This window comes from Lactuca serriola, chromosome 4, assembly GCF_051521515.1.
Source record: "Lactuca serriola cultivar US96UC23 chromosome 4, Lser_US96UC23_V15, whole genome shotgun sequence".
Classification (NCBI taxonomy): Eukaryota; Viridiplantae; Streptophyta; class Magnoliopsida; order Asterales; family Asteraceae; genus Lactuca; species Lactuca serriola.
This window is the reverse complement of record NC_136411.1, coordinates 367,275,366-367,347,454: the sequence shown is the minus strand read 5'-3', so window position 1 is coordinate 367,347,454 and position 72,089 is coordinate 367,275,366.

The following is a 72,089-nucleotide window of genomic DNA, read 5'->3' as shown; positions in this document are numbered from 1 at the left end:
TCTTGGATAAGCGACAGCCGACTGAGACCGTGGAAGTGATCATTGCCAAGTTCAAAGAGAGAGAGAGAGAGAGAGAAAGAGAGAGAGGGCCCTATTTTACCCTAGTATGTTGTAGACTAGGAGATGCGTCAGACTCGGTACCATGACATGTTGAGATCTAACATCAAGGAGCTTGTTAGTTTTTCCACTTCTCTGACTCTGGAGGACATAATATCCAGGGCTCGGGAATGGGAGATTGATTTGGATCACATAGGTAAGAGGAAGGCAGGGCATGGGTAGATGATTGGTTTTTCGTTGAAAGAACCCAAGGGTTTGGATTCTAGATCGAGGGGCCAGCGGGGTCGAGGCTGATGGGGGCAAGTGCAGCAAGACACATGATAGAGTCTACATTGGGGGTGGTTCAGGAAGCAATAAGTGTGGCAAGACAGGGCATTTCGGTAGGGAATATACACCTACCACCAGCACCAACCATATATCATATCAGATTTGATTTTGTTGCAATCAGAGGGGCCATAAGAAGGCCAACTGCCCGAGTTTAGAATCAGGAGGACTAGTAGAAGCACCTGCTCCGTCGAACCTAAGGATCACTGATGGCTGCCAGGGCATGGCAGAAGAGCCAGTTGTTCGGAGCAAGGTATTTTAGCTGACAGCCAAGGAGGCTCGTGCAACACCTGATGCGGTCACTGGTACGTATCCTCCCCTTATCTTTTATTTATGTTATTTATCATGATTATATGTTTGTATTGCTATTTAGGTTCGTTCCTTGTGAACGGTATTCTTGCAATGATCTTATTCGATTTAGGGGCTACCCGATCCTTTGTATCTCTTGTGCTTAGTAGGAGGTTCGACGATGTCCCAAGAGAGTTGGATTATCCACTAGAGGTTAACATCGTTGATGACCATCCGATGCGAGTGTCGAGGGTGCACTGGGGATGTAGTTTGGAGTTACTCAGTGCATATTATACGATTAATTTGGTTCCAATTCCCAAGAGTGGGAACAAGGTCATTACGGGGATGGATTAGTTGAGCCCCAATAGGGAGATGATTAATTGTGGGCTTCAGTTGGTACGTGTTCCTGCCTTAAGTGGGGGAGAGTTGGTGATCCACGGTAAGCGTGCTCAGTGTGGGTCACTTCACTGTTCAGCAACGAGGGTCAGGCATTATCTTTAGCAGGAATGTTCCAGGTTTGTGGCCTATGTGATAGACACCAAGAAGAAGGGTAAGGTGACCATGTATCATGTGTATATTGTTTTGGAATACCTGTTTGTGTTCCCAGAGAATTTTCCAAGAGTGCTTCCGGAGAGGCAGGTGGAGTTCCAGCTCGACTTGGTTCCAGGTGCAACTCCGATAGCCAAAGCACATTATCGGCTAGCACCTCTAGAGATGTACAAGTTCTCTACATAGTTGTAGGAGCTATTAGACAAAGCATTTATTCTGTCGAGTAGTTCGCCATGGGAAGTGACAATTTTGTTTGTAAGGAAGAAGGATGGTGTCACACCCCAAAACCAAGAACGGCGAAAATGTTCTGGGGCGGACGACGTCATATACAGCATCACAACAATGTAAAGTAGTAAACAAGCAACAACATCATCCATTGCATTAATAAAATAATTATTATACAAGTGTGTTCTGTCAAATTATAAAAGACACTAAAGCATAAATCAAAATGAAAGATGAGTCTTGAATGAGCTCCATCTTCTCTAAACCTTGCATCTGTACCTGTCTATGATGACCTGAGGATACAAGTAATTTTGAAAGCGAGTATCAGCTTTGAAGCTGGTGAGATCATAAGTATTTTAGTGTCTTAAATTGTATGTAAGAAAATGTATGTATATGAACTGTAAGTATTAAAATGATTATGAAATCTAACTATGAAAATGTTTGTAAAACAACTGTAAAAGTTTGAAAACCCTAGGAATCCCTATGATTCCTACTATTATATAAAGGGTGTGTTCTACCAAGACATAACTATTCTCGATGTAGTCTTCTACCAAGACTTAACTGTTCTATATGTTCGTTTCATGTAAAACTGTGTAATTTTCCCAAGTGTAACTATCATTAACAAAATGTAGTTTTTACATTTAATGTTTAAGTGAAATGATCACTAAATATATGAAAAGGGGAAATTAATGTAGTACTGTAGTGTTGTATTATAGGAACTACTGGTGTACTAACTACCTTAAATCAGATTTATATTAAGGTATCATGTGATTAATTGCACCATACTATTGACTGGTAACAACGAGATACGTATGGTCCTAAAAAGAAACGATGTTTGGCATCCCCATACCTGCAGGTCCGGCTGTAGCTAGCAGCAAGGTGTAGGATAGTCAATCCAGTATAGATCTATACGCAAATTCACGCTCTCCCTCCAAGAGACTCTGCCTACGACTCGGGCCATGATATTTAAGGCATGCTCCGATACAATGGTTCACAATTCTGTCAATGTATATATGTATATGTAATGTATTGTTACTCGTTCTAGTATCGTTGTATATGTTTTCTTTCTAGTATAGTTGTATATGTTCTCTTTCTAGTATAGTTGTATATGTTCTTCCTCTAGTATAGTTGTATATGTACTCATTGTAATGTAATGTATATGAACGTATGCCTTTGGTACCCAAAGGTACTAAACTGACTGAAAGGAACTATTATGTCCATATATGCATATATGATATATAACTAATATTTAAACAACCTTCGGACGGGTACCCGATATCCTATCAGACCACATCCAAATCGAGGAAAAGGAAACAAGGTGGATAGCCTTCCTAAGTCTTTTAAACATTACTTATATAACTATACATATATAGGCATGCTTATAACAGAATCTCTATGTAAACATAATCATGTAATTTTATAGTAATGTACTGCGTGTACTAGCTGTAATGTATGTTCTCTCTAGCTAGCAAGTATTGACTCATGAATGAATTGACTCATTGTATGATATTGCGTTCTAGTAATAGTTCTAGTATCTTCCTAAACTACCCATATGGTAGCTTACTAGTAATATAATTGGTACGTATGAAGATGGATGTATACCCTTTCTATCCAAGGGCATTGGCTGAACTGGAAAGACCTTTATGACTATATATGTACACATGATATATAACAAATATTTAAACGACCTTCGGACGATACCCGATATGCCACCAGACCAAATCTCAAGCACGAAAAGGAAATAGGGTGGATAGCCTTCCTAAGTCTTTTAAAAATTTCTTATATAACCATACATATAGAGGCATGCATTTTACAATATAAAAACATAAAATATGTTTTGTAAAACCTTTGAACATAAATATTTTCTAAGAAAAGATGATGTCAATCTATAAAACGCTTTGAAAGCATGGGTTTGATAAAACAGTTTCAGTATAAATAAACATTTGTTTGAAACACCGTTGTAAATGAGTTTGAATTGGAACATAAAGAGTAAAATGTATAGTTTAATAAGGAGTTTTAAACATATAAAGTGTTTATGAAAATCATTTGAAGGAAACTGTTTGGTAAAACAGCTAACGAGTAGTAAATCATTTGAATGCTGGTTATTAATCACATGTGATTGATATAATAAGTAGCATGATTCTACTTGTATCCCTCCCCATAAAACATTTAAAAATAGTTAAAACATTGATTAAGGGGTATGAACTCACCTGTTGTGGGTGATACGGATGAACTGAAGAGGTAGGACCGCTAGGTTTCAAGTGAAGTCTTGAACACACTCTATGATCCTAGTTAACATATAATATCACATATATGTAACAAATTAGTCTATAAACAACTAATAACAAGTCAAGACACCCTAGGACATGCTAAACACCTTTATCAAGTGTTATTAGCCTCTAGGATTGAATCTAAGTTGTTGTGGGACAAGGCTAAAGGGGTTTAGGGTTCCAAAAGACCTTACGTATGTGCTTACTCTTCATTAAACTCCTCACAAAGAGTTTACGGTCGTAAACCATTGTCTTTACGGCCGTGAACTCCTAGACTTAGTGTCATTTTGTGTTTTGAAGTCCTAAATGATTTGTAGAAGCAATTTGACTTGGTAGTTTAATCCTTGGAAGGGTTTAGGGCATAATATAACTCCTTTTAGGAGTTTACGTCCCTGGGACCATATTCCCTTGGAGATTACGGTCGTAATATCCCTTGGGAGGATGTTTATGGTGTTTTCAAGTCCCTAAATTAATTTGGATCTAAACTAGACTTTTGTACTTGGCTTTAGAAGAGTTTATGGCACCATTTGTTACCATTTTATAGAGTTCACGGCCCTAGAACATTTTGGGCCATGAACACCTTACTCCTTGTGTTCTAAGTGTGTTAGCTAATCCAAAACTCATTTAGGTACGTGCCCAAATTAGTCTCTTGGCTTAAGGAGGTTTTTTAGGGCATTTTGGCAGTTAAACATGGAGTTCACGGCCTAAGAACCTCCTTTGCTGTGAACTCACTTTCACTCTTTGATTCTAATTGATTTTGTGTCCTAAACATGCAATGGTAGTCCCTAGGTTGAGTTCCAAGGCTTTGAGGGACATTAGGACACTTTTGGCCCTTAAAATGGAGTTTACTCCCCAAGTGTTCTTAGGCGGTAAACTCCCAAATCTTGGGGTTTTGATTCAATTTTGATGTTATAAAACATAATCTAAGCTATATAATACAACTAGATCGAAGTACTCACAATTTGGGATAAAAACCCGAAGATCCGTGAGAGAGAATTTTGGCTTTTCTTTAATTGGAAATGTAACTAATGAATTATTTTGGTTCAGATTTCTATATATAGTCCTGGGATTTTTTTTGGCAAAAAATATTTTTATTCCCGGAATGAACTCTAATATCCTAGAGTATTGGAATAACAGTGTTGCACAAAACCCTAGTGCATCCACTCTCCTGATATCTCCTTAAGCGTAAATCCTGAAAAACTGTCAAACTTATACCCGATGTCTGGAATTTCATTGTAAGTGTTCTAAATTCTATTGGCATGATATGGTTTGTTCAGAATGGAAATTTTGGGTTGTCACATCATCCCCCTGTTAAAGGGAATTTCGTCCCGAAATTAGAGTTTAGGCAAGGAAGTAGGCACGAATGATGGAGTCATGAGGAGGAAACTTCCTAATCTATTGGTTCTCGTGCTCCTAAGTGAAATCGGGTCCTCGGTTGGTATCCTAACGAACCTTCATTAATGGGCGGCGGCGTTGCTTCGTTCGCTTGACCTCTCAGTTGAGGGTCACTACGGTTCTAACACGAAGGCGTGGATCTCGACGAGTGGACTTACTAAAGTCCTAACGGAAAGGTATGGTTTCACGATCGAGACGCGAAGAGAAGAATGTACGTTATTGAGTTCGCGTTCTGGTAAGAATCTCGGAGGTCCTCACTAACTTGGATTTAGCTTTCCATGCTTTACGAAGCGTATTAAGCCATTCCCAGAGTGAGACTTCCTAAAGAACTTGGTCTCTCACTTGGGATTCCAAAGGTTCCTTCTCTTGCTTAACTTCCCTATCAAAGGCCACACCTTGTTGGGTCAAAGTCGTACGGGTTTCTGTAATTTGCGAGGAGTTCTGAATGAAATATGACAGTAGGTCTGTAAGACCTAGAATTTGGTGAATATCTGTCGGCGTCTCAGGTGTCGACAAATTTCTCAACGGTTTTGACAAATTGTAAGAGTACTCAAAATTTCCCACATCACTAATAGTGTGTCATAGAAATTTGACTCTTCAATTTCAAAACTCGTGCCTAGAGAACTTCGCGAAAAGTTCGTCTGAAGGAAATGTTTCCATGGGTTTCTTCTTACTACGAGGGTAGATAAGTAAGTCATTACATGGAGAAACGACAAACTGATCCAAGTAAGAAGACGTACCCTACTCATTTAGCTCATGAAAACTAGGGGCGTATTGGTCCTATCCGAAGGGTATCACTACGGACTCGAAGTGTCCACATCGAGTTCGGAAGATAGTCTTCCGGACATCCTTCCCTAACACTCGAACTTGTGATATTCGGATCTCAGATCCATTCCTTGAAGAAATTCTTTCCTTGCGTTTGCTCAACCATTTCATCTATGCGAGGTGGAGATAACGATTTCTAATGAAAAATCTTGATGGAGTCCTCGATATCCAAGGCATATACGATGCAATCCGTCGATCTCTGGAAGAGTAAGACCGGGGTTCTCCAGGGTGAGAAGCCTTGCCTTCTAATTCTATTTCTGTGTAGTTCGCTAAGTTGTCTGTACTTTTCTTGTACCTTCGGAGTGTTTAGAATGTAGGGTGATCCGTTTACGGGAGTCATACTGGGTTCTAAGTTTTTTCACATGACGATGTGATTACTCGTAGCCTTGAGCAGTTCTCCATCCTGAAGTTCCTATTAGAATTCATACATGGTTTCACAATCACAATTTTGTGTATACGAGTCGTATATAATTAAGATAGAAAAGGTAGTCGAATAATTGATTCTTCGTTAAGCTCACATCCCATCGAGGAAAAACAAGTTAAAGTGGAATCATCAATTCTAAACCTGTAGAACCTTGATTATATATCACTTTTATGTATACACTCCTCAGTGATAGATCAACCGCATGAATCCTTGGATTAAACTTGACGTACTGCACGAGTGATACTTTGGGGGTTTCTTCGGAAAAGAAAAGAACTATGAGGTACTCCATGCATGAGTACTTCGGTGTTCTGATATGACGGCTTCGTTGGAAAAACGATCTAGAAGAAAGAGATGTACGTATGAAGCTGGTTGTTTCTTGATGACGACATGATTCTGTTAGCACGAATGATAAGGATTTTGTGAGCAATTCTGGTTGACCCTAGATGTACTTCGATTGATCAAGAAAAGAGTAAGAGTATGTTCTCAAAAGGTTGACCTACATCCCTATGATGCAGTCCTAGTACGGATTGGAGGTATGATCGCGAAGGTTTGACCTACGTCCATATGATGCAGTCCTAGTAATGAGTAGAAGTAAGTTCGTAGAATGGTCTCAAGATGTTTGTCGTTCAAGCCGAGGTATTGATGGTTGGCGAATAACATGATCCAACCACTAAAAGAGACTTGAAAATGTCTCCGGATCTAACTTGCTATAGTCCAATGACTTGACTAAAGCATGTTTCAGATAGAATCTAATGAAAGTATGATGAGAGTAATTGAATAAAGGAAATGACACAAAAGTTAGCCGACTGTCAAAATCTTTTGATATTCATGACGTAAAAGTTCGGGAGAATGACCTTGTAAAAGGTCTTACATCATATCTAGAGAAGATAGTTCTTGACAGCATAAAGACCTAACCAAAAGTACTTACAGTACAAGCTAGTTTCATAGAAAATGCCACCTCGGGCATAGACAGAAAAACGATTACTTTGTAACAAGGAAAATGAAGTAAAGGATCTACTACTGGCGATGGTCATCCCTCTAGTGAACTCCCAGTTCAGCCAGTCGACGTTCCACATCCAGTAGGTGTCTTTCATACACCCTCTGGCATACTCGGAGCTTTATGACTTCATCTCGTAATTCAGCCAGTGCTTGCAGCAGGGTCTCATGGTTTCTCTCAGATCTCTCGCGAGCATCTTCTAGACAAATGGTGCGGAGGGTATGCATTCTCGCATCGGCGACAACTTCGGTGATCTGATGTAGGGTAGTCCTACCTTGAATCTCATTTCGGGCCACTCTGTGGAACAAGATAGGCAAGACTCTATCTGCTCAGCCCCCATTGCTCAATTCGTAGAAGCTTCGGTCACCATTAAATGGCATGGGATGATCTTGTCCTTGGCTCCATGTTTCCAAGCATTCCACCCACTCGGGAGTCGGGCCATGAAAAGTCGGACGAGGGTTACGAATTGGAACGGGAGCTGGCTGGGGTAGGTTCTCAACCTCTGGTTCAGAGTTAGCATCATTCGAAAGGTCTTCATCATTGTGATCATTCAAAGGGATATGATGATCATTCTCTGGTTCTTCTCCAAACCAACCAGCTATGACTTCATTCGGAAGATATTGGTTGTCGTGGGGATGGAGTCCAGCCATGTTATCTATGCGAGAATTGGGGTAAGAAAATAATTATTAGATGGACTATCTAGATAATTATTTAGAAAATCTTCATCAGTTACATCGCTATTTGTGAAGTGCATACCGGTTATATGTAATCGAAACAAGATAGGCCTTCGAATAAGTGACGTTAACTCCAAATTCACATAGAATAGGGGTAAATTAAAATTTTCACAGATTCTAAGTCTATAACATCCTAATTACATATAGCCTTAGTGTATCCACTTAGAAACTATCAACTTAGAAATGAAGATCCCGTTTTAGTTCTCAAGTATGAAGTACTTATAGTAACACCAGATACTCCTATAGTATTTTAAGTTTAATGTTATGTTCTACTGTTCTCATTGTGGTAGGGTTGGTAAGATTTTAGCATTGTTGCAACCACACAACTACACTTAGGCACATGCTAATCAACCCTCGGATAATATATGTGATCAGGCTATATCTTCCCAGTTATGAACATATGTCTCTAAGCCCATGTGTGTTGCCCAACAACCGTAATTCTTTTGTACTGTCCTGGTGACAGTGATTTTAGTATGAATGCAGGCACGTATACTTTATTAAATATTTTATTATTTAAAGTATAAACTCTTGGTCGGAGTATTTTCAATCCCAATGGGTTTATAGTTAGTATATCTTTTATGGGTTGATATACTTAATTCACTATAAACAATGCTCTAATACCAATCTGTCACACCCCAATACCAAGAACGGCGGAAATGTTCTGGGGCGAAGGACGTCATGTACAGTATCACAGCAATGTAAAGTAGTAAACAAGCAGCATCATCATTTATTGCATTAATAATATAATTATTATACAAGTGTGTTCTGTCAAATTATAAAAGACACTAAAGCATCAATCAAAATGAAAGATGAGTCTTGAATGAGCTCCATCTTCTCTAAACCTTGCATCTGTACCTGTATCAGCTTTGAAGCTGGTGAGATCATAAGAAAATGTATGTATATGAACTGTAAGTATTAAAATGTTTATGAAATCTAACTATGAAAATGTTTATAAAACATCTGTAAATGTTTGAAAACCCTAGGAATCCCTATGATTCCTACTATTATATAAAGGGTGTCATCTACCAAGACATAACTGTTCTCGATGTAGTCTTCTACCAAGACTTAACTGTTCTATATGTTCGTTTCATGTAAAAGTGTGTAATTTTCCCAAGTGTAACTATCATTAACAAAATGTAGTTTTTACATTTAATGTTTAAGTGAAATGATCACTAAATATATGAAAAGGGGAAATTAATGTAGTACTGTAGTGTTGTATTATAGGAACTACTGGTGTACTAACTACCTTAAATCGGATTTATATTAAGGTATCATGTGATTAATTGCACCATACTATTGACTGGTAACAACGAGATACGTATGGTCCTAAAAAGAAACGATGTTTGGCATCCCCATACCTGCAGGTCCGGCTGTAGCTAGCAGCAAGGTGTAGGATAGTCAATCCAGTATAGATCTATACGCAAATTCACGCTCTCCCTCCAAGAGACTCTGCCTACAACTCGGGCCATGACATTTAAGGCATGCTCCGATACAATGGTTCACAATTCTGTCAATGTATATATGTATATGTAATGTATTGTTACTCGTTCTAGTATCGTTGTATATGTTTTCTTTCTAGTATAGTTGTATATGTTCTCTTTCTAGTATAGTTGTATATGTTCTTCCTCTAGTATAGCTGTATATGTACTCATAGTAATGTAATGTATATGAACGTATGCCTTTGCTACCCAAAGGTACTGAATTGACTGAAAGGAACTATTTTGTCCATATATGTATACATGATATATAACTAATATTTAAACGGCCTTCGGAAGGGTACCCGATATCCTATCAGACCACATCCAAATCGAGGAAAAGGAAACAAGGTGGATAGCCTTCCTATGTCTTTTAAACATTAGTTATATAACTATACATATATAGGCATGCTTATAACAGAATCTCTATGTAAACGTAATCATGTAATTGTATAGTAATGTACTGCGTGTACTCGCTGTAATGTATGTTCTCTCTATCTAGCAAGTAATGATTCATGAATGAACTGACTCATTGTATGATATTGCGTTCTAATAATAGTTCTAGTATCTTCCTAAACTACCCATATGGTAGCTTACTAGTAACATAACTGGTATGTATGAACATGGATGTATACCCTTGCTATCCAAGGGCATTGGCTGAACTGGAAAGACCTTTATGACTATATATGTACACATGATATATAACTAATATTTAAACGACCTTCGGACGGTACCCAATATCCCACCAGACCACATCTCAAGCGCGAAAAGGAAATCGGGTGGATAGCCTTTCTAGGTCTTTTAAACATTTCTTATATAACCATACATATAGAGGCATGCATTTTATAATATAAAAACATAAAATAAGTTTGTAAACCTCTGAACATAAATATTTTCTAAGAAAAGATCAACTGGATGTCAATCTATAAAACGGTTTGAAAGCATGGGTTTGATAAAATAGTTTAAGTATAAATAAACATTTGTTTGAAACACAGTTGTAAATGAGTTTGAAATGAACCATAAAGATTAAAATGTACAGTTTAATAAGGAGTTTTAAACATATAAAGTGTTTATGAAAATCATTTGAAAGAAACTGTTTGGTAAAACGGCTATTGAGTAGTAAATCATTTGAATGCTGCTTATTAATCACATGTGATTGATATAAAAAGTAGCATGATTCTACTTGTATCCCCCCATCAAACATTTAAAAAGAGTTAAAACATTGATTAAGGGGTATGAACTCACCTGTTGTGGGTGATACGGATGAACTGAAGAGGTAGGACCGCTAGGTGTCAAGTGAAGTCTTGAACACACTCTATGATCCTAGTTAACATATAATATCACATATATGTAACAAATTAGTCTATAAACAACTAATAACAAGTCAGGACACCCTAGGACATGCTAAACACCTTTATCATGTGTTATTAGCCTCTAGGATTGTATCTAAGCTGTTGTGGGACAAGGCTAAAGGGGTTTAGGGTTCCAGAAGACCTTATGTATGTGTTTACTCTTCATTAAACTCCACACAAAGAGTTTACGGTCATAAACCCTTGTGTTACAGTCGTGAACTCCTAGACTTAGTGTCATTTTGTGTTTTGAAGTCCTAAATGATTTCTAGAAGCAATTTGACTTGGTGGTTTAATCCTTGGAAGGGTTTAGGGCATAATATAACTCCTTTTAGGAGTTTACGGCCCTGGGACCATATTCCCTTGGATATTACGACTGTAATCTCCATTGGGAGGATGTTTATGGTGTTTTCAAGTCCCTAAATTAACTAGGAACTAAACTAGGGTTTTGTACTTGGCTTTAGAAGAGTTTATGGCACCATTTGTTACCATTTTATAGAGTTCATGGCCCTAGAACCTTTTGGGCCCTAAACACCTTACTCTTGGTATTCTAAGTGTGTTAGCTAATCCTAAACTCATTTAGGTACATGCCCAAATTAGTCTCTTGGCTTAAGGAGGGTTTTTAGGGCATTTTGGCACTCAAACATGGAGTTCACAGCCCAAGAACCTCCTTGGCCGTGAACTCACTTTCACTCTTTGATTCTAATTGATTTTGTGTCCTAAACATGCAATGGTAGTCCCTAGGTTGAGTTCCAAGGCTTTGAGGGACATTGGGACACTTTTGGCCCTTAAAATGGAGTTTACTCCCCAAGTGTTCTTGGGCGGTAAACTCCCAAATCTTGGGGTTTTGATTCGATTTTGATGTTATAAAACAGAATCTAAGCTATATAATACAACTGGATCGAAGTACTCACAATTTGGGATAAAAACTCGAAGATCCGTTAGAGAGAATTTTGGCTTTTCTCTAATTGGAAATGTAACTAATGAATTATTTTGGTTCATATTTCTATATATAGTCCTGGGATTTTTTTGGCTGAAAATATTTTTATTGCCGGAATGAACTCTAATATCCTAGAGTATTGGAATAACAGTGTTGCACAAAACCCTAGTGTAACAACCCGAAATTCATATTCCTAAATGTAAATCTTTTCGCGACTCGTTCCAATCATCCAATCGCCGTTTCCGATTTCGTTTCCGTTTCCGACACTTTATTAAGTCGTTAATGAGAATTTTATTTGATGACTTAATAAGTGTCTTAATACCCTTAGAACTCATTCTAACGCCTCATATTAATAATCGGAACATTTCTAGAATCAACCATATCAGGTTACGGCAAATTGGCCGGGTGCCACCAAAAGCCCCGTCTAACGCCGGTATCGGGTAGAATTCTACTGTGTCCCGAACATGGACACTATTTAAAGTGATCCTAGTCTCCCTTTTGAAGCTTTTGCTCCATTTTACAACTATTACTTCAACTTCTCTCCTCAAACTAGATTTAAGGGTCAAAATCTCAAGTTTAAGGCTTCAAATCACCAAGGTACCTTCCCTAATTTGTTATGCAACCTCTTTAGCCTTCAAATTCAAGTTCAAATCATGGAATAGGACCATTACCATGAGTTTACGGCTCTAGAATAGTCCTAGGCCGTAAACTCATATAAAAGGGGTTTTTGGAGCAACAAAACCCTTCCAAACATCAATTGGACCTTGAATATGGTTAGATGACTTTATGAAATGGAATTAGAATGCCTCAAACCAAGATTTAAAGCCTTGGATATGAGTTTACGGCCCTGGAAGGTGCCTAGGCCGTAAACACATATTTAAAGGGGTTTTAAGCCCTTAAACCCTTCATGACTCAACCAAGCCTTAGCTATGATTTTTAGAAATTGGACAATGGACCTAGAACACATTTAACATGAATTTTGAGGGACTTATGTGAGTTTACAGCCAAGGCATGAGCTTGGGCCATAAACTCCTCAATATTGGGTGTAAACTCAATTTGAAAGTGTTAGAAAGCCATCAAACACCACCAAAAGCCTTGGAATAAATCATAGGGTCTACCAAAAATAGTTTAAGGACTTTAAAAACATCAAAAACCCCACATTTGAGAGTTTACGGCCATAGAACATACCCCATGGCCGTAAACTCCTAAAAGAGTGTCAATTGGTGCCCCAAACTCATTTCTAGGCTTGTGGGAATTTTTAGAATCACATGCGATTAATTTTGGGACCTTAACAACACTTATTTAAGAGGATTTGAGAGTTTACGGCCATAGGCCCCATGCTTAGGCCGTAAACTCCCTTAAAGGTTGTATTTGGTGATTTTAATTCAATCCAAGCCATAGGTAAAATTATTCCAAGCATTTCCAAGTGTTAATATCCATTTGTGACCCATTAAACACCATAAACCACCCCACCATGAGTTTACGGCCGTAAACTCATGGGGAATGGGTGTTTAGGCCGTAAACATCATTAGGGAGTTTACTATTGGGGAGTAAACTCCAATTCCAAGTCCCTCGCTTCAATTCCCGTCCGTAGATGTCACCCGGGTCACTCCCAACACCCGTTTTGAGGTGTTTTCGTTCGTTGGAGTGTAACTTCATATCTAATTAGAGTTAGTAAATCTAATTAGATATATTTGTATACCATTTCATTTTACATAGGAATATCGCGTGTTATCAGGCCTCGATTCGACGTTTAGCATCCGAAATCGACACATATCCGCGTCCGGTGAGTTCATACCCCTACCCTTTTTCAATGGTTTTTCAATGTTTTCAGGGGGGGAATACAAGCAAAAGTACAAGAATAGCTTGCACTTAAACTTATGATTTCAATCAAACGGTTTCGTAATTGTACATTTTATGAATTGAAAACCTTTTTAACAAACTGTTTTAACTTGCAGGGTTGTTTGTTTTAATCCAATTTTCAATTCTTAATATATATTGATAAGTTGTATTCTTTAGATTGATTGTTCTCGTTTAAATCGATAAAGCACATAAACCATCGTAATGTCTGTAATAAAACACTAAGGTTCGAGTGTAAAAGTCAGACACCATTAGAAAACATAAAACATATGTATATCCTTAACAATACACCAAGGTTCGAGTGTGATAGATAAATACCATCGCAACACACAAATCAATTGTAGCGTCCTTAATAATACACCTAGGATCGAGTGTAAAGGACAGTCATCATTAAATAACACCTAGGCTCGAGTGTAATGTCTTTAATAATGCACCTAGAATCGAGTGTAAAGGACAGTCATCATTAAATTACACTTAGGCTCGAGTGTAAAGGACATGTAGGTTAGAACCTAGTTAGTCATAGATACCACTTCCCTAGGCGAGAAGTGATGAGTAGTCTTAAAGATTGGAGACACGTCCTTGGTAACACGTCCATTGGCACGAGATAGTGGAGGACTAACCCTGTAACCAGAATCTCCGTTCGTGGGAGAGCGTGGCTTGAGTGTATAGATCTGTACGAGACTGACAATCCCGCACCTGGCTGCTAGCTACAGCCGAACCGAAAGATTCAAGGGTGACGAAAGTCATAAAAAGGATATTGGCCCTGACGCGAGTCATATCTAGTCTGAGTATGGTTAAGGACTCGCAATCTAGATTATTAACACTTTACACTCTTTTACTAGCTTTATGTACATAGTAAAGCTAATGTACATTTAGGGATATCAGGTACACACACACATACAGTCAGGAAAACATGGGGTTTTCCTAGGTAGAACACTGAACATAACCAGAACCAGTAAAGACACTCACACACAGTCAGGGAAACATGGGGTTTTCCTGGGTAGAACACCGAACATAACCAGAACCAGTAAAGACACACACACACAGTCAGGGAAACATGGGGTTTTCCTGGGTAGAACACCGAACATAACCAGAACCAGTAAAGACACACACACAGTCAGGGAAACATGGGGTTTTCCTGGGAAGGACACCGAACATAATCAGAACTGGTAACAGTTCACACACACACAGTCAGGAGAAAATGGGGTTCTTTCTGAGTAATAGTAGTACTTAATTAGAAAAGTGTAATAAATTAAACAATTGAACTACATTTCTCAAGAACAATCATGTTGTTATTTTACATTGTTTACTTTACTTTCGGATTTGGAAACTAACTTTACATAAGAAAATATGGGATTTTCTTGGATAACCACTTTTTCAGGAAAACAAAGGAACTTTTACATTTTCAGAAAAACTAACCGCTTATGAACTCACCAGCTTTATGCTGATTTTCAAACCGCTTGTATTCTCAGGTCCGTGTTAGCCAGGTACCCGAAGATCCTTTTGTGCGAAGACGGAGTTTTCAGAAGACTCGTTTCGTGTTGTTCATATATATTATGTATCACTTGTATAACTTATGCTTTTGAAACAAATGTAAAACTTTTCTATATGTAATGTAATGGTTGTTTACTTTACTTACTATGTACATTGGATTTGATACTCAACGTGGAGTCAACCCCAGAAATGTTTCCGCCTTTGGTTTTCGGGGTGTGACAGATTGGTATCAGAGCCCTTGTTTATAGTGAATGAAGTATACTAAACCTTACATGGTATAAAACTATAAACATTAAGGGGCCTAAGTGCTCTGAACTAAAAGTATCCTTCAAAGTATAAGTATTTTCGAAAGTATATAAGTATACCGACTCGTCGAGATCCGTAACTACAAGTAGAACAGAACACAAGTAAAAGGGTGTTGTACGCTGCGGTTAAACCTGAGCAGTTATGTAGTCGTGTCTAGGATCAATATAGCCTGTCCAACTATATTCATTCGAGACACGGCCAACATGTGCTTGGGAGTGACTGTGGTAAGCGGCATACCTAAAACTTACCCTAATACCACAAACATCGAGCTAGTGTCGTAGCAAATCACGAAATACTATGGGAGTATTTCTCGAGCCAATCCTTGGTATAAATCCTCGTTCATACATTGTTCTTTGATCATTCTCTTAGCGATAATTTTCTTGTCTTGATAACTCTATCCTGCTTTATCACTTATTCAGCATATATCTGTCATATCTCTTGATTCAATTCAGAGGACTTATCATCCTCTCTTTCTTGATCTTATTAGATCAAGATGCCTCCAAGAAAGAGGCCCAGCTCCAAGACCAACAACCCTCCGCCACCACCTCCTCCCCAAATTGATCCTGTAGTATTCCAGGCAGATGTTACAGCTGCAGTAGCAGCTGCCATGTCTCAACGGAACTCCGACGGTTCCGGTGGTTTAGGAGGTGGTACCCAAACCCAAAACCAAGATAGCAACCATGGACGCCGGAAATAGGGTTCCTATAAGGATTTTATGAACGCCAAACCCACGTCTTTCGATGGCATTGGGGGTGTCATTTCCCTTACCCGATGGTTCGAGAAGATCGAATCCATCTTTGAAATCTGCACTTGTTCAGAATCAAACAAGGTGAAGTTTGCCGCCTGCACCTTTCTCGACAAAGCTCTGACTTGGTGGAACAGCCGAGTCAAATCCCTAACCTTACCTGTACCCAACGCCATGGGTTGGGAATCCATGAAGTAACTTCTGCTGGCTGAGTACTGCCATCGGGGCGAAATGCAGAAGTTAGAACATGAACTGTGGAACTTGAAGATGAAAGGTTCCGACATTACTGCTTATACTTCCAGGTTTGATGACTTGGCACTACTTTTCCCGGGAATGGTTACCCTGGAGAGTAAAAAGATAGAGAGATTTATCTGGGGGCTGACTCAGCCAACGAAAGGAAACGTCATAGCTGCGAGGCTGGATACGTACAATAGCGCCAAGTGCTTAGCACAAATCCTAATCGATCATAGTGATGACCTTGAAGACGCAGCTATCACTCCCGAGCCGACAGTGAGGAGTGGTGAGAAAAGAAAACTTAGGAAGAAAGAGAAAAGCCAGACATCGCACGAATCTTCAAAGAGACAGCAAACGGTGGCAATTCACGCTGTCACTTCCTCTGCAACTGTTTCTGTTGATGGATCCTCAAATCAAAAATCTGCTAAAAGGTATACTGTAACCCTTCCTAGTTGTGGCAAGTGCAACTATCATCATCTTCCGTCCGGTCCATGTATAGAGGTAATTTGCAACAAATGTGGCATAAAGGGTCACATGGCGAAAAACTGTAAGACACCAACTTAATCAACGAGTCAAACTTCCGGGGCGGGCATTAGTCGGGCCTGCTATAGTTGTGGAGAAGTAGGGAATCTCAAGTGAAACTTCCCCAAGACTATAACACCTGGTAACACTGGAAGAGTTCTAGCGATAGGACAAGAGGAGACAGCCACCGATCCCACCATTTCCACAGGTATATTTCCCCTCGTTAAATTTATATGCCTATGATTCTTTTCGATTCTAGCACCGAAAGAAATTCGTTAATCATCCATTTGAACATTTACTAACCTCGTCGTTTGCGAGTAACCAAAAAAGTATAACTTCGAGATGGTTATCACGTGAGAACGAGAACGCTTATGTCGTATCCGTAGATTGTATTCTAAATCCGAGCGATTATTCTTTTCCATCCGATCTGTTGGAAAACTTTCTTTGAAATGCTTTGATGTCATCTTTAGCATGTAATGACCGAGCCTCATTTATGCTGTCTTTCCTAGTTTCGAGAAAGCTATTCGTTCTAACCTTTTCTTCGACTCGTCATGATCCACGTACATCAAAGCATAAAAAGTTTTCCCATGTATCTCTCGTCCGAGAAATCATCGAGAAACGAGTAGTCTACGATTCTTTCCCCGATACTATTTCCAAAGAATTCTTGAGAATTCTTTCCGAATGCATAGCCCAGTATCACATCGACCTAATTCCGATAATTTCCTCGTAGATAAACCTCAGTAAGCACGATGTGTGCAAGTCAACAATTAGGGCATGATACGATCACTACGAGGTAGTAGTGGCGCCCTTCGGTCGAACCATCATCTTGATCGTGTAGATAAGCAAAGCAACCATACTCGTAGATCCTTCCAAAAGCTAAGGCAATAAGGAGTTAGTAGACACCGGGAACACCCATGGAAACCTGTCGATTCTTGGGTTCCGCCGACTATAATCATAGATTCATGTAGAAGTTTCCCTTAGAACCATCGGACCCTTAGTTACTCTGTCATGTGAAAGTGTACCCACTTGTTGGATGTCTTATCCTGGAAAGACGTAAAAGCTTAACTTGTGGAACCTTAGACACTTCATGATCTTTGTTCGAATCTTTGAATTTCGGGACGAAATTCCCTCTAACGGGGGGATAATGTAACAACCCGAAATTCATATTCCTAAATGTAACCCTTTTCGCGACTCGTTCCAATCATCCAATCGCCGTTTCCGATTTCGTTTCCGTTTCCGACACTTTATTAAGTCGTTAATGAGAATTTTATTTTATGACTTAATAAGTGTCTTAATACCCTTAGAACTCATTCTAACGCCTGTTATTAATAATCGGAACATTTCTAGAATCAACCATATCGGGTTACGGAAAATTGGCCGGGTGCGACCAAAAGCCCCGTCTAACGCCGGTATCGGGTAGAATTCTACCGTGTCCCGAACTTAGACACTATTTAAAGTGATCGTAGTCTCCCTTTTGAAGCTTTTGCTCCATTTTACAACTATCACTTCAACCTCTCTCCTCAAACTAGATTTAAGGGTCAAAATCTCAAGTTTAAGGCTTCAAATCACCAAGGTACCTTCCCTAATTTGTTATGCAACCTCTTTAGCCTTCAAATTCGAGTTCAAATCATGAAATAGGACCATTACCATGAGTTTACGGCCCTAGAACAGTACTAGGCCGTAAACTCATATAAAAGGGGTTTTTGGAGCAACAAAACCCTTCCAAACATCAATTGGACCTTGAATATGGTTAGATGACTTTATGACATGGAATTAGAATGCATCAAACCAAGATTTAAAGCCTTGTATATGAGTTTACGGCCCTGGAAGGTTCCTAGGCCGTAAACACATATTTAAAGGGGTTTTAAGCCCTTAAACCCTTCCATGACTCAACCAAGCCTTAGATATGATTTTTAGAAATTGGACAATGGACTTAGAACACATTTAACATGAATTTTGAGGGACTTATGTGAGTTTACGGCCAAGGCATGAGCTTGGGCCATAAACTCCTCAATATTGGGTGTAAACTCAATTTCAAAGTGTTAGAAAGCCATCAAACACCACCAAAGGCCTTGGAATAAATCATAGGGTCTACCAAAAATAGTTTAAGGACTTTAAAAACATCAAAAACCCCACATTTGAGAGTTTACGGCCATAGAACATACCCCATGGCCGTAAACTCCTAAAAGAGTGTCAATTGGTGCCCCAAACTCATTTCTAGGCTTGTGGGAATTTTTAGAATCACATGTGATTAATTTTGGGACCTTAACAACACTTACTTAAGAGGATTTGAGAGTTTACGGCCATAGGCCCCTTGCTTAGGCCGTAAACTCCCTTAAAGGTTGTATTTGGTGATTTTAATTCAATCCAAGCCTTAGGTAAAATTATTCCAAGCATTTCCAAGTGTTAATATCCATTTGTGACCCATTAAACACCATAAACCACCCCACCATGAGTTTACGGCCGTAAACTCATGGGGAATGGGTGTTTAGGCCGTAAACATCATTAGGGAGTTTACTATTGGGGAGTAAACTCCAATTCCAAGTCCCTCGCTTCAATTCCCGTCCATAGATGTCACCCGGGTCACTCCAAACACCCGTTTTGAGGTGTTTTCGTTCGTTGGAGTGTAACTTCATATCTAATTAGAGTTAGTAAATCTAATTAGATATATTTGTATACCATTTCATTTTACATAGGAATATCGCGTGTTATCAGGCCTCGATTCGACGTTTAGCATCCGAAATCGACACATATCCGCGTCCGGTGAGTTCATACCCCTACCCTTTTTCAATGGTTTTTCAATGTTTTCAGGGGGGGAATACAAGCAAAAGTACAAGAATAGCTTGCACTTAAACTTATGATTTCAATCAAACGGTTTCGTAATTGTACATTTTATGAATTGAAAACCTTTTTAACAAACTGTTTTAACTTGCAGGGTTGTTTGTTTTAATCCGATTTTCAATTCTTAATATATATTGATAAGTTGTATTCTTTAGATTGACTGTTCTCGTTTAAATTGATAAAGCACATAAACCATCGTAATGTCTGTAATAAAATACTAAGGTTCGAGTGTAAAAGTCAGACACCATTAGAAAACATAAAACATATGTATATCCTTAACAATACACCTAGGTTCGAGTGTGATAGATAAATACCATCGCAGCACACAAATCAATTGTAACGTCCTTAATAATACACCTAGGATCGAGTGTAAAGGACAGTCATCATTAAATAACACCTAGGATCGAGTGTAATGTCTTTAATAATACACCTAGAATCGAGTGTAAAGGACAGTCATCATTAAATTACACTTAGGCTCGAGTGTAAACGACAGGTACATTAGAACCTAGTTAGTCATAGATACCACTTCCCTAGGCGAGAAGTGATGAGTAGTCTTAAAGATTGGATACACGTCCTTGGTAACACATCCATTGGCACGAGATAGTGGAGGACTAACCCTGTAACCAGAATCTCCGTTAGTGGGAGAGCATGGCTTGAGTGTATAGATCTATACGGGACTGACAATCCCGCACCTGGCTGCTAGCTACAGCCGAACCGAAAGGTTCAAGGGTGACGAAAGTCATAAAAAGGATACTGGCCCCAACGCGAGTCATATCTAGTCTGAGTATGGTTAAGGACTCGCAATCTAGATTATTAAATCTTTAGACTCTTTTACTAGCTTTATGTACATAGTAAAGCTAATGTACATTTAGGGATATCAGGTACACACACACATACAGTCAGGAAAACATGGGGTTTTCCTGGGTAGAACACTGAACGTAACCAGAACCTGTAAAGACACACACACACAGTCAGGGAAACATGGGGTTTTCCTGGGTAGAACAGCGAACATAACCAGAACCAGTAAAGACACACACACACAGTCAGGGAAACATGGGTTTTACTGGGTAGAACACCGAACATAACCAGATCCAGTAAAGACACACACACAGTCAGGGAAACATGGGGTTTTCCTAGGAAGGACACCGAACATAATCAGAATTGGTAATAGTTCACACACACACAGTCAGGAGAACATGGGGTTCTTTCTGAGTAATTGTAGTACTTAATTAGAAAAGTGTAATAAATTAAACAATTGAAATACATTTCTCAAGAACAACCATATTGTTATTTTACATTGTTTACTTTACTTTCGGATTTGGAAACTAACTTTACATAAGAAAATATGGGATTTTCTTGGATAACCACTTTTTCAGGAAAACAAAGGAACTTGTACATTTTCAGAAAAACTAACCGCTTATGAACTCACCAGCTTTATGCTAATTTTCAAACCGCTTGTATTCTCAGGTCCGTGTTAGACAGGTACCCGAAGATCCTTTTGTGCGAAGACGGAGTTTTCAGAAGACTCGTTTCGTGTTGTTCATATATACTATGTATCACTTGTATAACTTATGCTTTTGAAACAAATGTAAAATTTTTCTATATGTAATGTAATGGTTGTTTACTTTACTTACTATGCACATTGGATTTTATACTCAACATGGAGTCAACCCCGGAAATGTTTCCGCCTTTAGTTTTCGGGGTGTGACACCTAGTGCATCCACTCTTCTGATATCTCCTTAAGTGTAAATCCTGTAAAACTGTCAAACTTATACCCGAAGTCTGGAATTTCACTGTAACTGTGCTAACTTCTATTGGCTTCATATGGTGTGTTCAGAATGGAAATTTCGGGTTGTCACAGATGGGTTCCGTTGAATGTGTATAGACTACCGAGAGCGGAATAAGCTAAATGTGAAGAACCATTACCCACTCCCGAAGATCGATGATTTATTTGATCAGTTTCTGGGTGCATCTTGGTTTTCCAAGACAGATCAGCGATCAGGTTATCAACAGATGAGAGTTGGAGACTAGGATATGAAGAAGATAACCTTCCAGAATCGTTAAGATCATTACGAGTTCATGGTGATTCCCTTCGGACTCATTAATGTTCTAGCCGCATTCACGAATCTCATGAATCGCCTATGTAGGCGCATGATGGATTGGTCCATGATTATGTTCATTGATGATATCCTGGTGTATTCCAAGACCGTGGAGCCACAATAGGAGCATTTGAGAGCGGTATTGGAGACTTTGAGGAGGGAGAGTTGTATGCGAACTTCTCCAAGTGTGATTTTTGGTTGCAAGAGGTGCAGGTTCCAGGGCATCTTCTCAACTAGAACGGTATTTTGGTCGATCTGGCCAAAGATGATGTGTCAATTGTTCGGGAATACCCGTATGTGTTCCCAGAGGATTTTCCGGGAGTGCCTCCGTGAAGGCAGGTGGAGTTTCAGATCGACTTGGTTCCAGGTGCGACTCTGATAGCCAAAGCACCTTATCGGCTATCATCTCTAGGGATGTGGTTTTTCTTTACATAGTTGTAGGAGCTATTAGACAAAGGATTTATTCAGCTGAGTAGTCCGCCATGGGGAGCACCAATCTTGTTTGTAAGGAAGAAGAATGGGTCGCATTGCATGTATATAGACTACCGAGAGCTGAATAAGTTAATGTGAAGAACCGTTACCCGCTCCCGAGGATCAATGATTTATTTGATCAGTTTAAGGGAGCGTCTTGGTTTTCTATGATTGATTAGCGATCAGGTTATCATTGGATAAGAGTCGAAAAAAGGGATATGAAGAAGACGACCTTCTAGAATTGTTATGGTTATCACGAGTTTGTGGTGATTCCCCTCGGGCTTATAAATGCTTCAGCCACATTCATGGGTCTCAAGAATCGCGTATGCATGCCTACGCTAGATCGGTTCATGATTATGTTCATTGATGATATCCTGGTCTATTCCAAGACAATGGAGCAACATGAGGAGCATCTGAGAGAGGTATTGGAGACTTTGAGGAGGGAGAAGTTGTACACAAAGTTCTCTATGTGTGATTTTTGGTTGCGAGAGGTGCGGTTTCTAGGGCATCTTCTCAAGTAGAATGGTATTCTGGTCAATCCAGCCAAGGTTGAGGCGGTGATGAGATTGGAAGATTCAAGGTCTCCATATGAGATTCAGAGTTTCCTTGGAATGATAGGTTATTATCGGAGATTCATTCAAGATTTCTTAAAGATATCAGTTCCTTTGACCAGGTTGACAAAGAAGACTGTTAGGTTTCATTGGGGGCCTAAGCATCAGGCAAGTTTTGAGACTCTGAGACAGAGATTATGTGAGGCACCGATTATGATCATGTCAGAGGGTGTTGAGGACTTTATGTTATATTATGATGCTTCGATCATGGGTTTGGGTGAATTTTTGATGCATCGGGGTAATGTGATCACTTACGCCTCAAGGCAATTGAAGCCTCATGAGGCGAATTATCTTACACACGATTTCGAGTTGGGGGATTGTAACACCCCATTTCTGGTATGTAATTCAAATAAATTATTTTCATTTCTTAAGGGGTATTCGACGAGCCGGTAGCCCGACTCGTCGAGTAAAGACGGGATGATCGTGCGTTTTGAGCTGGCTACTCGACGAGTCCATACGCTGGGACTCGACGAGTCCATCTATCTGGATGAAGCCCTAATTTTAAGGGTTTGCACCCTATTTAAATGCACTTATGCGTCCCCAACCTCGCCTCTATCACTCTCATAACATTTACCCTGTAAAACCTAGCCCCCATTGTTGAGTTTGAGTGTGTTTGTGCTAGCTTGGAAGCTTTGGGAAGAGAAAGAAGGAAGGAAGGTCCATAGAAAAGAAGGGAGGTCCAGGAGTTAGCTTCCATCTGTTTCTCATTCAGGTAATGAAGTTATGACCTTGTGCATTCCTCCATTAAAACCTCCTTTATGCTTGTTATGCCTTCTTTAGAGACTTTTATGATTAAAAATTTTGAGATATGGACTCTCCTTTGGATGGAAACTTCAGATCTGGACCTGCATTACATTCTAGAAGTGTAAAGTTTCAGTTATGGTCGTGATTAAGGTCCCTCTTGAGCTTGGAACCCCATTATGAGCTGAGATTTGGCATTTGAAGCCTTTACAGGCATAAATGCACGTAAAGTTTGCAACTTTACGTGATAAGCATGCCCTAGAAGCTTGGATCTTTAATTTTGAGCCACTGCCTGGCTCAAATCAAGTTTGTATGGAGAAAGGACTAAATGGACTCGACAAGTCGCAAGGTTGACTCGGCAAGTCGCAAGGTTGACTCGGCGAGTCATATGAAGATAGTCGTGGACTCGACGAGTTGGATGAGCAGCTCGGCGAGTCCGATGAAGATTGCCTTAGACTCGACAAGTTGTTCTTACAACTCAGTGAGTCGGATGAGTTTTCCCGATTAAAGTAGACTTTGAGTGAAATAGCTCCATTCCTTCTTAGTTACATGTAAAGTTAGCGACTTTACGTGTTTAGATGGTCCCAGGAGCTTAGATCCATGAGTCAGATGCTCTAGACTTGGATTAGAATCGATTTTTTGGAATCTGCAAGAAAGGACTCGGCGAGTTGTTCTTCGGACTCGACGAGTCGAGTCGCGAGTCCCCCGTATTTCTTCGATTTGTGAGGTCAGGGTGAATCAGTGAGTGAGAAAGGGACTCGGTGAGTTAAAGTCAGAGTTAATAAAGGAGGGACTCGGCGAGTCTGCGCCCTGACTCGGCGAGTCCGGTCAACTGGAAGTTGAATTTGGCCAGGGAGTTGACCTTGACCAGGGGTAAAGAAGTCATCTTACCCTGAGGGTATTTACAAGTAACTAATCTAGTGTTTTTGGGGTTTGTAGCCGGACAGTTCCGGAGGAGCAGTCAGCCACTTTTAGAGTTAGCATCTCAACAACCAGCATTATGAGGTAAGTTTCCTTCCCGTTTAGTTAGCAGTAGTTCCGGACCCAGGTCTGATGTACTAGTTAGAGTGCTTGATGTCTATGTGATTCAAGCATGTTTTGTGTTGTGCGTTCCCGACTCTGTATCGATGCAGTATGCAACGTTTTTGTTCATGCTAGTTGATATGTTTTAGGCTATGTTATGATCAGTCACTTCCATACTTCAGTCTGATGCAGGGGACAAGGTCCCAGTTAGTTTCGAACTTCGGTCTGATGCAGTTTCCGGACTTCGGTCCGATGCAGAGGGCAAGGCCCTGGTTAGTTTCCAGAATTTGGTCCGATGTAGTTTCCGGACTTCGGTCTGATGCAGTGGGCAAGGCCCAATATGTGTTTTATATGTTATTGTATGGTATGTGGTAGTTTGGGGGAGCTCACTATGCTTCGTGCTTACAGTTTTCAGTTTTGGTTTCAAGTACTTCCGCTAGCAAAGGGAAGAGCTCAGGATGATGGCATCAGACACACCACAGCTCCAACTTTTATCCTGGAGTTTATTTAAGATATTATGATATGTTTATACAGTTCTTTTGGCATGACACATTATTATAACTTCTGAGATTTGTGACGTACTGTTTCATTATATATTATGGATGCTTGTTAGCTTTTATTGCTATTTAAACAAAAAAATTTGGGTTGTATTTTGGGTCGTTACAAGTTGGTATCAAAGCCTTGGTTTGAGGGATTGAGACACACTTACGGGTGTGACTGAACTCAAACTAAGGAAATAGTAAAAAGATTTTCGAAAGAAAAGTGTTTTCAAAAGAATTTTGAAAATAAAAAGGAGATTTAAAAATAAAAGAGTTTTGCTTTGAAAACGAGAAAAAGGTGTGGTGCATGCGATCAGACGAGCTCAAGTAAGTACTCCCAAATTACCCATAAAAGTTTATATTATGATTATCTGTTTCAGTTTCAGTAGAACAGCATGCTAGAATAGGACTAAGGATCTAGGAAGATGCCTTATGTGCCTGCTATATGTGTTTCAGCTTTATGAGAGTTGCATGCTAGTATTGAGTAGACAATAGTAGGATAGCCTGTTAGGGTTATGCCTGATAGAATGAGCCTAACATTGCATGCTAGTACAGTTTCTCGTTATGAGGATAGAATTGCTTGTGTAGTTTCATGTGTCCGAATGTTGCTTGTTATGTGCTTTGTGGACTAGGAGTAATGGGATTTAGGAATTAAGTGAATACGTCACATCGCATGTGATCAGGGTTGAATAATCTCATAGTGCCGGATTGGGCCCTATTACGCAGCTCTTGTTTGAGTCAAACCGTTGTTGGGACAAGTCTTTTACTCGAAGGATTATCCAAGCCTCTTCACATGTGATGGTATTCAGGTGACGACTAATTGGCATTACAAGGAGCCATTCAACGGCGGAGGACTAGTTTTGGTTGAATCAGAGATTTCCCTAGGGCAAGCCTAGGATGAGAGTAGCAGAGATCAGTAGTAGTGGTAGGGACTTGGTGGAGTCGAGGCAGTTCTTGAGGAAAGTATGGATAGATGTGGAAGGTAGTAGGGGCCCATACTACTAGAAGTAGAGGATTTGTACTTGAATCAAGGAAGGCCGAGGCGAGACCAGGAAACTTGTAATAATAGTGATCCCTCGATATATATCAGTGTGTATAATGTGTGATGTGATGTGTTTTCAGAATGGTGGTTTTATGCCATAGACCAGCAGGCGGCAGTTCAGGTGCCGGGGAGGGATCAGGATCTGGGGCCGAGCAGTTGGATGAGCAGACTAGGGAATTTTCACTTCAGAGGTTACCCGTATCATACTTGAGCAGACTCCTATGATCTTCGGTTCGATGAAGGAGGGTATTTTGAAGTTGATGGATGAGAAGCTAAGCACGTTCCATGCTAACATGGCGGCCATGATGGGGTCGCACACACTCACCTTCAGGGAGTTCTGGGCTTGTGGAGCTCCAGACTACCATGGGGTGCGGGACCCTATTGCGAGTTAATGATGCTATATTTATCTCAAATAAATATAGTTGATGATGCTATATTTATCCCAGATATGATTACATAACTGTCTAGGTTTGACTATAGTGTCCAACATTTAAAGACTCTGGTTTTGTTCTTGTCATGACACTGTTCTAGTATGTATGTATACTTTTATAAAATACTTATACTTTTAAGGTATACTTTTAGCCAGAGTGTTTTAGTCCCATTATATTTATAGTTGTATATCTTGTATGGTTTGATATACTAGTTCACTATAAACAATGCTTTGATACCAATCTGTCACACCCCGAACTAGGACAGCGGAAATGTCCGGGGGCGGATGACGTCATTGTATATGAATGAAACATAGCATTACAAGTGACATACATCGAAAATACACACTTACATAGTTTACATATCATAGTTGTTTATCAGTTACACAAAAGTGACAAAAGTAAAACTTCGTAAGGTTGCACCACTTGATCTCATAGCAGAGTTGATTACCTGTTACTAGTTCCCTGAGAATACAAGTCGCTTTGAAATGTTTCAACTAAAAAGTTGGTGATTCATAAGCATTTTTGTATAAAATGGTTTTGTGCTTTCTTAGAATAATTCTCATAGTACTTTGAGAAAATCCGATATTTTCTATGAAAATAGTTTGTAAGACTCGTTCTAAAACCGTGAATATATGCATGCATGTCCCTTGTTTTCTTTTGTGTTTAAAAGTAAGGCGCACGTTCCCATAAAATCCAATATTTTCAGATGTAAGCAAAACTATAGTCATAAACCCTAAGACCGGAAGTGTAAGAGACTGAATACTTGAAAAATGATTTGTAGTTTTACAGTTTAATAAAATCAATAAAGTGTAAACATCCCGTAAACCAAAATCGTACCGTTAGTCTCTATGTGAGTCATTACAACCACGCTTGATATGACTAATATGCCTGTCATGACGTTCTTCATACGTCAGTTTAGATCTATACACAAACTATAGGACTTACGATGTATGCTAGGTAGGTACGGTGAACGAAATTCTCACAAGAGCCTTAACAGATTTACGCGAACTTTAACTCCCATTATTATATAATGAATATGTCATTACTAGTGAAAATTTATGACTGAAGTTTTATGACACGCGTTTTACAGCTTTATGACATACAACTTAGTACTCATGCTTTGAAAGCTTTATGATAGACAGATTATCACACGCGACTGGCAGATTTCATATTGTTCAGTTTATGACATGCGGTTTACATCTTTATGTCATACAGTTTATAACTCATGCTTTAATAGCTTTATGATAAGCAGACTGTGACACACAAATTTTCTGTCATAACTTCTGTTTTGTATATCATTTTAGTTAGATTATTTAAAATACTTTTTGTAAATAATCCTTAGTGAACATGTCATATAGCATAATTTCTCAAGTTCAAAGTCATCCAAAAATAGTGACAACATAGTTAACAATATTTTACTAATAAAGATGATTTTAGCAGAATGTCAAGTTTTGTAGTTTGTTTGTTTCACCAAAAAAATTAGTTTGAGAGCTTTGTAACACAAAATATTCTAAATTGTTGTGACTCTAGAAAGTTATGATTTCAACAAAATACATATAATAAGCATGAAATTTTTATGTAATAAATATGTTGTCAAACACGTACAACAAGATTTTATGTAGCTAAAACATGGTAAAAACCTTATTATCCAAGAATTTGTTCCATTTTCAACATAATATTTAAGATGCATGCAATTACCCAAAGGTTGAACACAATACAAAGAGGTAGATGCAAATATCCAATGGTTAAACGAGATTTAACTTGTCTCCCCCCCTCCCCCCCCCCCCCCCCCCCCGAAAAACACAAAAAGATGAGGGTCTGAAGCTCACCTTGAAGATTTCGTGTGGTAGAAGAGAGGAGAGTGAAGAGATTTTGTGCCAAGCCTTGCACCACTAGATAATATTCTCAAAAATTCCAAGGGTTTCTAAGAACTTAACACACAAAAAAAGTGTGTAAACAAGAAGTTGGTATCATAAAAATGTTTAGAATTACAAGGGCTACATGAAGTTCTTACCAAATGACTAAGATTTTCCATGAAGTGGACTCCTTCGTTGAAGGTGGAACTCGAAAATTTTGAGGAAAGGATGAGAGAACTTGAGACAGTTTGGAGAGTGGGATGACTTGTGAATGAGTGTTCCGTGTGTGTCAGTGTAAGATTGGATGATAATAAGAGAGAGAGGGGAGAAGATGGTTGAACTTTTGATGTTGACATAATGCTTGCATGGGAGTATGGTTGTCAATAGCCTTGTTGCATTTTGAATAAAATTGAGGTAGCACCCATTTCTCCCATTCCCTTTCCGTTTTTTTATTCTACACTAATCAAACCTTATAGGGTTTCCAGTTCTCAAGGCTTTTAAATGGGTTTTTGGTTTTTAGGTGGCCGAAAACACCCAAATTCCATAAAGAGTTTGTGGTTTGTGATGTGTGTATGGGTCTTTGGGTTTTATTTGATCCAATAGAAGGGTTTTCGTCCCAATGAAAGACCCAAAAGAAGTTTCGGCCCAATAAGGCCCAAATAAAGGCTTTTCGGTCCAATAAGGCCCAAAGGAATGCTTTCGGCCCAATAAGGCCCAAAGGAATGCTTTCGGCCCAATAAGGCCCAAGGAAAGAGTTTTTGGTCCAATAGGGCCCAAGGAAAGAGTTTTCGGCCCAATAGGGTGTTGGGCCGAGAATTTTTTGATCAAGACCCAAAATGGATTGGGCTTAGCTATTGGATCATGTTTTGGGCTTGTATGAGGCTATTTCAACTTGGTTCTCAATGTATGAACGTGTGAACTCAAATAAAATTGTAATTTGAATTTCCTTAATTTGGTGTTGCAAGGTTACATAGAGAAAAGTCACCTCGAACTGCTGAATCACACTGATAAATCTCTAGCTGCTGGTTTGACAAATCCCTGCACTATCAATACAAACAACATCCAATTAATAATTAGATTCCAATTCATAACCATCTGTCTAAACAAGGGTAAAAGACCATTTTACTCTTTACCTAGCTTGGTCCGAGACCAAGGCCCAAACCAACTACACTAAAATGCCCAATTCCAAAATGGTCACCCAAAGCCCAATTATGGCCCAATCTTCCAAACTGGGCCCCAATACCCCTTGCGGGCCTTCATCCAAAAGAGCCTAATATAAAAACGGTAGCCCAAAAATAAAAACCAGATGGCCTATTAAGACCCTAATATCCTAAGGTCCAAACACGGCCCAAAATCGAGAAGCCCAAAATTTGAAGCCTATCTAGGTGAATACGTGGGGCGTACATAGCTCGTATGCTTAGCGTACATGCCTTGGGGTTAGTACGCGCAACATACTAGCTTATACGCCCAACGTATTCCCCATTTGGTCATCCAACATGTTTAAAAACTTAATCCGTTCAGCCCTTACTCCATACTCTTAGATATTGTCTCCAAAGATGATTTATCATGTAAAGTTGGCAACTTTACATGCAGGCATGGCTTGATGGGGCTCTAAAGCTCAATAGAGCTAAACAAAGGCTCTTAAAACATGCATGATTCCATAAGCACCATAAAGTTTGCATTTTTATCCATAAGGGACCCCTCAAATATCCAGATCTAACATGTTAAGCTTCTGAAACGACCTTAGCTCACAAGGTCGAACCAAAAACTGACAAAAACAGCTAGAAACAAGCCAAAGAGTAGATCTATAAAAGAAGCTGAATAGTTATGAATTTTATACTTGAAAGGTCATGAAATAATGAAGCTAAATCTGGATCTCTAAGCTCTTTTTCTAAAGAATGAGTCTTTAATCCTCTTCTACCGCTTCAAGATACAAAAAAACACACCAAAATGCTTCACAAGAGCTCAAGTGCATCAAAACAAGGCTAAGGATGAGGTTAGTGTTTTCAAGGTGTGGAGGCTGGTCTAAAATGGTCAGGAGATGGTCTTAAGTCGCTTAAATAGGGCACAAACCTTAAAAACTAGGGTTTGTCCCATGCCAACGTATGCCCTGCGTACTCCACGTATGCCCAACGTACGCGGTCGATGTCTATGATCAAGATCTAGCTAGTATGCCAAGCATACTCATAGAGTATGCCCTGCATACTAGCCAAAAGGACCAAACTGCAATATTTTTGTTTAGCAAGGGTAAAAAGGGAACTTACAAGGTTTGAATGTTACACATTGCCCACAAAGAAGTTCAAGCTTTCCTTGGACTTGGTTGATGTTCACAGGAGGTAGGTCCCTTTGGAGACGAATAACAGGATAGGAGAGGAAGTTTTTGTTCGAGGTGGAGTTCATAGGATGCCCATGTCAAGGTGGAGATTGTTAAATGTGATTCGAGCATTTCGATCATGTTCATAGAGCATTTGGAACACTTGGAACTCAATGGAGCACTTGGGGTTCATGGAGCATGTGACATAGGAATGCATCATCTGAGAAATGAATGGATCGTCTGACAAAGGAATGGATCTAGTGCCAAAGGAACGGATCATACAGAAGGGGGTTTGGAGCACCTAGAAAAGGTTTGGAGCACTTGGGAGTGATATGGAGCAACAAGGGAACCATGTTGTGCCATATGTTGAAGGGATGGGCCAAGAAGTATGTTGTTGTGCCAAGGATATTCCTTATTGTGCAATTATGCTCCCTCTTGATCCATGAGGGGTTCCTCTTGTGCCACGAGGATCTCTCTTGCACCATGAGTTACTCCTGTGGAGGCATTGAGTATGCAACATGGCCTTGTTGTTCCATGTGTGTTATTTTTGCGCCAAGGTGGTGTTGTTGCTCTGATCTTGATGTTCTTGTGCCACACTTGAAGCCTGTTGCGCCATTCATGCACTTGTTTCTCCATCATGGTGAAAGTTGGACCATATTGGTCCTTGATGAGCCAAGTATGCTATAAAGTCCTCTATGATGCTCAAGAACTTTCCAGAAGATGCTGCATGGTGGAATATGATTGGTTGACACTCTTCATGGGCCTATGGCCCAATGGGCATTCCCCATTAGGGCTTTAAATATGATCCCTCAAGTATAAATAGGGATGCATGCTAGGTCATTTTGTATCTTGAATTCTAGAGTGATAGGCGAATCTCTGTGTAATTGTACTTGTAATCTCTATTTGAGAGCTCAGAAATAGAAGAATACTCCCTTCCTTCCCATGTATATAGGTCACCTTGACCGAACCACATAAATATTGTGTCTTGTGCGCTTATAGTTTTGTTGTTTATCCTCCTTACTTCCTAATAGTGTCAATAGCCAAAGCATCATAATAGTTGTATCTTCCCGAGAAGCGGGAATTCTCTAAATAACTACAAGAGCTGTTAGGCAAGGGATTCATTCGACCGATCAGTTCGCCATGGGGAGCATCGATCTTGATTGTGAAGAAGAACGAGGGATCTCATTGTATATGCATTGACCACCGGGATCTGAATAAGTTAATGATGAAGAACCGTTACCCACTCCCGAGGATAGATGATTTGTTCGACCAGCTTCAGGTTGCATCTTGGTTTTCCAAGATTGATTTGCATTCAGGTTATCATCACATGAGGGTTAGACAAGATTATGTACAAAAGACGGCCTTCTAGGCTAGCTATGGTCATTACACGTAATTGGTGATGCCTTTTGGGCTTACCAATGCTCCAGCCGTGTTCATGGACCTCATGAATAGTGTATGCCCACCAATGTTGGATTGGTTTGTGATTGTAGGCATCAATGATATCCTAGTCTATTCCATGACCCAAGAGTAGCATGAGGAGCACCTGAGAGAGCATTTGGAAACTTTGAGGAAGGAGAGACTTTATGCGAAGTTCTCAAAGTGTGAGTTTTGGTTAGATGAGTTGCAATTTTTGGGACACCTTGTCAACCAAAATGATGTTCTGGTAGGCCCGGCCAAGGTCAACGCCGTGATGAAATGGGACGTTCTGAGGTCTCTATGTGAGATTCAGAGTTTCTTTTGTTTGGCCGCTTGATATCGAAGCTTCATTCAGAATTTCTCCAACATAGCAGTTCCTCTAACTCAGTTGACGAAGAAGAGTGTTACTTTCCTCTAGGGGAATAAGAAGCGGCAGACAGTTTCTGAGATGCTGAGACAGAGATTACGCAAGGTGCCGATTTTGACACCGACGAAGGGTGTCGAAGATTTTATGGTTTACTGTGATGTGTCAATCACTAGTTTAGGGGCAGTTCTAATTCAGAGGAGTCGCGTGATCGCTTACTTCTTCAAGGCAACTGAAGCCTCATGAAGTGAATTATCCGATGCATGATTTGGAGCTGGGGGCGTATGTGACAACCCGAAATTTCCATTCAGTCAAACCCTAAAAGTCAACCACTTCATATCATAAGTTATTGTCACAATTTCTTATTTTTAAGAAATTTAAAGTTCATTTGATTATTTTAATATTATTTTTAAACGAACGGGTGAAAGAAAGTGTTGTCTCGGGTTTTGATTTTTAGAAACGCAAATACCTCGCGTCTTAAAAATTCCCGACCAAACTTTTCTGTTTGGATTGAAAAATCACCCAAAAACCGTGAACTCAAACCTATGTATGAGTTTACTCCCCAAGACTAGTCATTATTGAGTTTACTCCCCAAACACCAAAAGAGTAAACTCCAAAATACCCTCTCAAGTATCATCCAAGTTTTTATTCTAGATGCTTCACAATGACTTAGGGACTTGTCTAGATCCATCCTTCATGAGTGTATCACACAAAAAGCACAAAAATCCAACATTTATATGTGTTTACGGTTTGGGGATCTTCCAAAACCGTAAACAACTAAAAAGTTGTGTAAATGTCCCATAAATGGCCCATGGTTGTTCCTTATGCCTAGAATCTAACCTAGACTAGTGCCATGTTGGAGCTAAGGACTTGAAAACTGCCAAATACAAAAACTTAGGAGTTTAAGGTAGTAAACTCATGGAGAAATGGTCCTTAGACCATAAACTCCATTTAGGAGTGTTTTGATGCCACACAACACTTCCTAAGGCAAAATCATGAAGTAGGAATGCTTGCAATAGCTTAGAAGACTTCAAACCTACAAACAGTCATAAAGTGTAGAGTTTAAGACCGTAAACCCTTGATTTTACTGCTGTAAACTCCTTGGGTAATGGTCATGAAAACCGTAAACTCCAAGGGAGTTTACCCTTGAACCCCAAACACCCTAGCCTTTCCCTAAAACACTTAGATGCAACCCTTGAGACTTATAACACTTGTATAAAGTGTTTAGCATGTCCTAGAGTGTCTTAAATTTGTTTATTAGTTGTTTAAAGACTAATTGTTTATATAAAAATGTCCTCATATGTAATTAGCATCTTTGTGCGTATCTAAGTCTTCACTTGACACCAATCACTTATCCAACACTTCCTTCCGATCCACTTGCTACAGGTGAGTTCATACCCCTTAATCAATGTTTTAACTGTTTTTAACTGTTTTGTGACAACCCGATATTTCAAGACGATATGTTGGGACGCAAGTCAAATTTAGGTCAAAATTTAACTTTCCTAAAATCTTATTTGGGTTAAATAAAGTTGTAGTGGTCGAAACAAGGATTCCGAAGATATAAAGAATGCCGAAATCCGAGTCATAACGAAGAAGTTATGACCTGTCGAAGTTTTACGGCAAAACCGGCACGGCACCGGGAAGCGTATATAGTGAATTTACGAAAGAGCGAGATTTAGCCTTATCAATCTAAACAAAAGTTGTAGAATATGTTAAGATAAGAGCGTCAATAAAAAGAACGCCCAAATCTGACTTCGTATGAGGAAGTTATGATTTTTCTAAGATTCGGCTTAGCAGTGCACGACCCGAAACTCGAATTTTAGTTCGAGCGGTTTTTGGCTTACGCGACCTAAATGAGAGTTGAAGGTATCATTATTAGGAACTCAACGGTAAAAATATGGACGAAAACGGAGTTCGTATGAAGGAGTTACGAATTCTTCGCGGTCATTAAACAGTCTAAACACCTCCTACTGTTAAATTTGAGATCGGTCAAGATTTAGCCGAGGGAGTCTAAACGAAAGTTGTAGATCTTAATTTTACCTACGCGTGGATATAAAGAACGTCAAAAATGGAGTTCGTATGCGAGAGTTATGATTTTTCTAAGTTCGAAGGCTAACACGCGATATGGGTGACGTGGCACCACCCAGAAGTTGACACGTGGCACCACCAGAAAGCCGCCACATGGACCAACTCGGCGAGTATGGGCCAACTCGGCGAGTAGGTGTCCCCTACTCGGCGAGTCCATCAGATATTTTCACTATATAAAGGATGCGAGGGTGACGGCAAAAATTGCTAATTTCCTTCCTTTCTCGCGCCGAAGCTCTGCGTTTCAACCCTCGGAATCATCCCAAAGGCCCGGTTTTCATATCCATGGTGGGAAGAAAGTTTTACACTCCCAAGACTCTCGAGATTTCCCGAGAATCTCGAGAGATCCGCTTTCTCGAGTAGAAGTTCTGCTCGGTTTTCGTCACGCATTCTTCAATCAATCAAGTGAGTTCATACCCCTATAATCCACACTTTTAAATGTTTTATGAATATTTTTATATGCTTTTAAGGGGGGAATACAAGTAAAACACACGATGATTATCGTATGTTATATAAAGTTTCGTTTTATACTTTTTATCAACGGAATCGCATGTGATTTATAATCATTATAAAGAAACTTTCGTGTGCAAAATATATCACGATAATATCATATCTTTCGGAAATTGAAAAGTGTTGTTATTTATATATAAATCAAACACTCCGCTTATACTGTATGTATATGTGTCCACCTTTGGTACTACAAACATACGATTATTTTAGTACTACAAACATACGATTATTTTGGTACGAAAAACATCAATATTTTGGGATACTTCTTGTTAATAAATCAATCATATGTGATTTATAACTAGTATACAAATAGATTCACTACAAGTTCAACAGTTTCACTAAACATATTACTTCAAATGACTTTCTTAAACGTTTTTACATGATTAAAACTCGTTATCAAACTGTCTTACATACTGTAAGCTTCCTTTCAAAATCGGTTACAAAGGTGTTTTCAAACAATGGTTTTACGTGTACTTAAACTGTCTTATCAAACAAAATACTTTCAATCATTTTATAAACTGACATCAAGTCACAAATCTTTATTAGACTTTTCAACGGTTTTACAAAACTTCTTTATGCTTTTATATTATAAATTGCATGCCTCTATATGTATAGTTATATAAGAAATGTTTAAAAGACTTAGAAAGGCTATCCACCGTATTTCCTTTTCGCGCCTTGAGATGTGGTCTGGTGGGATATTGGGTATTCCTCCGAAAGTCATTTAAATATTAGTTATATATCATGTATACATATATGGTCATAAATGTTCCATCAGTTAATTTAGTTCCGATACAAATAGATATCAACGGTGTATAAACCTACTTAGTCACTCATCAATTACATTCTAGTAAACTATTATAGGAATAGTTTAGAGTAAACAAAACATTTTCACTACTACAAGAAATTACACCAGAGTCAGTTAATTCATGAGTCCAAACTACATGTTATATGATGGAATACTTTTACATGAATACTTATACATGAATAATTTTACATAAACATTATATGGCAAATTACTACTACATGTTATATGAAGGAATACTCTTACCTGAATACTTATACATGAATACTTATACATGAATACTTTTACATAGACATTATATGGCAATTTAATATTACATGTTATATGTCTAGATACGGTTATATTGTTCGCCTTTCTATCTTTACCTTGTGATTCAATCACATCATCGACGAGGTAGACTGGGACTTTATCTCCTAATACCACATCATACTTTGAGGGACTAACCATTCCGACAACCACTGCTAGCTACAGAGGTAAACGAACAATCTACGGATGTTCTAGGTTGATACCATCATGGGTATACATAAGGGACTAACTATTCCTAAACCCGACTGTTAGCAACAGAGGTAAATGAGCAGTCTACGGATGTTCTAGGTTGATACCATTTCAGGTATACTTAAGGGGCTACTAATAAGAGTTAAACAAAGAAAAACCATCACATTTTCAAGAGATGCGTACTGTCAAAACAGTCAGGTCTAGGTAAAAGACTACTTTCAAAACATTCGAGTCTTGGTAGAAGACTACTTTTATACTAGTAGGAAATATGGGATTTTCTAGAGCTTTTCATACTTATACTAAATGTTTCATCATTCATTTACCAGTCTTTCATATCAACTAATCAAAGCAATGACATTAAATACTTATGAACTAACCAGCTTAAATGCTGATCTACTCTTTCAAAATAACTTGTATTCTCAGGTTACAAATGGACAGGTGTCGATACAAGGTTTAGAGAAGATGGAGCACTCAAGACTCGTCTTTTATTTTGATAAGTTATTATCATATCTTGTACAATGAAAGAAAACACTTGTAACTAAAATTTTACAATTGATGCAATGGATGATGTTGTTGCTTGTTTACTACTTTACATTTGTTGTGATGCATACATGACGTCCTCCGCCCCAGAACGTTTCCGCCGTTCGTGGTTTTGGGGTGTGACAGATTGGTATCAGAGCATTGTTTATAGTGAATTGAGTATATCAACCCATAAAAGATATACTAACTATAAATACAATGGGATTAAAAATACTCTGATTTAGAGTATATACTTTAAATAATAAGATATTTAAGTAAGTATACGTGTTGCATTCATACTAAAATCAGTGTCACTAGGATAGTACAAAAGAATTACGATTGTTGGGCAACACAAGTGGGCTTAGAGACATATGGTCAAAACTGGGAAGATATAGCCTGATCGCCTATATTATCCGAGGGTTGACTAGCATGTGCCTAAGTTTAAGTGTGTAGTCGCAACAATGCTAAAATCTTACCAACCCTACCACAATGAGAACAATAGAACATAACATAAAAATTAAAATACTATAGGAGTATTTGGTGTTACTATAAGTACTTTATACTTGAGAATTAAAACGGGATCCTCATTACTAAGTTGATAGTTGCTAAATGGATACACTAAGGCTACATGTAATTAGGATGTTATAGACTTAGAATCAGTGGTAATTTTGCCTTACCCCTATTTTGTCTGAATTTGGAAATAAGGTCACTTATTCGAAGGTCTATCCTGTTTAGATTACACATAGCTGGTATGCACTTCACAAATAGTGATGTAACTAATGAGGGTTTTCTAAATAATTATCTAGATAGTTCGTCTAATAATTATCCACTTACCCTAAATTCTCGCATAGAAATCACAGTTGGACTCCATCCCCTTGACAACCAGTATCTTTCGAATAAAGTCATAGCTGGTTGGTTTGGAGAAGAACCATAGAACGATCATCCTATCCCCTTGGATGATCACCGTGATGAAGGCTTTTCTTACGATGCTAATTCCGAACTAGAGGTTGAGAACCTACCCCGAGCAACTCCCTTTCCAATTCCTAACCCTCGTCCGGCTCTTCATGGCCCGACGCCTGATTCGGTGGAATGCTTGGGAACATGGAGCCAATAACAAGATCAGCCCATGCCAGTTATTGGCGACCGAAACTTTTACGACCTGAGCAATGGGGGCTCAGCAGGTAGAATCTTGCCAATCATGGTCCGCAGAGTGGCCCAAAATGAGATTCAAGGCAGGTCAGCCCAACATCAGATTGCCGAAGTTGTCACCGATGCGAGAATGCATACCCTCCACACCACTCATCTAGAAGATTCTCGCAAGAGATCAGAAAGAAACCATGAGAACCTGCTGCAAACACTAGCTGAAAACCCGAGCCAAAGTCATAGAGCTCCAAGTACGCCAGAGGGTGTACTAGAGACACCTACTTGACGTGGAACGTCAATTGGTTGGACTAAAAATTCACCAGAGGAATTACCGTCGCCAGTAGTAGACGCTTTAGTTTATTTCCCTTATAAAAAGAGAAATCATATTTTTTGTCTATGCCTGATGTGGCATTTTCTATGAAATTATCTGGTACCGTAAGTACTTTAGTTAGGTCTTTATGCTGTCAGGAACTACCTCTTGTGGATATGATGTAAAACCTTTACAAGGTCATTTCCCTGAACCTTTACGCCGTAAATATCCAAGATATTGATAGTCGGCTAACTTTTGTGTCATTTCCTTCATTCAAGTACTCTTATCATACTCTCATTGGAGTCTATCCGAAACCTGCTTTAGTTAAGTCATTGGACCATAGCAAGTTAAATACGGAGACATTTCCAAGTCTCTTTCAGTGGTTGGATTTTGTTATTCACCAACCCACGATACCTCAACTTGTACAACAAACATCTTGAGAACATTCTACGAACTTACCTCTATTCATTACTAGGACTTCATCATAGGGATGTAGGTCAAAACTTCGCAAACATACTTTCATTATGTACTAGGACTGCATCATAGAGATGTAGGTCAAACTTTCGAGAACATCGTCATACTCTTTACATGAACAATCTAAGTACATCAGGGTTAACCCTTTATACACACACTTCCATCCAGCACTAGGACTGCATCATAGGGATGTAGGTCAATCCTTCAAGAACATACTTCTATTATTTACATGAACGATCGAAGTACGTCTAGGTTCAACCATACTCGCTCATAAATTCATTTTTCTTTTCAGATAACAGAATCATGTCGCCGAAGAAAAACGATCAACCCATCTACCAAACACCAACTCTTCAGATTGATGCAGCTACCTTTCAAGCTGCAGTCTCGGCTGCCGTGTCAGCTGTTCTGACCCTCCTCAACGCTAACAACGCGAATGTTAGCGGGATCGTTAACAATTATTCCAATCCAACTAACAGTCAAGTACCTCAACGAGAAACAAACTACCACGACACCCCGAATCCCAAGCCCAAGAATAACAAACGAAAGTTCTGGGCTAAGTCTAAAGACAAATCACCCTAAGGGACGAGCAAAAGACAACAACATGTGGCAACCATCGCAGCCACGACTTCTGTACCTCATAATACCATCCCTAACCCGGCCAGACAGTATGCTGGCAATCTCCCAAAGTGTAACAAATGCAAATATCACCATCATGGATTTTGTCGGAAAATGCAGTGCTTAAACTGCAATAAAAAGGGACACACCGTCCGTTACTGCAAGAGTCGGATCCAACACATTACTTCAACCACCAATGTCGAAATCTCTCGAATATGCCATCTATGTGGCGTAATGGGACACTTCAAGAGGGACTGTCCAACAGAGGAGAATGATGGTGAATCCGGAGGAGTGTGACCTCATTATGGAAAGAGACAACGAAGGACCCTACTATAGTATAGGTTCACTTCCAACCGTCAGTAATATGTATGTTTTTATAAACCATCTAGAACTAGTGCAACTAGAGTCTTACCTTTTGCGAGATCCTGTCTGTATAGGAATTCTCGTCCTGCGTATACTTGTCTTTTGTAGTATATCATATTCGCAGCAATAGTCTTGTGGTAAGTCTAAAGTACCGAAACTCTATTGATGTTTGCACGGTTGTTTTGTCTGTAAACATCTTTTGTTCAAATCTAATGTCTTTAAGTTTCCTTATGATTACGACATTATCATACTACTTGATTCAATTCTATCCTCACAAAAGCAGCTTCATACGTACATCTATTCCTCCAAAATCGTATTTCTAGCAAAACCGTTATTCCGGAACAACAAAGTACTCGTTCATAGAGCACCTCATGTTTCTCATCCTCCCCAAGGAGAAACTTAGCAAACCGCCCGAAGTACCACTCGTTCAATACGTCAAGTTCAATCCAAAGACCCACAGTTTCAAGCTTATTTATATAGGACTCGTATACCCGAGACTACGATTGGTGAGCCTGGTATAGGTTCTACTATGAACTTCAGGACGGAGACTGCCCAAGATTTACAAATGATTATGCTACCATGCGAATAAACTTAGAATCCAACACGTGCCCTTTCTGTCGATTGGGACAAGAAAGTCAGATAGAACAAAAGTACCTACCCTTTTTCCTTAAGTCATGAGCAATCATACTTTAGTTTAGATCTTCACGTCACCTAATCAACCACAAGGTTTTGACTTCATAATCAGTATGAATTGTTTTTTTTCTTATACAAGAGGAAAGGTCACTGCCTATACCTCGAGTCAGCTTAAGACGCAGGAAGTTAACTACACAGCACATAATCTTGAGTCAGGGACAATAGTAATTGTATGGAAGATCTGGAAGCACTACTTGTAGGATACAAGATGTATTATCCTCACAGTCCACAAAAACATTCAACATACGTTCGACCAAGAGGAGTTATCACACCGGTGAGGCCAACAAAAGAAACAAAGCCGTTCCCCAACAGTGAAAGGTTCGCTGGAAGGCCATGCGAGGATCTAAATTCACTTAGGAATACAAAAGATCAAATAAAACTTCTATCTGTAGCGTAGTATCAATTCTGCTTAAACTCTAATTTCGGGACGAAATTCCCTCTAACGGGGGGATGATGTGACAACCCGATATTTCAAGACGATATGTTGGGACGCAAGTCAAATTTAGGTCAAAATTTAACTTTCCTAAAATCTTATTTGGGTTAAATAAAGTTGAAGTGGTCGAAACAAGGATTCCGAAGATATAAAGAATGTCGAAATCCGAGTCATAACGAAGAAGTTATGACCTGTCGAAGTTTTACGGCAAAACCGGCACGGCACCGGGAAGCGTAAATAGTGAATTTACAATAGAGCAAGATTTAGCCTTATCAATCTAAACAAAAGTTGTAGAATATGTTAAGATAAGAGCGTCAATAAAAAGAACGCCCAAATCTGACTTCGTATGAGGAAGTTATGATTTTTCTAAGATTCGGCTTAGCAGTCCACGACCCAAAACTCGAATTTTAGTTCGAGCGGTTTTTGGCTTACGCGACCTAAATGAGAGTTGAAGGTCTCATTAATAGGAACTCAACGGTAAAAATATGGACGAAAACTGAGTTCGTATGAAGGAGTTACGAATTCTTCGCGGTCATTTAACAGTCTAAACACCTCCTACTGTTAAATTTGAGATCGGTCAAGATTTAGCCGATGGAGTCTAAATGAAAGTTGTAGATCTTGATTTTACCTACGCGTGGATATAAAGAACGTCAAAAACGGAGTTCGTATGCGAGAGTTATGATTTTTCTAAGTTCGAAGGTTAACACGCGATAGGGGTGACGTGGCACCACCCAGAAGTTGACACGTGGCACCACCAGAAAGCCGCCACATGGACCAACTCGGCGAGTAGGTGTCCCCTACTCGGCGAGTATGGGCCAACTCGGCGAGTAGGTGTCCCCTACTCGGCGAGTCCATCAGATATTTTCACTATATAAAGGATGCGAGGGTGACGACAAAAATTGCTAATTTCCTTCCTTTCTCGCGCCGAAGCTCTGCGTTTCAACCCTCGGAATCATCCCAAAGGCCCGGTTTTCATATCCAAGGTGGGAAGAAAGTTTTACACTCCTGAGACTCCCGAGATTTCCCGAGAATCTCGAGAGATCCGCTTTCTCGAGTAGAAGTTCTGCTCGGTTTTCGTCACGCATTCTTCAATCAATCAAGTGAGTTCATATCCCTATAATCCACACTTTTAAATGTTTTATGAATATTTTTATATGCTTTTAAGGGGGGGGAATACAAGTAAAACACACGATGATTATCGTATGTTATATAAAGTTTCGTTTTATACTTTTTATCAACGGAATCGCATGTGATTTATAATCATTATAAAGAAACTTTCGTGTGCAAAATGTATCACGATAATATGATATTTTTCGGAAATTGAAAAGTGTTGTTAGTTATATATAAATCAAACACTCCGCTTATACTGTATGTATATGTGTCCACCTTTGGTACTACAAACATACGATTATTTTAGTACTACAAACATACGATTATTTTGGTACGAAAAACATCAATATTTTGGGATACTTCTTGTTAATAAATCAATCATATGTGATTTATAACTAGTATACAAATAGATTCACTACAAGTTCAACAGTTTCACTAAACATATTACTTCAAATGACTTTCTTAAACGTTTTTACATGATTAAAACTCGTTATCAAACTGTCTTACATACTGTAAGCTTCCTTTCAAAATCGGTTACAAAGGTGTTTTCAAACAATGGTTTTACGTGTACTTCTTTATGCTTTTCAACGGTTTTACAAATCTTTATTAGACTTTTCAACGGTTTTACAAAACTTCTTTATGCTTTTATATTATAAATTGCATGCCTCTATATGTATAGTTATATAAGAAATGTTTAAAAGACTTAGAAAGGCTATCCACCCTATTTCCTTTTCGCGCCTTGAGATCTGGTCTGGTGGGATATTGGGTATTCGTCCGAAAGTCGTTTAAATATTAGTTATATATCATATATACATATATGGTCATAAATGTTCCATCAGTTAATTTAGTTCCGATACAAATAGATATCAATGGTGTATAAACCTACTTGGTCACTCATCAATTACATTCTGGTAAACTATTATAGGAATAGTTTAGAGTAAACAAAACATTTTCACTACTACAAGAAATTACACCAGAGTCAGTTCATTCATGAGTCCAGACGACATGTTATATGAAGGAATACTTTTACATGAATACTTATACATGAATACTTTTACATAAACATTATATGGCAAATTACTACTACATGTTATATGAAGGAATACTCTTACCTGAATACTTATACATGAATACTTATACATGAATACTTTTACATAGACATTATATGGCAATTTAATATTACATGTTATATGTCTAGATACGGTTATATTGTTCGCCTTTCTATCTTTACCTTGTGATTCAATCACATCATCGACGAGGTAGACTGAGACTTTGTCTCCTAGTACCACATCATACTTTGAGGGACTAACTATTCTGACAACCACTGCTAGCTACAGAGGTAAATGAACAATCTACGGATGTTCTAGGTTGATACCATCGTGGGTATACATAAGGGACTAACTATTCCTAAACCCGGCTGTTAGCAACAGAGGTAAATGAGCAGTCTACGGATGTTCTAGGTTGATACCATTTCAGGTATACTTAAGGGGCTACTAATAAAAGTTAAACAAGTAAAAACCATCACATTTTCAAGAGATGCGTACTGTCAAAACAGTCAGGTCTAGGTAAAAGACTACTTTCAAAACCTTCGAGTCTTGGTAGAAGACTACTTTTATACTAGTAGGAAATATGGGATTTTCTAGAGCTTTTCATACTTATACTAAATGTTTCATCATTCATTTACCAGTCTTTCATATCAACTAATCAAAGCAATGACATTAAATACTTATGAACTCACCAGCTTAAATGCTGATGTACTCTTTCAAAATAACTTGTATTCTCAGGTTACAAATAGACAGGTGTCGATACAAGGTTTAGAGAAGATGGAGCACTCAAGACTCGTCTTTTATTTTGATAAGTTATTATCATATCTTGTACAATGAAAGAAAACACTTGTAACCAAAATTTTACTATTGATGCAATGGATGATGTTGTTGCTTGTTTACTACTTTACATTTGTTGTGATGCATACATGACGTCCTCCGCCCCAGAACGTTTCCGCCGTTCGTGGTTTTGGGGTGTGACATGTTTTATGGGGGGGATACAAGTAGAATTATGCTAAATATTATATCAATCACATGTGATTAATAAGCAGCATTCAAATGATTGGCTACTCATTTGCCGTTTTACCAAACAGTTTCCTTCAAATGTTTTTCATAAACACTTGATGTGTTTAAAATTCCTTATTACACTGTACATTGTACTATGTATGTTACATTTCAAACTTATTTACAATTGTGTTTCAGACAAATGTTTCTTTATATTAAATTTTTTTATCAAACCCATGCTTTCAAATTGTTTTATAGATTGACATCAAGTCGATCTTTTCTTAGATAATAATTATGATCAGAGGTTTTACAAAACTTATTTTATGCTTTTATATTATAAATTGCTTGCCTCTATATGTGTAGTTATATAAGAAATATTGAAAAGACTTAGGAAGGCTGTCCACCCTGTTTCATTTTCCTCAATTTGGATGTGGTCTGGTGGGATATTGGGTACCCGTCCGAAGGTCGTTTAAATATTAGTTATATATCATGTGTACATATATAGTCATAAAGGTCCTTCTAGTTCAGCCAATGCCCTTGGGTAGCAAGGGTATATATTCATGTTCATCCGAACCAGTTAAATTACTAGTAAGCTACCATATGGGTAGTTTAGGAAGATACTAGAACTATTTCTAGAAGGCAATATCATACAATGAGTCAGTTCATTCATGAGTCAACACTTGCTAGATAGAGAGAACACACATTACAGCTAGCACACGTAGAACATATACAACTATACTAGAAAGAGAACATATACAACTATACTAGAGAGAGAACATATACAACTATACTAGAGAGAGAACATATACAACTATACTAGATAGAGAACATATACAACGATACTAGAACGATTAACAATACATTACATATACATGAATACGTTGACAAAATTGTGATCCACTGTATCAGAGCATGCCTTAAATGTCATGGTCCGAGTTGTAGCCAGAGTCTCTTGGAGGGAGAGCGTGAGTATGCATATAGATCTATACTGGATTGACTATCCTACACCTTGCTGCTAGCTACAGTCGGACCTGCAGGTTTGCGGGTGCCAAACGTCATACCTTTTTACGACCTACATTTGTCGTTGTTATCCAATCGACAGTATGGTACAATTAATCACATGATGCCTTAATATAAATCTGGTTTAAGGTAGTTACTACAACAGTAGTTCCTATAATACAACACTACAGTACTACATTAATTTTCTCTTTACATATATTTAGTGATCTTTTCACATAAACATTAAATGTAAAAAAACTATATTTAGTTAATGATAGTTACACTTGGGAAAATTACACACTTTTACAAGGAACAAACATTCAGAGCAGTTAGGTCTTGGTAGAAGGCTACATTCAGAGCAGTTAGGTCTTGGTAGAAGACGCCCTTATATAATAGTAGGAATCATAGCGATTTCTAGGGTTTTTTAAATTTTTACAGTTGTTTTACAAAACATTTTTATACTTACTGTTCATATGCATTTTCAATACTTACAATTCATATACATACAAATTAAGACACTAAAATACTTATGATCTCACCAGCTTCAAAGCTGATACTTGCTTTCAAAATTACTTGTATCCTCAGGTCATCAATAGACAGGTACCGACGCAAGGTTCAGGGAAGACGGTGGTCGATTAAGACGCATCTTTCATTTTGATTTTTGCTTTAGTGTTTATCAAAATTTGACAGAACACACTTGTATAATAATTATATTATTAGTGCAATGGATGATGTTGTTTCTTGTTTACTACTTTTCATTGTTGTGATACTGTACATGACGTCCTCCGCCCCAAAACGTTTCCGTCGTTCTTGTTTTTGGGGTGTGACAGATTGGTATTAGAGCAATGTTTATAGTGAATTAAGTATATCAACCCATAAAAGATATACATACTATAAATACAATGGGATTAAAAATACTCTGACCAAGAGTTTATACTGTAAATAATAAAATATTTAATTCAGGATACGTGCCTGCATTCATACTAAAATCAGTGTCACTAGGACAGTACAAAAGAATTACAGTTGTTGGGCAACACAGGTGGACTTAGAAACATATGGTCAAAACTTGGAAGATATAGCCTGATCACCTATATTACAAGGTTTGAATGTTACACATTGCCCACAAAGAAGTTCAAGCTTTCCTTGGACTTGGTTGATGTTCACAGGAGGTAGGTCCCTTTGGAGACGAATAACAGGATAGGAGAGGAAGTTTTTGTTCGAGGTGGAGTTCATAGGATGCTCATGTCAAGGTGGAGATTGTTAAATGTGATTCGAGCATTTCGATCATGTTCATAGAGCATTTGGAACACTTGGAACTCAATGGAGCACTTGGGGTTCATGGAGCATGTGACATAGGAATGCATCATCTGAGAAATGAATGGATCGTCTGACAAAGGAATGGATCTAGTGCCAAAGGAACGGATCATACAGAAGGGGGTTTGGAGCACCTAGAAAAGGTTTGGAGCACTTGGGAGTGATATGGAGCAACAAGGGAACCATGTTGTGCCATATGTTGAAGGGATGGGCCAAGAAGTATGTTGTTGTGCCAAGGATATTCCTTATTGTGCAATTATGCTCCCTCTTGATACATGAGGAGTTCCTCTTGTGCCACGAGGATCTCTCTTGCACCATGAGTTACTCCTGTGGAGGCATTGAGTATGCAACATGGCCTTGTTGTTCCATGTGTGTTCTTTTTGCGCCAAGGTGGTGTTGTTGCTCTGATCTTGATGTTCTTTTGCCACACTTGAAGCCTGTTGTGACATGCATGCACTTGTTTCTCCATCATGGTGAAAGTTGGACCATATTGGTCCTTGATGAGCCAAGTATGCTATAAAGTCCTCTATGATGCTCAAGAACTTTCCAGAAGATGCTGCATGGTGGAATATGATTGGTTGACACTCTTCATGGGCCTATGGCCCAATGGGCATTCCCCATTAGGGCTTTAAATATGATCCCTCAAGTATAAATAGGGATGCATGCTAGGTCATTTTGTATCTTGAATTCTAGAGTGATAGGCGAATCTCTGTGTAATTGTACTTGTAATCTCTATTTGAGAGCTCAGAAATAGAAGAATACTCCCTTCCTTCCCATGTATATAGGTCACCTTGACCGAACCACATAAATATTGTGTCTTGTGCGCTTATAGTTTTGTTGTTTATCCTCCTTACTTCCTAATAGTGTCAATAGCCAAAGCATCATAATAGTTGTATCTTCCCGAGAAGCGGGAATTCTCTAAATAACTACAAGAGCTGTTAGACAAGGGATTCATTCGACCGATCAGTTCGCCATGGGGAGCATCAATCTTGATTGTGAAGAAGAACGAGGGATCTCATTGTATGTGCATTGACCACCGGGATCTGAATAAGTTAATGATGAAGAACCGTTACCCACTCCCGAGGATAGATGATTTGTTCGACCAGCTTCAGGTTGCATCTTGGTTTTCCAAGATTGATTTGCATTCAGGTTATCATCAGATGAGGGTTAGACAAGATTATGTACAAAAGACGGCCTTCTTGGCTAGCTATGGTCATTACACGTTATTGGTGATGCCTTTTGGGCTTACCAATGCTCCAGCCGTGTTCACGGACCTCATGAATAGTGTATGCCCACCAATGTTGGATTGGTTTGTGATTGTAGGCATCAATGATATCCTAGTCTATTCCATGACCCAAGAGTAGCATGAGGAGCACCTGAGAGAGCATTTGGAAACTTTGAGGAAGGAGAGACTTTATGCGAAGTTCTCCAAGTGTGAGTTTTGGTTAGATGAGTTGCAATTTTTGGGACACCTTGTCAACCAAAATGATGTTCTGGTAGGCCTGACCAAGGTCAACGCCGTGATGAAATGGGACGTTCTGAGGTCTCTATGCGAGATTCAGAGTTTCTTTTGTTTGGCCACTTGATATCGAAGATTCATTCAGAATTTCTCCAACATAGCAGTTCCTCTAACTCGGTTGACGAAGAAGAGTGTTACTTTCCTCTAGGGGAATAAGCGGCAGACAGTTTCTGAGATGCTGAGACAGAGATTACCCAAGGTGCCGATTTTGACACCGAAGAAGGGTGTCGAAGATTTTATGGTTTACTGTGATGTGACAATCACTAGTTTAGGCGCAGTTCTGATTCAGAGGAGTCGTGTGATCACTTACTTCTTCAAGGCAATTGAAGCCTCATGAAGTGAATTATCCGATGCATGATTTGGAGCTGGGGGCGTATATGACAACCCGAAATTTCCATTCAGTCAAACCCTAAAAGTCAACCACTTCATATCATAAGTTATTGTCACAATTTCTTATTTTTAAGAAATTTAAAGTTCATTTGATTATTTTAATATTATTTTTAAACGAACGGGTGAAAGAAAGTGTTGTCTCGGGTTTTGATTTTTAGAAACGCAAATACCTCGCGTCTTAAAAATTCCCGAACAAACTTTTATGTTTGGATTGAAAAATCACCCAAAAACCGTGAACTCAAACCTATGTATGAGTTTACTCCCCAAGACTAGTCATTATTGAGTTTACTCCCCAAACACCAAAAGAGTAAACTCCAAAATACCCTCTCAAGTATCATCCAAGTTTTTATTCTAGATGCTTCACAATGACTTAGGGACTTGTCTAGATCCATCCTTCATGAGTGTATCACACAAAAAGCACAAAAATCCAACATTTATATGTGTTTACGGTTTGGGGATCTCCCAAAACCGTAAACACCTAAAAAGTTGTGTAAATGTCCCATAAATGGCCCATGGTTGTTCCTTATGCCTAGAATCTAACCTAGACTAGTGCCATGTTGGAGCTAAGGACTTGAAAACTGCCAAATACCAAACTTTGGAGTTAAAGGTAGTAAACTCATGAGTTTAAGGTAGTAAACTCATGGAGAAATGGTCCTTAGACCATAAACTCCATTTAGGAGTGTTTTGATGCCACACAACACTTTCTAGGGCAAAATCATGAAGTAGGAATGCTTGGAATAGCTTAGAAGACTTCAAACCTACAAACAGTCATAAAGTGTAGAGTTTAAGACCGTAAACCCTTGATTTTACTGTTGTAAACTCCTTGGGTAATGGTCATGAAAACTGTAAACTCCAAGGGAGTTTACCCTTGAACCCCAAACACACTAGCCTTTCCCTAAAACACTTAGATGCAACCCTTGAGACTTATAACACTTGTATAAAGTGTTTAGCATGTCCTAGAGTGTCTTAAATTTGTTTATTAGTTGTTTAAAGACTAATTGTTTATATACATATGTCCTCATATGTAATTAGCATCTTTGTGCGTGTCTAAGTCTTCACTTGACACCAATCACTTATCCAACACTTCCTTCCGATCCACTTGCTACAGGTGAGTTCATACCCCTTAATCAATGTTTTAACTGTTTTTAACTGTTTTATGGGGGGGATACAAGTAGAATTATGCTAATTATTATATCAATCACATGTGATTAATAAGCAGCATTCAAATGATTGGCTACTCATTTGCCGTTTTACCAAACAGTTTCCTTCAAATGTTTTTCATAAACACTTGATGTGTTTAAAACTCCTTATTACACTGTACATTGTACTCTATATGTTACATTTCAAACTTATTTACAATTGTGTTTCAGACAAATGTTTCTTTATATTAAATTTTTTTATCAAACCCATGCTTTCAAATTGTTTTATAGATTGACATCAAGTCGATCTTTTCTTAGATAATAATTATGATCAAAGGTTTTACAAAACTTATTTTATGCTTTTATATTATAAATTGCTTGCCTCTATATGTATAGTTATATAAGAAATATTTAAAAGACTTAGGAAGGCTGTCCACCCTGTTTCATTTTCCTCAATTTGGATGTGGTCTGGTGGGATATTGGGTACCCGTCCGAAGGTTGTTTAAATATTAGTTATATATCATGTGTACATATATAGTCATAAAGGTCCTTCTAGCTCAGCCAATGCCCTTGGGTAGCAAGGGTATATATTCATGTTCATCCGAACCAGTTAAATTACTAGTAAGCTACCATATGGGTAGTTTAGGAAGATACTAGAACTATTTCTAGAACGCAATATCATACAATGAGTCAGTTCATTCATGAGTCAACACTTGCTAGATAGAGAGAACACACATTACAGCTAGCACACGTAGAACATATACAACTATACTAGAAAGAGAACATATACAACTATACTAGAGAGAGAACATATACAACTATACTAGAGAGAGAACATATACAACGATACTAGAACGAATAACAATACATTACATATACATGAATACGTTGACAAAATTGTGATCCACTGTATCGGAGCATGCCTTAAATGTCATGGCCCGAGTTGTAGCCAGAGTCTCTTGGAGGGAGAGTGTGAGTATGCATATAGATATACTGGATTGACTATCCTACACCTTGCTGCTAGCTACAGTCGGACCTGCAGGTTTGCGGGTGCCAAACGTCATACCTTTTTACGACCAACATTTGTCGTTGTTATCCAATCGACAATATGGTACAATTAATCACATGATGCCTTAATATAAATCTGGTTTAAGGTAGTTAGTACAACAGTAGTTCCTATAATACAACACTACAGTACTACATTAATTTTCTCTTTACATATATTTAGTGATTTTTTCACTTAAACATTAAATGTAAAAAAACTATATTTAGTTAATGATAGTTACACTTGGGAAAATTACACACTTTTACAAGGAACAAACATTCAGAGCAGTTAGGTCTTGGTAGAAGGCTACATTCAGAGCAGTTAGGTCTTGGTAGAAGACGCCCTTATATAATAGTAGGAATCATAGCGATTTCTAGGGTTTTTTAAATTTTTACAGTTGTTTTACAAAACATTTTTATACTTACTGTTCATATGCTTTTTCAATACTTACAATTCATATACATGCAAATTAAGACACTAAAATACTTATGATCTCACCAGCTTCAAAGTTGATACTTGCTTTCAAAATTACTTGTATCCTCAGGTCATCAATAGACAGGTACCGACGCAAGGTTCAGGGAAGACGGTGGTCGATTAAGACGCACCTTTCATTTTGATTTTTGCTTTACTGTTTATCAAAATTTGACAGAACACACTTGTATAATAATTATATTATTAGTGCAATGGATGACGTCCTCCGCCCCAGAACGTTTCCGTCGTTCTTGGTTTTGGGGTGTGACAGATTGGTATTAGAGCATTGTTTATAGTGAATTAAGTATATCAAACCATAAAAGATATACAGACTATAAACACAATGGGATTAAAAATACTCTGACCAAGAGTTTATACTGTAAATAATAAAATATTTAATTAAGGATACGTGCCTGCATTCATATTAAAATCAGTGTCACTAGGACAGTACAAAAGAATTACGGTTGTTGGGCAACACAGGTGGACTTAGAAACATATGGTCAAAACTTGGAAGATATAGCCTGATCACCTATATTATCCGAGGGTTGACTAGCATGTGCCTAAGTGTAGTTGTGTGGTTGCAACAAGTCTAAAATCTTACCAACCCTACCACAATGAGAACAGTAGAACATAACTTTAAACTTAAAATACTATAGGAGTATTTGGTGTTACTATAAGTGCTTTATACTTGAGAACTAAAACGGGATCTTCATTACTAATTTGATAGTTGCGAAGTGGACACACAAAGGATATATGTAATTAGGATGTTATAGACTTAGAATCTGTGAAAATTTTACTTCACCCCTATTCTGTGTGAATATGGAGTTAAGGTCACTTATTTGAAGGCCTATCCTGTTTCGATTACATATAACTGGTATGCATTTCACAAATAGCGATGTAACTAATGAAGATTTTCTAAATAATTATCTAGATAGTTCGTCTAATAATAATTTTCTTACCCCAATTCTCGCGTAGATAACATGGCTGGACTCCATCCCCACGGTAACCAGTACCTTCCGAATAAGGTCATTGCTGGATGGTTTGGAGAAGAACAAGAGAATGATCATCCTATCCCTTTGAATGATCACCATGATGAAGACCTTTCGGACGATGCTAACTCCGAACCCGTGGTTGAGAACCTACCCCAGGCAGCTCCCTTTCCAATTCCTAACCCTCGTCCGGCTTTTCATGGCCCGACGCCTGAGTGGGTGGAATGCTTGGAAACATGGAGCCAAGGACAAGACCAACCCATGCCATTTAATGGTGACCGAAGCATCTATAACCTGAGCAATGGGGGCTCAGTAGACAGAATCTTCCCAATCTTGGTCTGCAGAGTGGCCCAAAATGAGATTCAGGGCAGGACAGCCGTACATCAGATTACAGAAGTTGTCGTCGATGCGAGAATGCATACCCTCCACACCATTCGTCTAGAAGATGCTCGCGAGAGATCTGAGAGAAACCATGAAACCCTACTGCAAGCATTGGCTGAATCACGAGCCGAAGTCATAGAGCTCCGAGTACGCCAGAGAGTGTATGAAAGACACCTACTTGATGTAGAACGTCAACTGGCTGAACTGAGAGTTCACCAGAGGGATGACCGTCGCCAGTAGTAGATTCTTTACCTTACTTTCCTTGTTAGAAAATAAATGATTTCTGTCTATACCTGATGTGGCATTTTCTATGAAACTATCTTGTACTGTAAGTACTTTTGGTTATCTCTTTATGCTGTCAAGGACTATCTTCTCTGGATATGATGTAAGACCTTTTACAAGGTCATTTTCTAGAACATGTATGTCATGAATATCAAAGATATTGATAGTCGGCTAACTTCTGTGTCATTCTTTATTCAAGTACTCTTATCATTCTTTCATTGGAGTCTATCTGAAACATGCTTTAGTCAAGTCATTGGACTATAGTAATTTAGCTCCGGAGACATTGCCAAGTCTCTTTTAGTGGTTGCATCATGTTATTCACCAACCAACAATACCTCGACTTGAACGACAACCGTCTTGAGACCATTATACGAACTTACTTCTACCCATTACTTGGACTGCATCATCGGGATGTAGGTCAAATCTCCGCGAACATACCTCCAATCCGTACTAGGACTGCATCATTGGGATGTAGGTCAACCTTTCGAGAACATAGTCTTACTCTTTACTTGAACAATCGAAGTACACCTAGGGTCAACCAGAATCGCTCACAAATTCCTTATCTTTCATGTTACAGAATCATGTCGTCATCCAGAAACAATCAGTCGAGCAACGAAACCCCTATCCTCCATATCGACGTTGCTACATTACAAGCTACAGTAACAGCTATAGTGACAACTTTCCTTACACACATCAACTCAGGCAACACAAGCAAGACTGACAAAGGAGTCGAGAGTTCCGATGGTAGTACCAAAACGGAAACCAACAAATGGCAACAGTCATGGACTTGCGAAGCCGTAAGACCGAAAGGAAGAGACGATATCGTCAAGCCCTAAAGGAGCGCAAGAGATCCCAAAGACTTGCCATGCCACAGCAACAAGTGGGAACTCCTACAGAATGCTTTAGGAAGGAATTTCCAAGGTGGAGTAATGAGGAAGGCACTCGTGTCCACATAACACTGGCTAAAAACCACACTCCCGTCAGCAATGCAAGTACTAGCCAGTCATGCCACCAATGCGGTGGGATAGGGCACCTCAAGAAGGATTGCCCTATAACAAAGAAATCTGGCGCAGATGGGAGCATTCACGGGATCACAGCTGCATGAGAACCTACTCCGAACCCACGTTAATGTAATTTAAGCGTTTCGTTTTGACAGACTTATAAACTATCCAGAACTAGTGCAACTAGAGTCTTACCTTTTTGCGAGATCCTGTCGGTATAAGGATGCGCGTGCTGCGTATACTTGTCTTTTGTAGTATACCTCATTCGCAGCAATGGTCTTGTTGTAAGTCTAAAGTATTCTAACTCTGTTGATGGTTGCACGGTTGTCTTTTGTCTGTAACGTCTTATGTTCAAATCATAGGACTCGATTCAATTTGATCCACACCATAGCATCCTCTTAAGTACATCTCTTTACTAGTAAACATCGTTTTAGCGAAGCCGTCATATCAGAACACCGAAGTACTCATGCATGGAGTACCTCATAGTTCTTTTCTTTCCGAAGAAATCCCAGAAGTACCACTCGTCCAGTACGTCAAGTTCAATCCAAGGATTCATACGGTTGATCTATCACTGAGGAATGTATACATAAGAGTGATATATAATCAAGGTTCTACAGGTTTGGAATTGATGATTCCACTTTAACTTCTTTTTTCTCGATGGGATGTGACCTTAAAGAAGAATCAGTTATTCGACTACCTTTTCAATCTTAATTATATACGACTCGTATACCCGAGAAGGTGTTTGTGAAACTATGTATGAATTCTAATATGAACTTCAGGACGGAGACTGCCCAAGACTACGAGTATCGCATCGTCATGTGGACAAACTTAGAATCCAGTATGACTCCTATAAACAGATCGCTCTACAGTCTAAACACCTACAGAGACACAAGAAACAGTACAGACAACTTAGCGAACTACACATAAATAGAATTAGAAGATTAGGCTTCTCACCCTGGAGAACCCCGGTCTTATTCTTCCAGAGATCGAAGGATTGCATCATATGTCCCTCAGCCATTGAGGACTCAATCTAGATTTCCATTAGAAATCGTTAACTCTGCATCGCATCGTTGAATTGGTTGAGAAAACACAAGGAAAGAATTACTTTCAGGAATGGACCTAAGATCCGAATATCACTAGTTTGAGTGTTAGGAAAGGATGTCCAAGAGACTACCTTCCGAACTCGATGCGGACACTTCAATTTCGTAGTGATACCCCTCGGATTAGACCAATATGCCCATAGTATTCATGAGTTAAATGAATAGGGTTCGTCTTTCTTACATGGATCAGTTCATCATTTCCCTATATGATGACTTACTTATCTACCCTCGTAGTAAGAAGGAACCTGTGGAAACATTACCTTCAGAGGAACTTTCGCGAGGTTCTCTAAGCACAAGTTTTGAAATTGAAGAGTCAGGTTCCTATAACACACTGTTAGTGATGTGGGAATTTTTGAGTACTCTTTCAATTTGTCAAAACCGTTGAGAATTTGTCGACATTAGGGACGCCGACAGGAATTCGCCAAATTCTAGGTCTTACAAACCTACTGTCATAGATCATCCAGAACTCCTCGCAACTCACAGAAACCCTTTCGACTTTGACCCAGCAAGGGGTGGCCATTGATTGAGAAGTTTAGCAAGAGAAAGAACTTTTGGAATTCCAAGTGAGAGACCAAATTCCTTAAGAAATCTCACTCTGTGAATGGCTTAATCTGCTTCGTAAAGCGTGGAAAGCTAAATCCAAGATAAATAGGACCTCTGAGATTCTTACCAGAATCAGTCCTGTACCTCGCAAACTAAACCTACTCCGCGAACTTAATAGCGTACATTTTACCCTTTGCGTCTTGATCTTGAAATAGTACCTTTCTGTTAGGACTCTTTTAAGTCCACTCGTCGAGATCCTCGCCTTTGTATTAGAACCGTAGTGACCCTCGACCCAGAGGTCAAGCGGACGAAGCAACGCAGTCACCCGTTAGTGAAGGTTCGTTAGGATACCAACCGAGGACCCGATTTCTTAGGAGCACGAGAACCAATCGATTTAGAAGTTTCCAACCTCATGACTCGATCATTCATGCCTACTTCCTTACCTAAATTCTAATTTCGGGACGAAATTCCCTTTAAAAGGGGGATGATGTGACAACCCGAAATTTCCATTCAGTCAAACCCTAAAAGTCAACCACTTCGTATCATAAGTTATTGTCACAATTTCTTATTTTTAAGAAATTTAAAGTTCGTTTGATTATTTTAATATTAATTTTAAACGAACGGGTGAAAGAAAGTCTTGTCGCGGGTTTTGATTTTTAGAAATCGCAAACACCTCGCGTCTTAGAAATTCCCGACCAAACTTTTATGTTTGCGTTGAAAAATCACCCAAAAAACGTGAACTCATACCTATGTATGAGTTTACTCCCCAAGACTAGTCATTATTGAGTTTACTCCCCAAACACCAAAAGAGTAAACTCCAAAATATTCTCTCAAGTATCATGCAAGTTTTTATTCTAGATGCTTCACAATGCCTTAGGGACTTTTCTCGATCCATCCTTGATGAGTGTATCACACAAAAAGCACAAAAGTACAACATTTATATGTGTTTACGGTTTGGGGATCTCCCAAAACCGTAAACACCTTAAAGGTTGTGTAAATGTCCCACAAATGGTCCATGGTTGTTCCTTATGCCTAGAATCTAACCTAGACTAGTGCCATGTTTGAGCTAAGGACTTGAAAACCGCCAAATACCAAACTTAGGAGTTTAAGGTAGTAAACTCATGGAGAAATGGTCCTTAGACCGTAAACTCCACTTAGGAGTGTTTTGATGCCACACAACACTTCATAAGGCTAAATCATGAAGTAGGAATGCTTGGAATGGCTTAGAAGACTTCAAACCAACAAATGGTCATAAAGTGTAGAGTTTACGACCTTAAACCCTTGAGTTTACTACCATAAAATCCTTGGGAAATGGTCATGAAATCCGTAAACTCCAAGGGAGTTTACCCTTGAACCCCAAACACACTAGCCTTTCCCTAAAACACTTAGATGCAACCCTTGAGACTTATAACACTTGTATAAAGTGTTTAGCATGTCCTAGAGTGTCTTAACTTTGTTTATTAGTTGTTTAAAGACTAATTGTTTATATACATATGCCCTCATATGTAATTAGGATCTTTGTGCGTGTCTAAGTCTTCACTTGACACCAAGCACTTATCTGACACTTCCTTCCGATCCACTAGCTTCAAGTGAGTTCATACCCCTTAATCAATGTTTTAACTATTTTTAAATGTTTTATGGGTGGGGGGGATACAAGTAGAACTATGCTAATTATTATATCAATCACATGTGATTAATAAGCAGCATTCAAATGATTGGCTACTCATTAGCCGTTTAACCAAACAGTTTACTTCAAATGTTTTTCATAAACACTTTATGTGTTTAAAACTCCTTATTACACTGTACATTTTACTCTGTATGTTACATTCAAACTTATTTACAATTGTGTTTCAAACAAATGTTTCTTTATATTAAATTGTTTTATCAAACCCATGCTTTCAAACTGTTTTATAGATTGACATCAAGTCGATCTTTTCTTAGATAATAATTATGATCAAAGGTTTTACAAAACTTATTTTATGCTTTTATATTTTAAATTGCATGCCTCTATATGTATACTTATATAAGAAATGTTTAAAAGACTAAGGAAGGCTATCCACCCTGTTTCCTTTTCCTCAATTTGGATGTGGTCTGGTGGGATATCGGGTACCCGTCCGAAGGTCCTTTAAATATTAGTTATATATCATGTGTACATATATAGTCATAAAGGTCCTTCCAGTTTAGCCAATGCCCTTGGGCAGCAAGGGTATACATCCATGTTCATCCAAACCAGTTAAATTACTAGTAAGATACAATATGGGTAGTTTAGGAACATACTAGAACTATTACTAGAACGCAATATCATACAATGAGTCAGTTCATTCATGAGTCAATACTTGCTAGATAGAGAGAACACACATTACAGCTAGCACACGCAGAACATATACAACTATACTAGAAAGAGAACATATACAACTATACTAAAGAGAGAACATATACAACTATACTAGAGAGAGAACATATACAACTATACAAGATAGAGAACATATACAACGATACTAGTACGATTAACAATACATTACATATGCATGAATACGTTGACAAAATTGTGATCCACTATATCGGAGCATGCCTTAAATGTCATGGCCCAAGTTGTAGCTAGAGTCTCATGGAGGGAGAGCGTGAGTTTGCGTATAGATCTATACTGGATTGACTATCCTACACCTTGCTGCTAGCTACAACCGGACCTGCAGGTCTGCGGGTGCCAAACGTCATATTTTTTTACGACCTACATTTGTCGTTGTTATCCAGTCGATAGTATGGTACAATTAATCACATGATGCCTTAATATAAATCCGGTTTAAGGTAGTTAGTACAGCAGTAGTTCCTATAATACAACACTACAGTACTACATTAATTTTCCCTTTACATATATTTTGTGATCTTTTCACTTAAGCATTAAATGTAAAAAAAACTATATTTTGTTAATGATAGTTACACATGGGAAAATTGCACACTTTTACAAGAAACGAACATTCAGAGCAGTTAGGTCATGGTAGAAGGCTACATTCAGAGCAGTTAGGTCTTGGTAGATGACGCCCTTATATAATAGTAGGAATCATAGGGATTTCTAGGGTTTTTCAAACGTTTATAGTTGTTTTACAAAACATTTTATATACTTACAGTTCATATACATTTTCAATACTTACAATTCATATACATACAAATTAAGACACTAAAATGCTTATGATCTCACCAGATTCAAAGCTGATACTCACTTTCAAAATTACTTGTATCCTCAGGTCAACAATAGACAGGTACCGATGCAAGGTTTAGGGAAGATGGTTCTCGATCAAGACGCATCTTTCATTTTGATTTATGCTTTACTATTTATCAAAATTTGACAAAACACACTTGTATAATAATTATATTATTAATACAATGAATGATGTTGTTGCTTGTTTACTACTTTTCATTGTTGTGATATTGTACATTGTGACAACCCTATATTTTCCAAAAGCATTGTAACACTCGAAAGCTAAATACAACGAAATTAACCTCGAAAATAAAGTGTTCAAGTATCTAAGTTGGGATGCATCGAATATTAGATATCATGCCAAGGTTTCCAAAAACATAAAAAACGCTCAAAACCGGGTTATATTGAAGAAATTATAACCACTCGTATATTTACGACACGACGTTAAAACATTATTTGACGTAAAAAGTAAAATCTCAATAAAATACATTTTAGCCTTAAGTATCTAAACAAAAGTCGTAGATCTCGTTGAAAGGTGAGCGTGCATAAAAAGGTCGCCCAAATTGGACCTCGTATGAAGAAGTTACGAATTTTCAAAGTTTCGTAACACTAGTAGAGGGCTAAAAACTCGGATTGAAGATCGAGTGTTAATTAGCTATCGCCACCTAAACGGAAGTTGAAGATCTCCTCAGTAGTAATAAAACGATAAAAAGACAAACAAAAACCGACGTCGAATAAAGAACCTATGAATTTTTAACGAACTTTAGGAGGCCCGGCCTATTAAAAATATATCATTAAAAATTAATTCAAAACTATCCGACGGAGTCTAAATGAAAGTTGTAGAGCATAATCTCACCTACGCGTGGATATAAAGAACACGAAAAACGGAGCTCGTACGCGAAAGTTACGGAATTTAGAAGAGGACAGGCCGGATTATGCCCCGCGTTCTCTGGGAGTACGCCCCGCGTACTAGACCCAGAGTCGAGTCCCATCGGCCCGCCCCCTCTACGCTTAGCTAGCCAGGAGTCGTAAGCCATGACGCCATATTACGCCCAGCGTAACTACGTACGCGCCGCGTACTCCAAAATTACGCCCTGCGTACTCACTCTTCCAGCACTATAAATAGATGGCATGAGCTTCGAGTTTTGGCACACCTTCACAATTCCTCAGCCATTCTCCCAGCTCCAGAGACCATTTCCTTACCTTGGTTTCCGCACTCGAGCCCCCGACGAAGGATCTACGCTGCAGAGATTCCCGAGAACCCGAAGACGCAACTTTCTGCGGTCGAAACTCTGCTCAACTCTAGCCTCTCTCTTCAAATTTAACGAGTGAGTTCATACCCCTACTTTTCAATTCTTTTCACGTTTTAGGGGGGGAATACAAGTACATTACAAATCAAAGTATCATTTTATAAACATAATTATAATATCGTTCTTATAGGGTTTTGATACAAAAATAACTTTATGTTTAAAGGGCTATTATATCACCAAGTTGTTATTACCAAATGGGAACATACTTTTTGATAAACTATAATGAGTATAGTATTCCAGTTATTCATACATTTACATATACATCTCGAAAAATGAAATACTTTCAAAAGAAGCAAAGTCTTTGTTATCGTAAATCTGTTTATACCAAGTAATGTGAGACATTTAAACCTCAACGTACTCGTATGTATGCATTTCAAGTCCTGTATTATATACCAAAATCTCTTGGAGAGAGAGCGTGATACTTGTGTATAGATCTATACGGGATTGACAACCCCGCACCTAAACTATTAGCTATAGTTAGACCGGCAGATCTGGGGTGACAAATGTCATAAAACTACAACACTTGAGGAATGTTGTTACAGGCCGTCAGTGTCAATAGTATGGTTATAAAACTCACATAAAAGTATAAAAACAAGTTTGATTTACGAGATTCATATATGCATTTCAGTTTTCCATTTTATTGTTAACACAAATTTTATCATTATTATTCAAGTATGGAAAACAATAATGCACTCCAACACGGGAAACTTTTCAAATCATTTATAGAAAATATTGGATTTTCTGAAAACTTCGTTCATCGATTTACTATTAAAAAGGACATACTTTTAAATGCAAAACACTTATGAACTCACCAACTTAATTGTTGACACTTTTTCGAAACCACTTGTATTTCTCAGGGAATCAGTAATACAGGTAACCACCAGCTTTTGGAGAAGGGAACACTAAGGATGTTTTATTATTGAACATTTATCATCTTATTGTAATATTCTTTTGCTAATATGTATAACGCAACAACATATGTTTTCATTATATATGTGATGGTTGTGTTACTTTCTTTACAATATTCAATGGTTGTGATACTACGTGAAGTCATCCACCCCCGAATGGTTCCGCCATTCTGGTTTGGGGGTGTGACAGATTGGTATCAGAGCATTGTTTATAGTGAACTAAGTATATCGAACCACATACGATATACAAACTATAAATGCAAAGGGGACCAAAAACCCTCTGACGAAACATTTTCATGAACAAAATACTTTCTTTTAAAGACATACATTTTTACAAGCATGCATTAATCTCGTATCATAACAAGTTTTACTAAAAAGTATTAAGGCAAGTTACGACACTACGATTGAGCCCCGGGGTATGTAATCAGGTCGAGAATAAATATAGCCTGATCAACTATATTTATCCTGGATTTGACCAACGTACGTCGAGGAATGGTCATAGTGGACAACAAGCCAAAAACTTACCAAATCCAAATTATTCGCCAATTTGAAATACTATAGGAGTATTATTAAAAATAGTTGTACAATAAAAATTATAGTTAAAAATAGTAAGTCGTTAAATAGAAATTTCTTTTCTTATAAAGTTCTCATACATCTATCCTTGTACAGACAAATGGCCGGATTCCATTTACCAGGAGATCCCTACTACCCAAACTAAGGCAACGGTGGTTGGATAGAAGAAGACCCGGAGGAAGACCTAGAGGAAATCGAAGAAGAGGTCGAGGAAGAACCCGAAGGGGTTATCGAAGAAGAATTCGAAGTCGAAGTCGGAGAGGAATTCGAAGTCGACGAAGAGATCGAGGAGATTTCTAGCGGGACAGACTCCGAGCCGGAAGTGATCGACCCTCCCATCCCTCATCCTCCCGTAATCAGACCATATCAACCGGGACCCATCCCCATCTGGGGAAGCCACCTCTACTACTGGAGCCGCCAGCAAGGTGTACGCTCTCTTTTCGGCATGTGCCGAGATTTTTACAATGTCAGCGGGGGAGGCTCAGCTGATCGAGCACTTCCTGTCGTCGTGAATGCTATAGCTAACCAGAACTACCAGGCAGACCAACAAGCAGCCAGAGTTCGCGAGATCAATGCTGCCACCCAAGGTAACGCTGCTGACATCCGCCGTTTGGAAGGACTACATGAGAATACCCAAATCTACACGGGAACACTTCAGAACCAAATGATAACGGCTCTGGCAGAAATAAGAGAGATGAAGGAACAACAAGCAGATCTCGGGAGGCGACTTATGGGAGTCAAACGGTCGGATGCCAAATCTAGCTCCAAACGCTGCAAGTAGAACTTGTTCGAGCCCCAACAATTTTGTTATAGATTAGGATTTCGGATAAAAGTTTTTCCCTTATTTCCCTTGTTTTCCCTGTTGTATCCGTAATTTGAGATCTCTAGGAGGATCAAATTTTCCAAACAAAAACATGTAATGTAACACACCTCAGGTGTGACCTATATGTATGAATATGAAGTATTTCTTATTTTATACCTCTCAAAAATTATGAGTTTTAAATTTCTATGCCTACCTTGAAACCATAAACTAAAGTCAAAAAAAAAAAAAAATTTACAAGATACAACTAACACACGATTGTCAAAACATTAGAAACTTATAGTATTCATTCTTATTTTTCTCTACCAGAACATGCCTCCTCGTAGATCAACACGCAAAAACTCAACTTCAACACCACCTCCACCACCTCCTCCAATTATGGACACCGTTATGTCCAAACTGCTATGACCGCTGCTGTAACTGTAGCAATGGCACAAATAAGCAACAACGGATCGGGGGGAGGAACAAACAGTTTTACAAATGGCCAAGGTCAAAGTCGTTCAGGGGTATGCACTTACAAAGACTTCACCAACGGAAAACCTATTCCCTTTTACGGAACTGGGAGAGTATTGGCTCTATCTCAATGGATAGAGAAAACAGAAGCTGTATTCAAAATCTGTGCATGTCCTGAAGAGAGCAAGGTAAAGTTTGTTGCTTTTACCTTCGCTGAACGCGCCCTGACATGGTGGAACGGCCACGTCCAGACACTAACCCTGGTGGTGGCGAACTCCATGGGTTGGGAAAACCTGAAAAGAATGCTCCTTCGAGAATACTGCCCAAGAGGCGAGATTCAGAAGCTTGAATAGGAACTGTGGAACCTTTCGATGGTAGGTTCGGACATAGCAAGTTACACCAACAGGTTCAATGACATAATAACACTTTGCCCAGGAATGTTAACCCTGGAAAGCCAAAAGGCCGAGAGATACATCTGGGGACTATCACCCCAACTTCGAGGAAGTGTGCTAGCTTCCAGACCCTTGACCTTCGCCAACGCCAAAGAACTAGCGCAATCTCTTGTTGATCATGGTGTCTGTCAAGGAGTCACGGCTATCATGGCTGAACCAACCAAAGGGAACAGCAACAATGAGATCAATGCCAACAACAACAACAACAACAACAAGAAATTTTGGAACAAAAGGAAGGGGCAAACTTCGCAAGAACCTTCAAAGAAGCAAATGGTTGCGGTTCATGCTGCTACTACCCCCACCGCAACTCCTGCTACCTCTGCACCAACAAAACCATATGCGGGGAATCTGCCCAAGCGCAGCAAGTGCAACTACCATCACCATGGTATTTGTCGCGAGATGCACTGCAGGAACTGTGACAGGAAAGGGCACACAACCCGTTTCTGTAAAGCACCAGCACGACCAATCACTCAAGTTTCTGGCATCGGAGTAAGTCGGGCGTGTTATGGGTGCGGAGAGACTGGACACTTCAGGAGGGATTGTCCCAAGGAAAGGAATATTGGCGGTGTGGGAAGAGTGTTGGCAGTAGGACAGAATGAAGCAATAGCGGACCCCACGGTGGTTATGGGTACATTCCTACTCAACAACATTGATGCATGCATACTTTTTGACTGCGGTGCGGAGAGAAGTTTTGTGAGTCATAAATTCAAACACCTACTTAATCAAAAACCCCAACCACTCAATAAAATTTTCACTGTAGAAATGGCAAACGGTAAAACAGAACACGCAAACGATTTGTACGTAGGGTGCACACTAAATTTAAACAAGCGCTTATTTCGAGTCGATCTTATGCCCATTTCCATAAGAAGTTTCGATGTCATCATCGGTATGGACTGGTTGAGCCTTCACCATGCCGATATCCTTTGCCACGAAAGGGTTGTTCGCCTAAATCTGCCAAACGGCGAAACTCTTGTCATTTATGGCGACAAACCTAGTTCACGTTTACAAATCATTTCCTGTATTAAAGCACAAAAGTATCTTCGTAAGGAATATCATGCCTTTCTAGCCCACGTAGTAGACAAGAAACGAGAATCGAAAAACATTAAAGACATTCTGGAAGTCTGCAACTTCCCGGATATTTTCCCAGAAGATCTTCCAGGAATCCCACCGGAACGTCAAGTCGAGTTCAGAATCGACTTAATCCCCGGAGCTACCCCTGTAGCAAAGTCACCTTACCGTTTAGCCCCAGCCGAGATGCAGGAACTATCCAGTCAATTAAATGAGCTGCTGAGTAAGGGATTCATGAGACCGAGCTTCTCACCATGGGGAGCGCCAGTCCTATTCGTGAAAAAGAAGGACGGATCCTTTCGCATGTGCATTGATTATCGGGAACTAAACAAACTCACGATCCAGAACCGATATCCCTTACCGCGCATAGATGATCTATTCGACCAACTACAGGGAGCAAGCTACTTCTCAAAGATCGATCTAAGATCTGGTTATCACTAACTGCGAGTACTGGAGGGAGACATCCCCAAAACGGATTTCCGAACACGTTATGGTCACTACGAATTTGTAGTAATGCCCTTCAGATTGACGAATGCTCCAGCAGTGTTCATGGACTTGATGAACCGAGTATGTCGTCCCTTCCTGGATAAGTTCGTGATCGTGTTTATAGATGATATGCTCATCTATTCAAGAATCCAGGAAGAACACAACCAACATCTCCGCCAAGTACTGGAAACATTAAGGGCAAAGAAACTTTACGAAAAATTTTCCAAATGTGAATTTTGGATTCGGGAAGTGGATTTCCTAGGACATGTTGTAAGCAAAGAAGGAATACACGTGGACCCCTCCAAGATAAAGGCAATAGATAGTTGGACTACTCCAAGAACCCCTACAGAAATTCGACAATTTTTGGGACTCGCTGGGTATTACCGAAGATTCATACCGAACTTTTCAAAGATTGTCAAGCCACATACCACCCTAACCCAGAAAAATGTGACCTTCGAATGGGGAGAAAAACAAGACAGCACATTTCAGGCACTAAAGCGAGCCTTATGTAGTGCGCCCATCCTAACCCTGCCAGAGGGAAGGGAGGATTTCGTGGTCTATTGTGATGCATCAAACCAAGGACTTGGGTGTGTCTTAATGCAAAGAGGGAAGGTCATCGCCTGCGCCTCAAGGCAACTAAAGACGCACGAAGTGAACTACACAACGCACGATCTTGAACTAGGGGCAGTCGTCTTCGCTCTGAAGATATGGAGACACTACCTCTGCGGCACAAAATGTACAATCTTCACCGATCATAAAAGCCTCCAACATATCCTCAACCAGAAGGAACTCAACATGAGACAGAGACGATGGGTAGAACTACTAAGTGATTATGAGTGCGAAATTCGATATCACCCCGGAAAGGCTAATGTAGTGGCTGATGCACTCAGTCGGAAGGAGTACTCAGGTCGCCGGGTGAAGTCCCTAACTATGACGATCCATTCACACCTGTTCACGCAAATCAAGGAAGCCCAAATAAAAGCCTTGAAATCCGAAAATGTGACAGGAGAAGCCCTAAGGGGAATGGATAAGAACCTTGAGACCAAGAGCAACGGAATTCGTTATTTCATGGATCGAATTTGGATACCGAAGTTTGGTGGATTCAGAGAAATCGTTATGGACGAAGCCCATAAAACACGATACTCCATACATCCCGGCTCCGATAAGATGTATCTCGATCTCAAGAAGTTGTATTGGTGGCAAAACATGAAAGCCGAAATCGCTACCTACGTGAGCAAATGCCTGACATGTGCCAAAGTCAAGGTGGAATACCAGAAGCTCTCGGGTTTATTACAACAACCAGAAATACCCGAATGGAAGTGGGAGCGGATAACCATGGATTTCATAACAAAATTACCCAAAACAACAAGCGGACTCGACACCATTTGGGTAATTGTCAACATGTTAACTAAGTCAGCGCATTTCCTACCGATCAAAGAGACGGATAAATTGGAGAAGTTAACAAGGACATACTGATGAGATTAAAACTTAATCTTGAAGATCGATTAGATCTTGAACAGGTAAATAAAGATTAAACAGCAAGAATGCAAAAATAATGAACAACTCAAGAATGAATCAAACGTGTCGAATGATTATAAAACAACCCTCAGAAGAGCTCGATTAAGAACATCAACTGTAGAGGGTTAGAAGGTTTACAGGAACGATGAAGAAAAGCTATCGTAATTCTCTCTATTGTATTCTAGATCGTTAACCTAATATGCATGCAAGCATATTCTTATATAGTAAACCTAACAGGCTCACGGTTGGACAGGCCCAAACCGGAGTACAAAATAATTGGACTAATAACCGAGCCCAATGACGCAACACTTAAACGAATCTTCAACCCAACAATCTCCCCCTTTGCGTCAATTGGAGCGAGATCTTCACTTGTTACTTGGGCCAGCAGCAGCGGCAACTACCTTCTTCTTTACAGTCTGAAACAGACGAGAGATAAGAGCAAGTATCGTCTGTCTGAATCTGATGTACCATTGGATCACATCGTTGAAGTATTTGACATCGTCCGCTGCATTCTCTTTACACCGACGGATGATCGACAACACATGCTCAAGACAAGCATTGGTATAAAGATGTTTATCAGCTAAAGCAAAGAGACATTTCTGTCCTTCTGCTCTAGTGAACATGACCGAATTACGCTTCGGGTCAATCTTGCCCATCTTCATTTGATTGAGATCACTGGCCGATCCAACAGGAGATATCTTCGGTTTCTTCTTGAAGACTGTGGCTATCTCCTGATCCATCAAGGCGACCTCCATGATGTAACAAACTATCATCCTTTTGAGATGGTCTATAATTGGACCATATTCAGCTTCATTCATCAAAAGGATGTTACGCAAAACGATCCAATCATGAGGGTTGAGGTTCGGTAGATCTGCTAAGGATATAAGATGTTCGGTTCTTGCAGACCCTCTGATTACCCTGAACCGAACATTGATGAATCTCCCTTTGGTATACGGCTTTAAAACCCGAACATTAACGATCTTCTGAGCGCTCCATGTTAGGTACTGTGGTTGAGCAGCCTTCAGATAGAATTCGATTAACTCCCTATCGACCTTAGGATTAGGATGAGGGACTTCAAAAATGTTGGAGAAGGCGTGGAAGATAAACGCCTTTCGAGTCAAGGGCATATCAAACTGCGAATCGACAGAATTGTAGCAGTCGAAGGAGATCACCGGTTCGAGCCATAGGATGCTAGGAGTATCTATGGCCTCCTTTATCATTCTCTCCCGAGTCCAAGCAGGGAAAAGAGTCTTCCTGCTCTCAAGGAGATCGTGGGCTTCTTTCTTCTTGCGTTCGGCTTCATCAGCTTCTCGCGCCACACGAACATTATCATTTTCAACATTGCGACTGTTTTTGCGTTTAAGCAAGTCAGCAATGGTTTCTTTATCATCTTCATCTTCTTCCTCAGCTATATTCTTTCCTTTATCCTTCACACCCGAACCCGAAGTTTGACTAGTCGGAGGAGGTTCGGTTGTGTAAGCAGCTTTTAAGGAAGGAGGTGGTTTCGATCCGGATTTCACTTCTCCCCCTTGTTTCGGATTGGACACGAAACTAGGTAGGCCTTCAATTTTGCTGAGAAGGTCCATGGCAGGAGTAAGTTTTTCAGCAAGGGTGCGGCTCACCGTATGATTGAGAATCAGATCGTGTGCTTCCAGGATGTTGGATAGAGCAGAGTGTACATCCGAAACACATGTTTTGATAACCTCCCGTTCGGATCGAAGAGCTTCAATCTGTTGCTGATAGTTTGAAAGCTGAGTGCTCTTGACCTTGAGGGCGGTGGTTTTACTTGCCAGAACGTCCATTAACGAGTTTTTGGCAGCGAGATCCTCTTGAAGTTTAGCGAGACGCTCGTCAATGGAGGCACGAAGGGACGAGTTGTCGTCGCTGATGGATTGGCGAAGGGTAGCGAACGACTGCAACTCCGTTGAGACGAACGTGGCCAATTGTTGAACGATTGGTTCCAACGTTGTCTTTGTAGCATCAGCGCTCTCCTGTAAGGACTTCAACAGGGAAGAGGGTTCAGAGAATAGTTTATCGACTTTTACGGTCGCTGCCTCACACGCTTTTGTGGAGGCGTCTATTGCAGTAGTGGCTGAAGCGATGGAATCATGTTGAGCCCTGGAGAAGGCATCAACAATCTTCTGAAGAGCGGCTTCAGAGAGAGAGGACTGAGTGTTGGAGGATGACGCAAGAAGCAAGTCAACCTTCTCGTTTAGCTCCTTAAGATGCTTCTTTGTTACTGGAGCATCGTCCTCGTCGTCGCTTTGAACCTGAAACGGACTAAAGTAGACCGAATCGAAGGTCATATTTTCCCCTCCAAGGAAAGGATTATCTCCATCAGAGGCATGATCTGGAGATGTTGGGGGTGGTGAAGCTGGGGGTGTGGTGGTTTGTGTAGGTTCAGGTTGAGTGTTGGTGGGGGTAGTTTCGGGTGGTTGTTGAGTGTGGGTAGGGTCGGTTGTATGCTGGGTTTCGGTTGTATGGGGAGGTTCGGTTACAGGTGGTGTTTCGGTTGCATCGGTATGAACCCCGTATCAGATACGTTGGTTGTAACCTTTGCAGTTGTTGTAGTTGTATCTGTGAAAATGGGTGGTGGTATAGGGAAAGAGGTTTTAGGAATGGTGGTAGTGGGGTTTATGGTGGGAATGGAAGTAGGGATTGTTTGAGTAGGAGAGGGAATAGGTGCGACATGAATTTCCATGTCTGAGGTAGGTGATCGGGGTGGGGTGTTGCCTCTTGGAGGGGTTTCGCCTCTTTGAGAGCCGTCCGAACCCGAACTCTCGCCTTCTGAGTCACTCGAAGAGGAAGCGATGACAAGCTTTCACTTCGGTTGAGTCTTCCGTCTCTTCGGCTGCGGGGATTGTGCAGCTTTGGTTGGTTTCCTCTTCCTGGGAGAAGGACCTTAAGCAGGTTTGGTCACTTGCTTCCCTTTATCCGCCTTTTTGCCCCTATTAACAGGTTTGTCAACATCATGGATGGACTTGAGCATTTCCTGTGTGAGTACCCTAGGTCCAGTCGCTTTGAACTCCTTAATCGTCCGGATGAGCCTGCTGTCAGATGGAACATCGTCGTACATGGACTCCAGAATTGAGCCAATGAAAGAGAACTTGGATGCATCAGAGACGATGATCTTCGTGGTATGAAAAGTACCGATCGAAGACATCGATGCACCAGCAGCAGTGGGGACATCAAATTTATCCATTGCCCATTTTGTGATAAGAGTCCAGAACCGGGCATACGACACCTCAGAATGTCATGAAGAGGAAGAGAGGCTCTGGATGAGTTGTTGCCAGAGAACAAACCCATAGTCAAGATTGACTCCGTTGTAGACGTCATACATAATCGACAAGAACAGTCGACTAGAACCATCAGATCCTGAGCTCCGTTCAGATAAGCCCTTGAAGAGGACTGTAAACATGCCGTTCCACTGTGGCGGCAAGCAGGATTTTTTAAACTTCGCAACGGAGGTGAGCACCTCCGTGTACCCCATATTATAAAACATGTTGTAAAGATGCCCAATCGGAATCGTCTCCGGATTAATTCTTGAAGGGTCAGCAGCCAACCCTAGCAATGTGCCAAATCGTTGTATAGAAATGGAGGTCTTGTGATCAGAAATCTCGAAGAACACCCTCTCGACTGCTTTATCGTAATGTGCAGTCGCATACACCTGCGATAGGAGCTCCATGGGCACAGACTCAACCCTAGAAAGTGCAGGAGCGATTTGTGAGTACTTCAGGCACTCGATGATCGGAGACATATAGGAATCGAACGACAGAGGGGTTAGGTCAATCACCAAACACTGTTGAGGACGAATGGGAAGGATGTGTGATGTGGCATGGACTGAGGATGATTCTGCCATTGTTGAAGGTAGGAATAAGAAGATTAACAGGAAAGCTTTTGGGAATTTTTGCTCTCTTGGAAATTCGGATGCAGTAAAGAGGTAAATGGGAGTGGAGACTGCCTTTTATAGTGGGTGAAAGGAGAGAGAAAAATCGGTTCAAATCTTTTATGGAAATACGAAAAGGTTTTCCGGAATGACAGATGCGTGACAGTTAAGGCATGCGATGATCACGTAGGAGAGAGAGTGTCAGATTCCTAGGAACACGCCGCCCAACAAGCGCCGTTTCAGAAGAACCCGTTTCAAATCCACACGCGCCTTTAAGTGCCAGAGAGGAGCCGCTTGAAATTCGCACATGCGTCCATTATGTCAGTAAAAGAATGGGCGTTTCAAATTCGCATGCGTCCCCTTTTTAACCGCCGTTTGAAATTTAATCCTTTGATCTCCTGCCTGAGTCAGCAACCCTTCATCTTATCTTTGAAATGGCATCTTTTGAAATAGTTTCCCACGTGGATGATTTTTGACCACAACTCGATAATTAACCACCAAAGCAATAATACAGCTTGTAATTATTAGTACCTAAATTTTGGAAAATCAAAGATTTTCGTGCTAAGAGTGTAAAAAGAAAAGAAATAAAGCAACTCTTTTTAGGAATAACTGTGATGTCAATAATGACACGAAACAAATGATCCCGGGCACGAATCTCTTCCTTCAAGATCAAGAGAGATCTTAAAGTGTTTATGTGGTTTCCCGTTGAATGACGATCAAACACTTATTAATAAATGTTGAAAGGCTTCTTTTAATTAGGCTACTTAAGGGTGGCTTTCGCTTTGATGCAACAATTCTAATCTTGAAATAAGAAAGAAAGTGAAACAAGTACTTGTGAGACCGGTGTAGTCTGTTGAACAAGTAGGTAGGAAATAATTTTAAATTGGCTTGGAAAATATAAAATCTCAAAAAAAAATTAAAAACTGGATCCCAAGGGAAGAAATGTTATGGTGTTTAACAATTTCACAGGAATCACACAAAAATAAAAATTTGAGATTTCAGTAAGATACATCCGTCAATTCTTTGGTGAAAACTTCAGCAATTTTATTGTTCACCGTCAATTCAGATTTGGTGTTGAATTTTGGGTTTCACTCAGCTCGTAGTGGCACGAAACTGAGATCATAAACACAGTTGTTGTGTAACCATAAACCTCAGTGGTAATTTCTGAGAGTCTCAAGGATTACGTTGATGAAACGAATGTAATGGAGAAATGTAATGGAGATGGTGTAAGAAATTAAAGTACCTCTGCTGCGAAAATAAGGACCAAGCAGAAAACTCTTATCTCATGTGAGAAGAGAGTGAGGTAGCTCATGATTAGAATAAATGGGATAGCCTAATTGGGAAGACAAGGTTTGTTTATACCAAGTCATTAAGGCGATTATTCAGAATCTTATGAGGCTTGGGAGACATACAGCAACATGCTTCTAGGGATACTTAAGTAATCCAACAATTATATCCCCATAAACGAACGAACACATGAAAAATAAGAAAATATTTTTGGAGTTTTTGATATATAAAAAAAATTAAAAAGAAAATAAAATATAAAAAATTAAGCAAGAAAAAAAAACTTTGAAAAAATTTGAAAAACCGAACCCGAGCGTTCGGTTGGTTTCGATTGAGAAAAATTTGAAAAACCAAACCCGAGCGTTCGGTTGGTTTCGGTTTAAGAAAATTTTGAAAAACCAAACCCGAGCGTTCGGTTCGTTTCGGTTTAAGAAAATTTTGGAAAACCGAACCCGAGCGTTCGGTAGGTTTCGGTTTTGGAAAATTTTGAGAAACCGAACCCGAACCTTCGGTAGGTTTCGGTTTTGGAAAATTTTGAGAAACCGAACCCGAACCTTCGGTAGGTTTCGGTTTTGAAAAACTTTTAGAAAACCAACGAATTTAG